The sequence below is a fragment of the Melanotaenia boesemani genome, chromosome 14 (assembly GCF_017639745.1).
Source record: "Melanotaenia boesemani isolate fMelBoe1 chromosome 14, fMelBoe1.pri, whole genome shotgun sequence".
NCBI lineage: Eukaryota > Metazoa > Chordata > Actinopteri > Atheriniformes > Melanotaeniidae > Melanotaenia > Melanotaenia boesemani.
In genome coordinates this window covers 34,754,087-34,826,175 of record NC_055695.1, presented here as the reverse complement: position 1 = coordinate 34,826,175, position 72,089 = coordinate 34,754,087, and the positions used below count along the sequence as shown (strand labels likewise).

Sequence of the window (72,089 nt, the reverse complement as noted above, 5' to 3'; positions counted from 1 at the left end):
TAACACCTGCTGTATGACATTGAAGTTATTTCAGATTTAATAATAAAAATGCTATAAAAGTGCAGCATTTTTTCCTGTTCTGTTGTTGCAGATGATATCTTCTGAAGAAAAACGGTGGCACAGTAGTGCAGCTCACCTCACAGCTAGAAGGTCCTGGGTTCAATTCCTGCCGGGGACGCTATGGGTGCTGGGGTGTGTTTGCTCCTCCACATCATCAGCATCCACAGCCTGGGTGGGGTTGGCTAAAGGGCCTTCTCTGTGGAGTTTGCATGTTCTCCCTGTGTTCCTTTATGTAAGTGAACTCCTCTCAAAAAAAACATGCACCAGTACACTGCCTCCTCCTGGCCATCCGGGGCACCTGAGGGGGTGAGTAGAGTCTGGCTGCATAACGTGATCCTTCCACCAAAAGAAGGGCCTGCTCACCCCTCAAGCAAAGAAGGAGACTTGCGCTCCAGTGCAGGGCCCTCCCTGGATTGGCAGAGGGAGAGCAATGCCCAGTACTGTAACTTAATAGGAGCACAGGGTGATGAAAAATGGGGAAATACTTGAAATTGCACCTTATCAGAGTTCTTAGCGGGGGGCTTTTAATTTGAAAGTAGCAACCGTTAGTTTGCACCATGATCATCTCCTGTCTTGATGTTTCCTGGTTTTAAAACTCCTCGGCTGTGGGTCACACAACAGTGCAGGTCATCCATCCAGCAGTGGAGGCGGAAATAAATGTTCCCTCTGAGGCGACAAATCGGCGGACCAAAGCAGAGCTCCAATTTGCCACCTTCTGTCTAAAACCACGGACTGAGCCGCCAAAAGGACGGGCAGATTGGAGGCTTGGTGCTCAGTGTAAAAACGGCAAGTGCTCTCAGAATTAATGAATGAAGAATTTTTTATTAGTGTCCTGTCCAGTCCCCATAGGCTCACATGACAACATAGAACAAAAAAATCCAAGACCAAGAGGGTTTTTCAAATACTTTCCAGCGACAAGTCCAGATTTATGAAGAAAAAAGGAAACTTGTATGTTAAATCTTAAGGTTTTCACAAGTAATGGCGGCTTCAAAAATAATCTCATACTTTTTGAAAAATATATTTTTTTTTACAGTTGTTTTCAGTCAATTACTATTACGTATGTTTACCCTTCAAAAAAACATGATTAATTCCCTAAAACTTTAAGGCAACACTTTGAATGACTGCTTATTTCTGTAATGAAAATTTGAATATGAACATGTTAAATTGACTATGATAATATATTAATAATGTAATTATATATTATGGTTACTTTTATGGGTAAATCTTAAAACTACTGCTAATATCTTCTAATACATGTAATGTCTTATTGAAAACGGTAATGAACCTGTAAAAAAAAAAATGCAACATTACATTGGAATGTACTAATACCAGGTAACAATTGAAATTCTCCCAATATCTCCAAATCTACAGGCATTTTATGTTTTTAAAAATACATGTATGTAAAAAATACATGTAAGAATTTATTCTGTAAAATGACATTACTTAAAGTGCACTTTTTGTAAATTGATATGTTTTGAATGGTCTTTATACAGTAATGTGTAGTAAATTACTTTTTTGTCTGTACAAATACTACTTATTGCCTCTAAAAATACATAAAATCACCTTAATGATGCATACTTAATGACCTATAATTTTGTCGAAAACCCCAAAAATTTCTGGAATTTTACATATTTCTTCATTATTATTATTAGGAAATATGTTGAATTACCTTTAAAAAACATAATAAAAATGTAATATCATATTATGGTTAATTACTTGTAATTCTAAAGGTACATCTTTAAATTACTGCAGTATCTGTTAATTTACAGTTATTACATTGTCTTATGGAAAATGGTAATAAACCTGTAAAAAAAAAATACAGAATCTTTATGTAAAAGTACAGGTAAAGATGTACAAATACAATAAATCGTCATTAAAAAACATAATATTAATGTAATCTTACATTATGGTTGATTAACTGTAACTTAACTGTAACTTAAATATAAAATCTAAAATTACTGAAAATATTTGTAAATCTACTAGCATTCCATTGTTTTATTTACAGGAAAAATCTGTTAAAATTTACAGAACATTTCCTGTAAAATTAATTTTTTTTTTTTACAGTGTACATAGATTAAAGGCTTTAGTAAAGTCATGAAATAACGTAAAACCACCTTAATATATAGATCAAAGGCTTCATTATATTAAAGAAATCAATTTTTTTTTATTTTTTTTATTTGTGACGCTGGTGGCAGGTAAGTGACGCTAATGCTGTAGGTGACGTAGTTCCGGGGAGACGGCAGATTCAAACTAGGCGCGCCCAAACATTTACACTTTCTTTCAATTGTATTTTGTGCCAGCCTAATCAAAATATTCTTTAAAGTAGGAAAATAGTGTCTTTATAAGGTACACTCAGGAGCACAGCGGGGAGGATTTGGCCAGCCTGACAGATTTTATAGATCGTTGTTACGACAGAATCATCATGGGGAAACCAAACAACACGTCAACCCCCTCCACCTCATCCAAGTCCAAGAGACAGCGAAATGAGGATTCACCTGGAGCTATTTCACCAACGGGGAACAACTCAACAGATGTTCTGACCTCTGTAGATAAGAAACTCAGTAGTTTTGATGCAAGTTTGAGCCTGGTAGAAATTCTCCACAAGGAGTTCCAGGCGCTACGTGAATCACTAGAATTCAGCCAGAAGCAGGTGGAAACTCTGGCTGTAGAAAATGCGGGTCTCAGAGAGTCGGTAAAATCCCTCAACGAGGGCTTGACCCGTCTCTCGGAGGAAAATAAGAAGATGAAGGAAACGGTGATCGATCTGCAGACGCGGAGCATGAGAGAGAACCTGGTATTTGCAGGGATTCCAGAGCAGATGGAGGAGGACCCCGAGACCACGGTGAAAAACTTCATCAAAACCCACCTGAAACTCCCGGAGGAAACAGTGAAAAACATCTCCTTTCACAGAGTCCATTGGCTCGGCGGGAGGAAACCCGGGTCCAGCAGACCAAGACCTATTGTAGCGAAGTTCGTTAGCTTCAAACAGAAGGAGCAGGTGAAGAACCAGGGCCACGAACTGAAGGGAACGAACTTTGGAGTAAACGACCAATATCCGAGAGAGATTCTGGACCGACGGAGAGTCCTGTTTCCCATCAGGAGAAAATCCATCACGCAAGGTGCTCGCGCTGTCATCGCGGTGGATAAATCATTTATTAATGGACAACTGTACCGCGACCCGGACATCACTCCGTGGCTCTACTGACTTGGTATGTGCTTTAATTTTCCTGTTTTCTCACTAGATCATGTTATATCCATAAAACTGCCATAAAAGATAATTTAGTTAACAGTAAATCCACTGCCCGTCTCCACTACACTGTTCTCAGCACAGATGCGTTTTTTAAATTACTTTTTTCATTTGGCACTGTCGCTCTTTTTACTCTTTACACTTCTTCTCTCCGACCCTTTAACGGTTAACGGTAACACTTGTCATTATATTATATACACATCAGCACTTTTCATGATTCACAGGAACACACACAGAACAGCACAAGCACACACACATCTCTGTCACAACCAGCTGGCAGATACACATGCACGCGGAGAAGCAGTGGGATGCACACACACATGCTTCAGTAATATGCATATAGCCTCATCTCTGTGGTTGGTTCATGAACGAACTCACATTTGTCACTTGGAATGTGCGTGGAGCTGGTGTAATGGTTATAAAATGATTGTTGAGATGTGGAGCAAAAGAATGTAATTTGGTGGTACTATGTGGTAAAATTGTTATTTGCTTAAAACCATCATAGTGCCAAAAAAGAGTTTATTCTGTGGTAACTGGAAGTTGCAGAACAAGTATACTGTGAATGACAGATCGAGTGATCTATGATCGACTACTTGGGTCTTAAAGCCGTAATGCATGCTGTGAAAAGATACATTAGGTTGATAAAATGCTTGAAAAATGCCATTGATTGAATGTTATTCAGTTCATCTTGATTATACGTGGCTTAATTAAATATTTGTCTCAAGATTTTGTGTTAGTAGGGTTTGACCTGTTTATCGTGTCTCGATTGATTGTGCCTGAGTGAACGTAGGGGAAACGTGTTGCTTCTGCTTGTCCATTACAGCACTGGACGTGGCAGCAGTAACACCGTGTCTTGTGTTTGTTTTGCATTATTCCTCTCTCAGTTAAAATCTTTATTTTATTAATGCATTTTTATGTCTGTGTTCATGTTCTGTGCAATACGAGAAACAAGTTTTAACCGAAAGAATGTTTAGAGAAGTAGTTTTAGGCAGTATTTAAGTTTTACTTGCCACAGTTTTCTTGCTAGTCGCATCATGTGGCAGAAGTAGCATTGCAGCACAGACGGTTGTATCGAGTGTGTGCAATGTTTAGCATTCAGAGAAGATAGGCCTTATTATAAGTTATTGTGACCAGTTAAATATTTCTGTGATTGTAAAATACTAGTGCAAATGTTTTGAAAGACGGAATACATCAGTTCGGTTTATTGTGACTGTTAAATAGCATAATATTTTCATTTCTGTTTGTGAATGTACATGCTAACTTCTGAATATGACCGTAGTAATGTAGTTACCCATATTTAGAGTACAGTACTTATTCAGATTTGCGTTTGTATAGAGATTTTGGTAACTAATATGAAGTTATACCTAAGTTAAGTTTTATTTTTCAATGTCAAAATGTAATGTATTGGTGAGAATTGTGTTCTTGTGGAAAAAACTACATTACAGCACTGGACGTGGCAGCAGTAACACCGTGTCTTGTGTTTGTTTTGCATTATTCCCCTCTCAGGGGCGTAACATTTTCTGGAGGCACCGCTGGGATTGAATGTAGCGAGGTCCGACTTCTGCCACTAACAGATGTCTCCTGCTCTCATTCAGTCCCTTTCAACATACCCAGGCAGGCAACATCTAGTGGACAATACAGTGGCGGCCTACACATCTGTAACAAGAAGCAAAAGCCACCAGCGCTCTCCCCCCACAGCTACGTCATGGCGGAGGAGAAAATGTTATGGGTGTCAGCAGGAAAATCTGGAAAACTGCACTCACTGCTTTAGGTGTGGCAGCAGTGAACACTTCTCAGCTGGCTGCAGGACTGGAAGACTCGGCCAATTCAGACGGGGTGCTTTAAACGGGCAAGGGTTACCCCAGCGGGGCAGGGAGTGACCACCTCATCATCAGTGCCCCAACTCTGTGCACACTGTGGCATATGTGGGATAAATGTGAGACTCTAGTGTGAGCGGCATGTAAAAGCGTGTTATATTGTTCCAAAGCATGTCAATATGAGCACTGGATTGTTCACAGAAATCAGTGTTCAACAACTTCATGTAACACTGTCCGAGCTAAACCTCAAAAGAAAAAACAAGCCAAAGTTGCACCATTAGTTGGACAAAAATACTTGATTGACTGCCACATTCAAGGCCAGCAAGTTACAGCTTTATGGGACTCTGGGTCACAAGTGACTGTAGTTAGTGAACAGTGGAAAGCAGATAATTTGCCACATGTGACACTGAGACACATTTCTGAAATTACTGAAGTGAATGACACTTTAAACCTCATTGCAGCTAACGGTGGAGACATGCCATACATTGGATGGATAGAGGTTGCATTCAAACTAACTGCAGATGCAGGAGCCCCCACAACGGAAGTTGTTGTCCCCACCTTAGTGATTAAAGGTAACTTCAGTCTAGCTTGCCCCATCATTGGTTCAAATGTTATTGGACTTATTGTGGATACAGAACTACAACAGGACCAAGTCACTAATAGACAGCAGTTCATCAAAACTGTTCAGGCAGCCTTTTCTGATTTCTGATTTTGGAATCGAAGATGCAGGAGTGTTTGTCAACAGAGTTGTTGCTGAACAGCAATCACGGGAGTGTGCTGTCAAAACAATTAGAGGACATGTGAATATACCCAAGCATACATCTGTAAAAGTGGAATGCCGTATTCTGACAGCACCTTTGCAAGAAGAAACAACACTGATCTTGAACCTAGCGTCAGCCCGCAGTGGTCAGAGGGCTTGGAATTTACAAACACTCTAGTGGAACTGAAAAAAGGGGCAAAACCATTCATCACTGTGGATGTGCAAAATCCAACAGATCATGACATCACACTCAATGGCAGAACAATTGTCGGAACAGCACAGCCAGCTCAAGCAGTCTACCCAGCAACAGTCTTTCAGCGGCCCTTCTCCGCCCACCCAGTAACAGTAAATAAGGTGGAAGTGAAAAAAAAAAAACCAACTCCTGATTGTGATTGGGACCCACCAGTTGACTTGAACCATCTTAATCCCCCTGAAAAGGAAATAGTTAAACAAATGCTAAGAGAAGAGTCAGATTCCTTTTCCAGGTCTGATGATGACATCGGCTCCATCGAAAACCTGCAGCTTTCCATCTCACTAAAAGACACAGAACCTGTGGCTAAAACATATCTCTCCGTCCTGAAGCCGCTGTATCAGGAGATGAAGACCTACCTTCATGACCTCATCACACAAGGTTGGGTGAGTAAATCCACTTCTCCTTATGCTTCCCCGGTCGTGTGTGTTCGAAGAAAGGATGGCAGCCTACGCCTTTGCATAGACTACCGTGAGTTAAACCGAAAGACAGTACCAGATCGCCAGCCCATCCCCAGAGTACAGGACATCATGGATGGCCTGGGAGGCAACTCATGGTTTTCACTGTCAGACCAGGGTAAGGCTTACCATCAGGGGTTCATGGCGAAGGAAACTCGGCCCCTCACTGCTTTTGTCACCCCCTGGGGTCTGTATGAATGGATCCGAATACCTTTTGGCCTAATGAATGCACCAGCTGCCTTTCAACGGTGCATGGAAGAGTGTTTGGGGGAACTCAGGGATGAAATTTGCATTCCTTATCTTGATGACGTATTAGTGTTCAGTAAGTCATTTGAGGACCACGTTAAACATGTCAGGACTGTACTGAGGCGACTGAGAGCACATGGCATAAAGTTGAAGCCAGCCAAGTGTGAGATGTTTAAAAGAGAGGTTCGTTATCTTGGGTGGATCATTTCATCAGAGGGCAGTAAAATTGACCCTGCTGATACTCTAGCAGTCAGAGCTCTGAAAGACAAGCACCCAGCCACTGTGGGAGAACTAAGAGCCATGCTGGGTCTCCTGAGTTATTATCGTCAGTACATTCGAGGTTTTTCCCAAACTGCGGCCCCTCTTTATGACCTAATGAGAACTCCTGCTGATTCACAAAAAACTGACAAGCGTGGCCAGAGAACAAGGCAGAGTAAAGGAAAACAAAATGGTGCGCCCTCCAACCAGCTCATCGTATGGACGGAGAGACATCAACGCTTGCTGGAGGAGCTCTTGGATCACCTTGTGGAACCACCGGTCCTTGCCTTCCCAGATTTCAACAAATCTTTTGTTCTACACACAGACGCTTCCAATTTGGGCCTGGAAGCAGTTTTGTATCAGGAGCAGGAAGGAAAAATGCATGTGATAGCCTAAGCATCCCGAACCCTCACGGAGTCTGAGAAGAACTACTATTTCCATTCTGGGAAATTGGAGTTCCTCGCCCTTAAATGGGCGGTGTGTGAAAAATTCAGAGACTATTTAATAGGCTCATCCTGCACTGTGTATACAGATAATAATCCACTCAGCTATGTCTTGTCCACAGCAAAACTAAATGCAACTGGATGTCGGTGGGTTGCTGAATTAGCGGATTTTCACCTCACCATCCGATATCGGCCCGGAAAAGAAAACACTGATGCTGACGTTCTCTCAAGGCTGCCAGTGGATTTGGACACTATGATGCAACGTTGTACTGAGGAAATGTCATATCGCTCAGTGCAAGCAGTTGTACAGTCAGTTGAGGATGCAGGTTCCAGTGCAGTTTGGTCCATGGTGCTGTCTTTTCAGGACAATGAAATCAACAAGCCAGAGCATCAACCTCTCTCTCTCTGAAAGAGATTTGTCAGGCTCAGAGGGACGATAAAAATATCAGCCCAGTTATCGAGTGTCGTCAGTTAAATCAGAAACCCAGCAGCAAACAGCTGAAATCATTCAGTACACACAGTAAAAGATTAATAAGTGACTGGGAAAAACTCACCTTAGATGATGACGGTATCCTGCGAAGAAAAACAGCCACACGAACACAACTTGTTCTGCCTGAAAAGTACAAGGCAACTGTTTTGAAGGAACTGCATGATAATATGGGGCACCAAGGAGTCGAAGGAACCACTTCACTGGTAAGAGAATGCTTTTTTTGGCCCTACATGCAGCAGGACATTGAACGCTATGTAGCTTGTAGTTGCTTATGTTTGAAACAAAAGAAACCCACTCGAGACACTAGAGCACCATTAACTAATATTGTTACAACCCAACCTTTTGAGTTAGTGTCCATTGATTTCCTACATGTTGACAAGTGTGGAGGCGGGTACGAATACATAAATTACAAAGACCACCTTAATAGATCAAAAGCTTTATTAAAGTCATTAAATCAGATAAAACCACCATAATCGATAGATCAAAAGCTTTTATAGAGTCAGTAAATAACATCAAACAACCCTAAACATAGATTAAAGGCTTTATTAAAGTCATGAAATCACAAAATACAGTAACAGTAGATAGATCAAAGGCTTCATTAAATTCAAGAAATAACTTAAAACCACCTTAATAGTTGGATCAAAGGCTTTTTTAAAGTCTTGAAATCACTTAAAACCACCATAATATGTCAATTAAAGGCTTTTCTATAGTCATGAAATCACATCAAAAAACCCTAAACACATACCAAAGGCTTTATTAAAGTCATGAAATCACAAAATACAGTAACAGTAGATAGATCAAAGGCTTCATTAAATTCATGAAATAACATAAAACCACCATTATATATAGATCAAAGGCTTTATTAAAGTCATGAAATCACACAAAACCAATTTAATAGATAGATCACAGGCTTCATTAAAGTCATGAAATCAGATAAAACCACCATAATAGATAGATCAAAGGCTTCATTAAAGTCATTTGTATGTCATGATGTCATTTGTCATTTGTCAAAGTCATTTGTATGTCATGATGTCATGACTTTACAAATGTAAAGTCATGACATTAAATTGAATTAAAAAATTACAAAAATATGGAATTAGAGGGACAGCACAAAATTGGATTAGAAGTTATTTACAGGACAGAAAACAATATGTACAACTACAAGAAGTAAAGTTGGAAATACAGAATCTTACCTGTGGGGTCCCCCAGGGGTCAGTACTGGGCCCTTTTCTGTTTATTTTGTATATAAATAATTTAAAAGAATCCTGTAAAAACCTGAAACCAATATTATTTGCGGACGACACAAATTTATTTTGTAGCGGGGAGAATCTGCAACTGCTCCTGGATACAGTGGAAAGAGAAGTCTCAATATTAAAGAGATGGTTTGACAACAATAAATTGACATTGAATTTAAATAAAACAAAATATGTCATTTTTGGAAATCATCAAATTAACTCAAACAAGAAACTAAGAATAAACAAAATAGAAATAGAAAGAGTAACAGCTATCAGGTTTCTTGGAGTAATAATTGACGATAAATTAAATTGGAAATCACATATAAGCTACATCAAGTCAAAGATATCCAAATCAATTGCAATATTACTTAGAGCAGGGCTACTCAATTCGGTCCTACGAGGGCCGCAATCCAGCAGGTTTTCCATGTATTCCTGTACCAACTCACCTGAGTCAAATTAATGAGTTATTGTGTAGAACCTGATTGGCTGTTAGAGCCACCTAATTTGACTCAGGTGTGTTGGTGCAGGGATACATGGAAAACCTGCTGGATTGCGGCCCTCATAGGACCGAATTGAGTAGCCCTGACTTAGAGCCAAAAATCTTATAAATTCAAATTTACTATATACTTTGTACTGCTCCTTCATACTCCCATACCTGACTTATTGTGTGGAACTTTGGGGGAACACCTACAAAACAAATACAGAACTCATATATATTATTCAGAAAAAAGCAATAAGAATTGTTTGTAATGCTCCGTACAGACAACCCACAAACCAACTCTTTGTCAATTTGAAAGCGCTCAAATTCAGAGATCTAGTTGACTTTAAAATAATACAGTTTATGTATTTACTAATTCATCAAAACGTACCACAAAGTATCCAGGGGTTGTTTCAGATAAGGGAAAGTACATATGCTCTACGAGGTACAAGTATGCTAAAAACATTTATGGTACGAACGAAAACAAAATATCATTGTGTTACAACTAAAGGAGTTAAGCTATGGAACACTTTAAGTGATGAAATGAAATCATGTCAAACTTTTAATAAACTTAAAAGTACTCTGAAAAATCATATACTACATAAATATAGGACAGAAGCATTTTAATGTATATATGCATGTATGTATGCCTGAGTGCAAGTATGTGTATGTATATGTACGTGCATGCCCACGTATGTATGTAGCTGTGTATGTTTATAAGTATATACATGTATGTGTATGTACATGTGTATATGAGTATGGATATATAGGTATATGTATATATGTGTTTATGCATGTGAATATATATGTGTATATATATAAATATAATTAGAGTGTACGAATCTGCTGAATGACGACTATCATGTAACATATATATGAATAATTCCATTGACGGCTGATAGGTAACTGATAAATTATTTATTGGTATATTGTGTTTTAAAAAGGGGCAGGTATCATAAGTTTTCTTCTTCCTGCTCCTTTTCAAGCATGGTTGTGCCTTAAGATGTGCTTTTGATTTGTTTTTGTAAAATTTTATGTTGCTTGTGCATAGCCATGTGAGAAATAAATAAAAATAAATAAATAAAAATAAATATAATCAGATAAAACCACCATGATAGATAGATCAAAAGCTTTATTAAAGTCATGACATCAGACAAACCACCATAACAGATAGATCACAGGCTTTATTAACGTCATGAAATCACATCAAACCACCGTAAACATAGATCAAAGGCTTTATTAAAGTTATGAAATAATTTAAAACCACCTTAATAGATGGATCAAAGGCTTTATTAAAGTCAAGAAATCAATTAAAACCACCATTATAGATAGATCAAAGGCTTAGTTGAAGTTAAAAAAAGACGTAAAAACACCATTATAGATAGATCAAAAACTTTAATAAAGCCATGAAATCACATCAAACCACCATAAACATAGATCAAAGGTTTTTTTAAAGCCAAGAAATTACAAAGACTATTTTAACAGCTTGGTCAAAAGATTTATTAAATTCAAGAAATCAATTAAACCACCACTAAAGATAGATCAAAAGCTTTATTCAAGTCATGAAATCACATCAAACCACCATATGATATAGATGAAAGGCTTTTTTAAAGTCAAGAAATAACGTAAAACCACCATAATAGATAGATCATAGGCTTTATTAAAGTCAAGAAATAAATTGAAACCACCATAATGGATAGACCAAAGGCTTTATTATAGTCATGACATCACACAAACCACCAAAATAGATAGATCAAAGGCTGTTTAAGGTCATGAAATCAAATCAAACCACCTCAATAGATACATCAAAGGCCTTATTAAAGTCAAGAAATACCATCAAACCACCTTGATAGAGAGGTCAAAGAGTTTATTAAAGTCGAGAAATCAATTAAAACCACCATTATAGATAGACCAAAGGCTTTATTGCAGTCAAGAAATCACATTAAACCATCATAAACATAGGTCAAAGGCTTTATTAAAGTTTAGAAAAGACAAGAAACCATCATAATAGATATATAAAAGGCTATTTTAAAGTCATGAAATCAGATAAAACCACCAAAATAGATAGGTCAAAGACTTTATTAAAGACAACAAATAAATTAAAACCACCATTATAATTAGATCAAAGGCTTTATTTAAGTCATGAAATCACATCAAACCACCAAAAACATAGATCAAAATCTTTATTAAAGTCAAGAAATCATGTAAAACCACCTTAATAGATGGATCAATGGATTCATTAAAGTCAAGAAATCAATTAAAACCACCACCATAATAAACAGACCAAAGGCTTTATTAAAGTAATGAAATCAGAAAAAAACAAAAAAATAGATAGATCAAAGTGTTCATAAAGTCATGAAATCGGATAAAACCACCATAATAGATAGACCAAAGGCTTTATTAAAGTCAAGAAATCACACCAAACCACCAGAATAGATAAATCAAATGCTTTATTAAAGTTAAGAAAAGACAAAAAACCACCATAATAGATAGATCAAAAGCTTTATTGAAGTCATGAAATCACACAAATCACCATAACATATAGATCAAAACCTTCATTAAAGTCCTGACATCTGATAAAACCACCATAATAGATAGCCCAAATGTATTTTTAAGCTCATGAAATCATATCAAACCACCCTAAACATAGATCAAAGGGTTCAATAAAGTCAAGAAGTAATGTAAAACCACCTTAATAGATGGATCAAAGGCTTTATTAAAGTCATGAAATCAATTAAAACCACCAAAATAGATAGGTCAAAGACTTTATTAAAGACAACATATCAATTAAAACCACCATTATAATTAGATCAAAGGCTTTATTTAAGTCATGAAATAACATCAAACCACCATAAACATAGATGAAAGGCTTTATTAAAATCAAGATGTAACATCAAACCACCTAAATAAAGAGATAAAATGCTTTATTAAAATAAAGAAATCGATTAAAACCACCATTACATATAGATCAATGGCTTTATTGAAGTTAAGAAAAGACATAATACCACCATAATAAATGGACCAAAGGCTTTATTAAAGTAATGAAATCACACAAAACCACCATAATAGATAGATCAACGGCTTTAATAAAGTTGAGAAATTACATAAAGCGACCATTATCGATGATTCAAAGGCTTTATGAATGTCATGAAATCACACAAACCACCACAATAGATAGATCAAAGTGTTCATAAAGTCTTCAAAGCAGATAAAATCACCATGATAGATCAAAGGCTTTATTAAAGTCATGAAATGACACAAAACGACCCTAAACATAGATCAAAGGTTTCATTAAAGTCAAGAAATAACGTAAAACCACCTTAATAGATAGATGAAAGGCCTTATTAAAGTCATATCATCACCAAAACCACCATAATAGATAGATCAAAACCTTTAGTGAAGTCATGTAATCAGATAAAACCACCATAATAAATAGACCAAAGCCTTTATTAAAATCATGAAATCACACCAAACCACCAGAATAGATAGACCAAAGGCATTATTAAAGTAATGAAATCAGAAAAAAACAAAAAAATAGATAGATCAAAGTGTTCATAAAGTCATGAAATCAGATAAATCCACCATGATAGAAAGGTCAAATGCTTATCAAGGTCAAGAAATCAATTAAAACCACCATTACAGATACATCAAATGCCTTTTTGAAGTTAAGAATAGACTAAAACCCACAATAATAGATAGATAAAAAGCTTTAATAAAGTCATGAAGTGACACAAAACCACCATAACAGAGAGATCAAAGGGTTTTTAAAGCCAAGGCACAATATAAAACCACCTTAATAGAAGGATCAAAGGCTTTATTAAAGTCAAGAAATCAAATAAAAACAACATTATAATTAGATCAAAGGCTTTATTTAAGTCATGAAATCACATCAAACCACCATAAACATATATCAAAGGCTTTATTAAAGTCATGAAATGACACAAAACGACCCTAAACATAGATCAAAAGCTTCATTAAAGTCATGAAATGACTCAAAACCACAATAACAGAGAGATCAAAGGTTTTAATAAAAAGGAGAAATCACATAAAACAACCATTATCGATAGTTCGAAGGCTTTATTAAAGTCATGAAAAAAAAAAAAACCCACAATAATAGATAGATCAAAGGCTTTATTAAACTTAAGAAATTACAAAAACCACCATAATAGAAAGATCAAAGGCTTTATTAAAGTTAAGAAAAGACAAAAAAACACCATAATAGATAGATGAAAGGCTTTTTTTGTCATGTAAAGACACAAAACCTCCATAACAGAGACATCAACTGTTTTATTATAATGCAGAAATCACATAAAACGACCATTATCGATAGTTCAAAGGCTTTATTAAAGTCATGAAATAACACAAAACCACACTAATCGATGAGTCAAAGGCTTTAATAAAGTTTAGTAAAGACAAAAAACACCATAATAGGGAGATCAAATGCTTTTAAAAAGTGAATCAATTACATTAAACCTCCATAAACTTAAATCAAAGGTTTTATAAAAGTCAAGAAATCAGACAAAACCACGATAATAGATCAAAGGCTTTATTGAAGTTAAGAAAACACAAAAAAACACCTTAATAGATAGATCAAAGGCTTCATTGAAGTCATGAAATCAGATAAAACTTCCACAATAGATAGATCAAAGGCTTTTTTAACATCATTAAATCACATCAAACCACCATAAACATAGATCAAAGACTTTATTAAAGTCAAGAAATAACATCAAACCACCTTAATAGAGAAATCAATTAAAACCAACATTAAACATAGATCACAGGCCTTACTGAAGTAATGAAATCACATAAAACCACAATAATATATAGATCAACGACTTCATTAAACACGAGACATCACACAAACCACCATAATAGATAGATCAATGACTTTATTAAAGTCAAGAAATGACGTAAAACCACCTTAATAGATGGATCACTGGCTTTATTAAAGTCATTAAATCAGATAAAACCACCATTATAGATAGATCAAAGGCGTTATTAAAGTAATGAAATCAGACAAAACCACCTTAATAGATAGATCAAAGGCTTTATTAAAATCATCGAGTCATACAAAACCACCATAATTGATAGATCAAAGGCTTTATTAAAGTAATGACATCAGACAAACTACCATATTAGAAAGATCAACAGCTTATTTAAGGTCATGAAATCACCACAACTACCCTAATCATAGATCAAAAAGCTAATGTAAAACCACCTACATATTCATATCAAAGGCTTTATTAAAGTCATGAAACAACATTAAACCAACAAAATAGATAGATCAAAGGCTTTATTAAAGTCAAGAAATAACTTAAAACCACCTTAATAGATGGATCAAAGGCTTTAATAAAGTCATGAAATCAGATAAAACCACTATAATAGATAGATCAAAGGCTTTTCTATGGTCATGAAGTCACATCAAACAAAGCTAAACATAGATCAAGGATTTTATTAAAGTAAAAAAATCAGTTGAAACCACCATTATATGTAGAACAAAGGCTTTATTAAAGTCATGAAATCAGATAAAACCACCATAATAGATACATCAAAGGCTTTATTAAAGTATAGAAATTACACCTTAATAAGACCACCTTAATAGATGGATTAAAGGCTTTAATGAAGTCACAAAATAAATTAACACCACCAAATACTTTATTGAAGTCATGACAACAGACAACCCACAAAAACAGTTAGATCAAAAGCTTTATTAAAGTCATGAAATCAGACAAAACCACCATAATACATAGATCAAAGGCTTTTTAAGGTCATGAAATCACACAAAACCAATTTAATAGATAGATCACAGGCTTTATTAAAGTCAAGAAATCAATTAAAACCACCATAATAGATAGATCAAAGGCTTCATTAAAGTCATAAAATCACACAAAAACACCATAATAGATAGATCAAATGCTTGATCAAAGTCAAGAAATTACAACGACCACCATAATGGATAGATTAAAGTCTTGATTAAAGTTAAGAAAGGACAAAAAAACACCATTATAGATAGATAGATTATAGACTTTTTTAAAGTCATGAAATGACATCAAACCACCCTAAACAAAGATCAAAGGCTTTATTAAAGTCATGACATCACACAAACCACCATTATAGATAGATCAAATGCTTTTTCATGGTCATGAAATCACAACAAACCACACTAAACATAGATCAAAGGCTACATTAAAATCAATAAATAACGGAAAACCGGCTTAATAGATGGATAAAAAAGCTTTATTAAAGTCAAGAAATCACTTAACACCACCATTATAGATAGATAAAAGGTTTTTTTTGGTGATGAAATCACATCAAACTATTGTAATAGATATATCAAAGGCTTTGCTAAAGTCAAGAAATTACAAAGACCACCATAATAGATAGATCAAAGGCCTTAAAAAAGTTAACAACAGACAAAATACCCAACATAATAGATGGATCAAAGCCTTTATTAAAGTCATGAACTCACATCAAACCACCCTAAACATAGATCAAAGGCTTTATTAAAGTCAAGAAATCAATTATATCCACCATTATATATAGATCAATGGCTTTATTAAAGTCAAGAAATAACTTAAAACCACCTTAATAGAAGGGTCAAGGATTTTGTTAATGTCATGAAATCACATAAAACAACCCTAAACATAGATCAGGGGCTTTATTAAAGTCAAGAAATAACGCAAAACCACCTTAATATATAGATCAAAGGCCTTATTAAAGTCAATAAATCAATTAAAACCACCTTAAGAGATAGATCAAAGGCTTTATTGAATTCAAGAAATAACGTAAAACCAGCTTAATAGTCAGATCAAAGGCTTTATTAAAGTCAAGAAATCAATTAAAACCACCATCATAGATAGATCAAATGTTATATTAAAGACAAGAAATTACAATGACCAAATTAAAAGATAGATTAAAGGCTGTACTGAAGTTAAGAAAAGAAAAAAACCACCACAATGTACAGACAGAAGGCTTTATTAAAGTCATAATAGATAGATGAAAGGCTTTTTTAGAGTCATGAAAGCACACAAAACAACCCTAAACATAGATCAAGGGCTTCATTTAAGTCAAGAAATCAGATAAAACCACCATAATAGATAGATAAAAGGCTTTATTTAAGTAATGAAATCACACAATACAACCATGATAGATACATCAAAGGCTTTATTAAAGTCAAGAAATCAATTAAAACCACTAAGATAGATAGATCAAAGGCTTTATTAAATTATTCATGAAATCACACAAAACCACCATAATAGATAGATGAAAGGCTTTATTAAGGTTATGAAAAGACAAAAAACCGACCATTTTAAATAGATCAACGGCTTCATTAAATTCAACAAAACAGATAAAACTAAATTAAAGTCATGAAATCACATCAAACCACCCTAAACATAAATCATTGGCTGTATTAAAGTCAAAAAATCAATTAAAACCACCATCTTAGGTAGATGAAAGGTTTCATTAAATTCATGAAATCACACAAAACCACCTTAATAGATAGATCAAAGGCATTATTGAAGACAAGAAATCAATTAAAACCACCATCTTAGACAAAAGGCTTCATTAAATTCGTGACATCACAGAAACCACCATAATGGAGCTTTTAACAGATCTTGAAATAGATTAATATCAAGAAATCAGTTAAAACCACCATTATAGATAGATCAAAGGCTATAATGAAGTTAAGAAAAGACATAAGACCACCACAATATATAGACCAAAGGCTTTATTAAAGTCAAGAAATCAATTATATCCACCATTATATATAGATCAATGGCTTTATTAAAGTCAAGAAATAACTTAAAACCACCTTAATAGAAGGGTCAAGGATTTTGTTAATGTCATGAAATCACATAAAACAACCCTAAACATAGATCAGGGGCTTTATTAAAGTCAAGAAATAACGCAAAACCACCTTAATATATAGATCAAAGGCCTTATTAAAGTCAATAAATCAATTAAAACCACCTTAAGAGATAGATCAAAGGCTTTATTGAATTCAAGAAATAACGTAAAACCAGCTTAATAGTCAGATCAAAGGCTTTATTAAAGTCAAGAAATCAATTAAAACCACCATCATAGATAGATCAAATGTTATATTAAAGACAAGAAATTACAATGACCAAATTAAAAGATAGATTTAAGGCTGTACTGAAGTTAAGAAAAGAAAAAAACCACCACAATGTACAGACAGAAGGCTTTATTAAAGTCATAATAGATAGATGAAAGGCTTTTTTAGAGTCATGAAAGCACACAAAACAACCATAAACATAGATCAAGGGCTTCATTTAAGTCAAGAAATCAGATAAAACCACCATAATAGATAGATAAAAGGCTTTATTAAAGTAATGAAATCACACAATACAACCATGACAGATACATCAAAGGCTTTATTAAAGTCAAGAAATCAATTAAAACCACTAAGATAGATAGATCAAAGGCTTTATGAAATCATTCATGAAATCACACAAAACCACCATAATAGATAGATGAAAGGCTTTATTAAGGTTATGAAAAGACAAAAAACCGACCATTTTAAATAGATCAACGGCTTCATTAAATTCAACAAAACAGATAAAACTAAATTAAAGTCATGAAATCACATCAAACCACCCTAAACATAAATCATTGGCTGTATTAAAGTAAAAAAATCAATTAAAACCACCATCTTAGGTAGATGAAAGGTTTCATTAAATTCATGAAATCACACAAAACCACCTTAATAGATAGATCAAAGGCATTATTGAAGACAAGAAATCAATTAAAACCACCATCTTAGACAAAGGGCTTCATTAAAGTCGTGACATCACAGAAACCACCATAATGGAGCTTTTAACAGATCTTGAAATAGATTAATATCAAGAAATCAGTTAAAACCACCATTATAGATAGATCAAAGGCTATAATGAAGTTAAGAAAAGACATAAGACCACCACAATATATAGACCAAAGGCTTTATTAAAGTTATGAAAAGACAAAAAACACCATTATAGATAGATCAAGGGCTTTAATAAAGCCATGCTATTACACAAAACCACCATAATAGAAAGATCAAAGGCTTCATTAAAGTCATGAAATCAGTCAAAACCACCTTAATACATAGATCATAGGCTTTATTAAAGTCAAGAATTCGATTTAAATCATCATTATAGATTGATCAAAGACTTTATTAAAGTCATGAAACCATGCGAAACACCATGATAGATCAAAGGCTTTATTAAAATTAAGAAAAGAAAAAAACCCAACATAATCGATAGATCAAAGGCTTCACTAAAGTCAAGAAATCAATTAAAACCACATTAATAGATCGATCAAAGGCTTCACTAAAGTCAAGATATCAATGAACACCACCATTATGGATAGATACAAGGCTTTATTGAAGTTAATAAACGACATAAAACCACAGATAGACCAAATACTTGATTGAAGTCATGACATCAGACAAACCACCATAACAGATAGATCAAAAGCTTTATTAAAGTCATCAAATCATACAAAACCAAAATAGTACATAGATCAAAGGCTATTTTAAGGTCATGAAATCACATCAAACCACCATAATACATAGATCAAAGGCTTTATTAAAGTCATGAAATCACACAAAACCACCATAATAGATAAATCAAAAGCTTTATTAAAATCATGAAATCAGATAAAACCACCATAATAGATAAATCAAAAGCCTTATTAAAGTCATGAAATCAGATAAAGCCACCATAATAGATCGTTCAAAGGCTTTATTAAAGTCATGAAATGACACAAAACCACAATAATAGAGAGATCAAACGTTTTAATAAAGTCATGAAATGACACAATACAACAATAATAGAGAGATCAAAGGCTTTATTAAAGTCACAACACCAGAGAAAACCACCATAATAGATAGATCAAACGCTTTATTAAAGACATAAAATCAATTAAAACCACCATTATAGATAGATCTAAGGCTTTATTTGAGTTGAGAAATCACATAAAACGACCATTATAGATGCTTCAATGGCTTTATTAAAGTCAAGAAATGACACAAAACCACCATAATAGATAGATCAAAGGCTTTTTTAAAGTCGTGAAATCAAACAAAACCACCATAATAGATCAAGGTCTTTGTTAAAGTCATGAAATCAGATGAAACCATGATAATACATAGATCGAAGGATTCATTAAAGTAAGGCATCACATAAACCACCATAATAGATAGATCAAAAGCTTTAATATAGTTACGAAATCAGATAAAACCTCCATAATAGGTCGATCAAAGGCTTTATTAAAGTCGTGAAATCAAACAAAACCACCATAATAGATCAAAGCCTTTTTTAAAGTCATGAAATCAGATGAAACCACGATAATAGATAGATTGAAGGCTTTATTAAAGTAAGGCATCACATAAACCACCATAATAGACAGATCAAAAGCTTTAAAATAGTCATGAAATCAGATAAAACCTCCATAATAGGTAGACTAAAGGCTTTATTAAAGTCAAGAAATAATGTAAAACCACCATAATAGATAGATCAAATGCTTTATTAAAGTCAATATATCAATTGAAACCACCATTACTGATAGATCAAAGGCTTTACTGAAGTCATGAAATCACATCAAACCATAGATCAAAGGCTTTATTAAAGTCAAGAGATCAATCAGAAATCTGGGCAGGTAAGTGACGCTAATGGGGCAGGTAAGTGACGCTAATGCTGTAGGTGACGTAGTTCCGGGGGAGACGGCAGATTCAAACTAGGCGCGCCCAAACATTTCTACTTTCATTCGATTGTATTTTGTGCCAACTTAATCAAAATATTCTTTAAAGTAGGACTATAGTGTCTTTAAAAGGTACACTCTGGAGCACAGCGGGGAGGATTTGGCCAGCCTGACAGATTTTATAGATCGTTGTTACGACAGAATCGTCATGGGGAAACCAAACAACACGTCAACCCCCTCCACCGCATCTAAGTCCAAGAGACAGCGAAATGAGGATTCACCTGGAGCTATTTCACCAACGGGGAACGACTCAACAGATGTTCTGATCTCCATAGATAAGAAACTCAGTAGTTTTGATGCAAGTTTGAGCCTGGTAGAAATTCTCCACAAGGAGTTCCAGGCGCTACGTGAATCATTAGAATTCAGCCAGAAGCAGGTGGAAAGTCTGGCTGCAGAAAATGCCGGTCTCAGAGAGACGGTAAAATCCCTCACCGAGGGCTTGACCCGTCTCTCAGATGAAAATAAGAAGATTAAGGAAACGGTGATCGATCTGCAGGCGCGGAGCATGAGAGAGAACCTGGTGTTTGCAGGGATTCCAGAGCAGACGGAGGAGGACCCCGAGACCACGGTGAAAAACTTCATCAAAACCCACCTGAAGCTCCCGGAGGAAACGGTGAAAAACATCTCCTTTCACAGAGTCCATCGGCTCGGCGGGAGGAAACCCGGGTCCAGCAGACCAAGACCCATAGTAGCGAAGTTCGTCAGCTTCAAACAGAAGGAGCAGGTGAAGAACCAGGGCCGCGAACTGAAGGGGACCAACTTCGGAGTAAACGACCAATATCCGAGAGAGATTCTGGACCGACGGAGAGTCCTGTTTCCCATCAGAAGGAAATCTATGGCTAATGGCGCTCGCGCTGTCATCGCGGTGGATAAACTGTTTATTAATGGACAACTGTACCGCGACCCGGACATCACTCCGTGGCTCTTCTGATCCCAGGTGCTGTAAGTCAATCTCTCCAAATGATCACTCTTAACTCGCCATTATAGATCACTGACAGTAGAACACACTGCTCGTCTCACCACAGCCTCTACACCTAGATCGATGTATTTTTTTCTGTTTCACCACTCTTCTCACTTTTCACTTTTCACTATCTTTCTATTTCACGTCTTCACTGTTAATTGTAATCCAGCTCGTAATATCAGCAGCGCACGCAACACCGTCAGGACGCACAGCCGCACCATACATGATACATATAAACACTCGCGTTTACTGTATGAGAGAACACGCATTAAGGTAGACTACATATACGGACATTTAACATACGGACAAACGCGCGCAATCAGGCTGCATGCAAACACGCACGAACACGCAAGAGGGGCGCACAAAGACACACGCGTCAGTAACACGCATGAAGCATTAAACCGTTCACAATAACCATGTTAAAAATCGTCTGTTGGAATGTACATGGAGCCGGTTCCAGGGAGAAGAGGTTGAAGATCTTTAATAAATTACAGGAGCTGCAGGCTGACATTGTCTTACTACAAGAGACTCATTTAACAAACTCAACCATAGATCTTCTTAAAACAGCTCTGTTTCCTCATGTTTACTCAGCCTGTTATAATTCTAGGCAGAGAGGAGTAGCTACTCTTATTAATAAGAGACTAAATTTTGACATAGATAGCACAGTAGTGGATCCGGAAGGCAGATTTCTGATAACTTTATTATCTATTTGTAATATCAAATTATGTATTACCAATGTGTACGGCCCCAATGCAGATGATCCCTCCTTTTTCCACTCCCTGTTTGCTACACTCCAGAATTATTCAGATAACAGAATAGTGCTAGCTGGTGATTTTAATGTAGTCTTGACTGAACAAGATCGCTGCAGCACATCAGGTAGTCATCGAGTCTGGCAGTCGTCAGAAACTATCAAACAGTACATGAAGGATTTTGGTCTTTGCGATGCTTGGCGCTCTCACCATCCTAAACTAAGAGAATACACCTTCTTCTCTTCAGTTCACCACTCCTTCTCTAGACTAGATTATATTTTAAATAGTAATTCACTAATGGGCGACATTTCAGAGACTCAGATACATCCAATCACCATCAGCGATCACGCACCAGTTTCATTCAGTCTGAGAATCAAAAATAATAAACCGATTGGTAAAAGCTGGAGATTTAACACCTCTTTATTGAAAGATCCTGAGTTTATTGATTATTTTAAAAAAGAATGGTCAATTTATATAGAAAAAAATGACATGCCTGAAACTTCAGCGTGTCTCCTTTGGGCAGCAGGAAAAGCAGTAATGCGAGGGAAAATAATTTCCTTCTCCTCACATAAGAAGAAGAAGAAAACAGCAAGAGTTTTAGAATTAGAACTCAGGATTAAATCATTGGAGGAGGCTTACCGCATTTCCCCCGAAGAGCACACAATGAATAATATAAGGAAAACTAAATTGCAGCTTAAAGAAATTATAGATAAAAAAACACAGTTTTTAGTGCAAAGACTTCGCTTGGAGAACTTTGAACATAGTAACAAATCTGGAAAGTTTTTAGCAAATCAACTAAAAACAAACAAGGAGAAAACAACAATCTCCTCTGTTAAAGATCAAGACGGAAACATCAGCCATGACCCAGACAAGATAAATGACACGTTTAGAAGCTTCTATAAAACATTATATGAATCACAGATTAATCCAACAGATGAACATATTGAACAATTTTTAAACAACATTAATCTACCAAAACTAAAAAATGAAAATAAAATAACTTTAGATGCACCTATTACTGTAGATGAACTCCACGAAGCTCTCCAACATATGCCCAACAATAAAGCCCCGGGTCCAGATGGTTACTCAGCAGAATTTTACAAGGAATTCTGGACAACGCTAGCTCCTACATTTTATAATATGTTGTTAGAAATACAGGAAAAACAAAAAACACCGCAAAATATGAACTTAGCTAATATAACACTATTGCTAAAACCAGGCAAAGACCCCACACCTCCATCCAGTTACCGTCCCATATCTTTAATAAATGTAGACCTGAAAATAATTAGTAAAGCTCTTGCCAGAAGGATAGAAAAAATAACCCCTCTTATAATACATCCGGACCAGACAGGTTTTATAAAAGGTCGACATTCATCTACTAACACGCGTAGACTAATTAACCTCATAGATTACTCTACTTTACATAATCTAGAATCCACAATCATTTCACTAGATGCAGAAAAAGCCTTCGACAGGGTAAACTGGAAGTTTCTATTTGCAACACTAGACAAATTTGGGTTTGGACCTGCTTTCATAGAGTGGATTAAAATATTATATAATAACCCAAATGCATGTGTGAAAACCAACGATCAAACTTCTCCAAGCTTTCGCTTACAGAGAGGCACCAGACAGGGCTGTCCACTCTCCCCCTCACTTTTTGCCATTTTCATAGAGCCGTTAGCAGCTGCTATTAGACAAAATATAGAAATTAAAGGAATCCAGGGCAAAAACATAGAACATAAAATAAGTCTTTATGCAGATGATATATTACTTTTCCTTCAGAACTCACAAACATCACTCTCTGAGACAATCACAGTTATTAATAAGTTCTCATCAATATCTGATTATTCTATTAACTGGTCTAAGACTACAGCCATGTCCATCAACTGTGACCTACAAAACATCCCTAATATCAAAATACAGACAGGAAACATTAGATATTTAGGTATAAATATTTCCCCCAGATTATCAGATTTAACAAAATTAAACTATGTTCAGCTACTAAAAACAATAGAAGATGATCTCTTACGGTGGAGGCGCTTACCCATCTCACTAATGGGGAGAGTTGCCACCATTAAGATGATGATTCTACCTAAAGTTAATTATTTATTTTCAATGATACCCACTAAACCCTCCACCAGTTGGTTTAAATCTCTGGACTCTTTCATATCCAAGTTTCTTTGGAAAAACAAGCCGTCACGTATCAGTCTTAAAACCTTACAGCAGACTAAAGATAGAGGAGGACTGGATCTACCAAACTTTAATCACTACTTTATAGCTAACAGGCTGCAGTACATCTCAATGTGGCTCAAACCCAGTTATCTGGATGAGCCGTGGCTAGATGGGGAGCAGGCTTTGTGTGAGGACTTAGTCATCTCTGACCTGCCGTTCATCAGCTCAACCATTAAACCATATAAGTGCTTTAAAAGCCTTAACATCCGTTTTTCCTTAATGGCTTGGTGGGAATTCTGTAAGATAACCAGATCTTCCCTCTTTCCATGTAGACTTACACCCATCTGGAACAACCCTGACATCCTGCAGAACAAAAAGATGATAAACTTCACTTAATGGAAGACTAAAGGAATACAACAGTTAGGACAGATAATAGAAAATGGAAACTTTGTATCTTTCAACACAATTGTCTCACAGTATGGAATCAACAGCAATAAATTCTTAGAGTACCACCAACTAAAATCAATTATATGTAAGAAGTATACCCCTGTACAGTTAGACTTGCAGCTTCCTGTCAGAATAGCAGAATTCTTGAATCTTAATACTCCAAAATTATTAACAAAAATATATAGATTACTTGCAAAGCTAGAAGACAGGATATCTCTCCCAACTTCAAAATGGGAAGATGATTTATCTAATAACTTTGATCAGAAAAGATGGTCACAAATATGTTTAAACACGTTTAAAATGACTCAGAATTCAAATATACAACTAATACAATTCAAAATTCTCCATAGAACTCATTATACAGGACACAGGATGTTCAGGATGGGCCTTTCACCATCAGATATCTGCCCACACTGCTCTGAGAACACTTCTGATAGCTACATCCATGCGCTGTGGTCCTGCACACCTGTCCAAAGGTTCTGGATTAAGGTGTGTGAAGATCTCTCAAAATGGTTTAAAACCAGTTTTTCTGCAAACCCCACACTTTGCCTACTGGGCGACCTGGGTGACACTAACATAGGAATACACTCCATAAACTTGGTCCTCGCAGTCTTATGCATCGCAAAGAAAACTATCCTTGTGAACTGGAAAGATAAGAATAATTTGTCTATCCAGCAGTTTAGAAATCTCCTGTTAGATCACATCAGCATTGAGACAATGTCTGCCTCCTCCAGGAACCAATCAGATGACTTTCATTCCCTCTGGTCCCCTTTTGACTGGCTACATCACCTAATGTAGGTGGAGGATTGCGGCTTCGCTGGGATGGGGGTGGATATGGGTGGGGGGTCCCTGGTGGCTTCGGGTCTCCGGTTGTCTCCTGGGTGGGGATCTCGGCTGCTCCGCTGCTGGGTCGGCTGGGGGTTCCGGTCTGGGTGGGCGGCATTGGGTGGGCCCCGGGGTGGGACTGCCTCGTGGCGGTGGGGGGTGGCTGCCGGGGTGCCTGGGTCGGTGTCCGTCGGCCCCTGGCCGGGTGGCCGGTCGGGCCCGGGGTGGGCCGGGTGGGGGCCCTGGGCTCTGGGGTGTCGGGTCTCCCCCCTCTCCTGGGGGTGGGGGGTCTGCCGCTGCTGGGGGGGGCTGGGCCCGTCCGGATGTGCCGTGCCGGGGGTTGGTCCGTGCCCTGGTGCTTGGTCGCAGCCCCGGAACCTGGGTGGGGGTGTGTTTGTATATAGGTGGGTGTGTGTGTGTGTGTGTGTCTGTAGGTATGCGGGTGTGTGGGTGGGTGTAGAGGGATGTGTGTGCTGTATGTGTGTGTGGGTGTATGTGTGTGTGAGTGGTGTGCGGGTGTGTGTGTGGAGGTCTATGTGGGATGTGTGTGTGGGTGTGTGTGAAGGTGTGTATATATGAGTGTGTGCACGTGGAGGTCGAGGTGTGTGTGGAGGAGTGAAGGAGTGGGTGGAGGCGTGAGTATGTATGGAGGTGCTTGTGTGTATATGCAGGTATGTATGTGAGTGCCCGTGTAGTGGTGTATGTGTATGGAGGGGTATGAGAGTGTGTGTGTATGTGGGCACCGGTGTGTGTGTCTATAGGTATGTGCGTGAAGTGTGTGTGTGGAGGTATGTGCACGTATTGAGGTGTTGGTGTATAGAGGTGTGTGAGAGGGTGTGTGAGTGGCTGGGGTAAAAAAAAAAAAAAAAAAAAAAAAAAAGTGTGTGCGTTTGCAGGGGGTTAGGACGTGTCCTCTGGGGGGCGCCCTGGTCGGGTGTTGGGGGCGTGGGCCTGGGGTTCCCTTCCTTTGCCTCGCCCCCCTCCCACTCAGAAAGAGGAAAGTGGCCCCTTGGGCTGGTGGCTGGCCCCTGGGGGGGTTCGTGGCGTGCCTGGGTTGGGGTGCCTGCTCCGGGCCTGTGACGCCCTTCGGGGCCGGCGGGGGACGGGGGCGCCCTAAGCCACTGGCGGGTCGTCTTCCAGGGGGGAGGCTTACTCCCCTCTGGACCTACATCTCCTGACCCCTCCCCTCCCCCACTCTTCACTACATACACAGGTAGGGCTGTGGGAGGTGTGCTTGTTGCGCTGGGCGGGGCAGGGGGGTCATCATAGTGGCCCTGTTGCTTCGCCGAGCGGCAGCATGCCTCCCAGCTTTTAATTCCACTTAGTCACTGAGCACAAATAACATTTGCAACATACAAACACGTTTTGGGGGGTGGAACATGCGAGGTCAGGTGGGTGGGACTGCTCAGGTGGCCCCACCCCTCCTCAATGCAGTTACTGCCCCCCAATTTTAACCCTCTTTTTTTAAATTGCAAACAGCACATAATATATTCCATCACTAGTGTGGGAGGGAGGGGGGATGGGGTCTTCAAGCGCCCCTGTCTCCATGGATGGCCCGGGGGCGGGGCGGGCCGGGTGGCCTGTCGCGTTGGCCCGGGGCGTAGGCGGGCTGTCCCGGGGGGTTTTGGCTGCTGGCCCTGGGGGGAAGGTGCTGTTTTGGGGGTGGGGAGTGGGGGGCGGGGGCGGGGTTGGGAGTTGGGGGCCTGGCTCGTGTCTCCTCGCCTCCTGGCTGGGGCTGTCCCCCCGTGGCGTGGGGTGGCGGGAGGATGGTGGTGGGGGGATGGTGTGTGTGTGTGTGTGTGTTGGGGGGGGGGGGGGGGGGGTGGTGTGTGGGTGGGAGAGTGGTGTGGGTGTGGGGGGATGGGTGGTGGAGGGATGGTGTGTGGGAGGGTGGGGTGTGTGGAGGTGGATGCGTGGTGTGTGGGAGGGGGGGTGGTGTGGGTGTGGGAGGATGAATGGTGGAGGGATGATGTATGTGTGGGAGGATGGGGTATGTGTGGGAGAATGTATGGTGCAGAGATGGGGGAGTGTGTGGGAGGATGGATGGTGGAAGGATGGTGTGTGTGCGGGAGGATGGATGGTGTATGGGAGGGAGGATGGTGTGTGTGTGGGGGAGTGGTGTATGTTTGGGAGAGTGGGTGATGGAGGGGTGGTGTGTGTGTGTGGGAGGATGGGGTACGTGAAGGTGGATGTTTGGTGTAGGAGAATGATGTATGTGTGGGAGGATGGGTAGTGGAAGGAAGGTGTGTGTGTGTGTGTGTATGGGAGGTGTGAAGGTGGATGAATGGTGTGTGAGAGGGAGGATGGTGTATGTGTGGGAGGATGAGTGGTGGAGGGATGATGTGTGTGTGGGAGGATGGGATAGGTGTGGGAGAGTGTATGGTGGAAGGATGGTGAGTGTGTGGGAGGAAGGATGGTGTGTGTGTGGAAGGATGGATGGTGGAAGGATGGTGTGTGTGTGTGGGAGGACAGAGTATGTGAGGGTTGAATGGTGTATGCGTGGGAGGATAAATGGAGGAGTGGAAGGAGAGTGTGTGTGTTTGTGTGTGTGTGTGTTGGTCTGGGGGGGGGCAGGACTGGTTCTCGGGGTGTGCGGCTGGGCGCTGGGGTGTGGGGCTGGCCTCTGGTGGTGGCCGTCTGGGCGGGCCGGGTCCCCCCGGGTGGCGTGCTGGCCCTCGGCCTGTGGGGGAGGGGGGTGTCCCTGCGCTCCTGGGCCCGGGCCCTCTGCCCCGTATGTCCCGGGCGGCCGGTGCCCGGGGGGGTCGGGGACTGCTGGCCTCGGCCCGCCGGGGCCGGTGCCCTGGGTCCGCGGGGCTGCTCCTGCTGGGGTCTCCTGCTGCTGCCTTCCTGGGCGGGCGAGTGGTCGTCTCTGTGGACCGGTCGGGGTCTGTTGCCTGCGGGGGGGCTGGTGGCCTGGGTCTCGGGACCGCTGGCCTGACTCTGGCCTCTGTTCAAGTGAGGTGGCATCTGCATGATCACTCTGCATGGTCACTCCTTCCTGAACGTCTCCACACAGTCTTTGCGTCGCCGTGTGGCCGAGTTCTCCAACACATCCACACAGGTTTCTCTGCGCGTGTTCTTGAATACAGCAGTTTCACTTATATCTATTATCATATTTTGTTTCTTTTTTTAATTATTTCTGTTCTTATTATTATTATTACTCTTACTCTTATTATTATTATTGTTACTATTATCAACTAGTTGTGTAATGGCCTACTGGCTAGGATGATCGTAGCTATATATGTTGTAAGTAGTATGGATTACATGGTCTTCTGTATGATGTTTCAAGTCCCCACCCGCACTCCCCACACCCTTTCTGTCCCTCTCTCTCCCCTCCCTCTTCTCTCTACTTTCTTTTCTCTCTCTCTCTCTCTGTCCCCTCCGGTCGAGTCCAGCATTAAGAGTCTGATTTAATAAAGTTTTTCATCAAGAGGGACTTTATACATGTAGTATAAATCCCTGCTTGATAGAGTAAAATTGCCCAGCACCAGACAGCAGCCAGACAATCATTCTGTTTGCAACGATGCTGGACAAGACAAGTTAAAAAAAAAAAAAAAAAAAAAAAAAAGTCAAGAGATCAATTAAAACCACCATAATAGATAGATCAAAAGCTTTATTAAAGTCATGAAATCAGATAAAACCACCATAATAGATTGGTCAAAGGCTTTTTTAAAGACATGAAATCACATCAAACCACCCTAAACATGTATCAAAGACTTTAATTAATTCATGAAATGATACAAAACCACATTATCGACAGTTCAAAGGCTTAATTAAAGTCAGGCATCACATAAAACAACCATTATAGATAGTTTAAAGGCTTTATTAAAGTCAAGAAATCACACAAAACCACCTTAATAGATAGATTAAAGGCTTTATCAAAGTCATGAAATCGCTTAAAACCACCATAATGGATAGATTAAAGGCTTTTTTAAAGTTAAAAAAAAAATCAGATCAAACCACCATAAACGTAGATCAAACACTTTATTAAAGTCAAGAATTCACATAAAACCACTTTAATAAATAGATCAAATGCTTTATTAAAGTCAAGAAATTACAAAGACCACCTTCATACATAGATCAAAGGCTTCAAAAAGTCAAGAAACCAATTAAAACCACCTTAAAACACATATCAAAAGCTTTAATAAAGTCATGACATCAGATAAAACCACCATAATAGATAAATCAAAAGCCTTATTATTTTTTTTTTTTTTTTACTTGTCCTGTCCAGCATCATAGCAGCAAAATGATCATCTGGTTGCTGTATCGAGCTGAACAAATTTGCTCTGCCAAGGGGAGGCCTATGGGTAAGGCTCCTCTTGATAATCTGATTAATTAATTTATTTATTTACTTTGAATCATGGAATCTATGTAATCTTGCTGGACCTGACTGGAGGGGACAGAAAAAGATGGAAAATAGCAAAAAGAGCAAAAGGGAAAGAAGAAATGAGACAAAAAGATCACAGACAGAAGGCAATGACCCTTCAATCCACACCATCACCAGACAACAAACTGTTACACCTGTACATGAACACACCAGAAAATTTCCTACAACTTTTACAAAAGCAGTAACATACACATAGAAAAAAACTAGTCATTAAGAGTTTTTAAATAATAACCAAATCAAAAAGACATAACAGCGACCAGATACTAACTCACAGGAAAAATAAAAAAAAGAAAAAATTATCACTTAGTATTTCAACCCACTGGACAACTCAGTGACTGTGTCAGCATGCAGAGCATGAGAAACAAGGAGTGATCAGTGATGAAGAGTGATGAGTGAGATCATGCAAATGCGACCATGCCTCCACGGAGGCCAGAGGCAGACCAGGGCCAGAGGCCCGGGCCCCCAGCAGCAGACCCGGAGCACCAACCCAAGCCACCCCACCACGAAGACGACTCCAGCCCCACCCGAAGGGCGGCAGAGGAGAGCCCCAGCAAGAGCCTCCCATGGTCCCGGGGCACAGGTCCCAGTGGGCCAAGATCAGCAGCCGCCGGCCCCGCCAGGGACCGGCTACCCAGGGCAGTCCAAGCGGAGGGCCCAGGGCCCCAGGAGCCCAGAGGCGGCTGCCCCACCCCCTAAAGGCAGAAGGCCCACAACATGCCTAAGAGGACCAGGCCCCCTGAGACAGCCACCCGGCACAGGCCAGCACACACCCCGATGTTCCAGCCGCACACCCCGGGAACCAGGGGTGTATGTTGTGTGTGTGTGTATGTACTTTGGATGATGTTTGTGTGGATGTGGGGGTATGTTTGTGTGCATGCGTATGCATGCATTAGGGTGAGTGGGGGTGTGTCTGGGGAGTGAGAGTGGGAGGGTTGGATGCTGTGTGAGTGTTTATATTGTGTGGGTGGGGCTGAGAGGGCATATATGAGTTAGGATGAGTGGGAGTGTGCAAGGAAACAGGTGTGTGCATGTGTTTCTGTGTGTGGTTGGGGCGGGTTTAAGTGCACCCCCGTTAGGGGTGTGGGAGGGTGGGTACTTTCTATGGTTGGTGGCGGCTCACTGGCTGTGGTCCCTGAGTGGCCCGGTCGTGGGGGGCGGCCTCTCCTGGCCTGTCTTGCCCTGGGGGGTCTCCTGGGGAGCGGGGGTGCCTAATGCCACTAGAGGCTCATCATCCAGAGGGAAGTTTGCTTCCCTCTGGATGTACATCCCCGGACCCCTCTTACTTCCCACTCTCTCTGTCTCACACACACACACGTAGGGAGTTGGGAGGTGTGGAGCCATGCGTGGTGGAACGGAGGGGGCCATTCAGTGGTCTCCTTAGATGTGGCGACTCGCCTCTCAGTTTTAATTGCACCAAGACACCAAAACACAAGAAACACAACACACAAACAGCACCTGGGGGGCATGGCATGCGGTGTATGTCGGGCGGGGCCACTTAGGTGGCCCGGCTCCCGGCTCATTGCAGTCACTGCCCCTCAATTTTAATTGCACACAACACACACCACCTAAACAGTCAGGAGCGGGGAGGGAGAGGGTATTGGGGACCTCTCACACCCCTGTTCCCCCTGTGTGTGCTTAAAGTCATGAAATCTCACAAAACCACCATAATAGATAGGTCAGAGGCTTTTTTAAAGTCAAGAAATCAGATCAAACCACCAAAAACATAGATCAAAGGCTTTATTAAAGTCAAGAAATCACACAAAACCAAAATAATAGATAGATCAAAGGCTTTATTAAATTTGAGAAATCACATGAAACAACCATTATCGATAGTTCAACGGCATCATAAATCTCATGAAATGACATAAACCACCATAATAGGTAGATCAAAGGCTTTATTAAAGTCATGAAATCAGATAAAACCACCATAATAGATAGATCAAAGCCTTTATTAAAGTTATGAAAGCTCACAAAACCACCATAATAGATAGATCAAAGGCTTTATTAAACTTCAGAAATCACATAAAACGACCATTATTACTACTTCAAAGGCTTTATCATAGCCATGAAATCATATGAAACCACCATAATAGAGCAATCAAAGGCTTTATTAAAGTCATGAAATCACACAGAACCACCATAATAAATAGATCAAATGCTTTACTGAAGTCACGAAATCAAATTAAACCTTGAGAAAAGATAGGTCCAAGCCATCATTAAAGTCAAGAAATCAAATAAAACCACCATTATGTATAGATCAAAGGCATTACTGAAGTAAAGAAAAGACATAAAAACACCATAATAGATCAAATGTTATATTAATGTCATGAAATCACATAAAACCACCTTAATAGATAGATCAAAGGCTGTATTAATGTCAAGAAATCAGTTACAACCATTATAGATAGCTCAAATGTTTTTTGGAAGTTAAGAAAAGACACAAAACCACCATGATAGATACATCAAAAGCTTTATTAAAGTCATGAAATCAATTAAGACCAACATTATAAATAGATCAAAGGCTTTATTAATGTCAAAAAATAACATAAAACCACTTTTATAGATCGATCAAAGGCTTTATTATAGTCAACAAATAACGTAAAACCACTTTTATAGATAGATCAAAGGCTTTATTAAAGTCAAGAAATCAATTAAAACCACCATTATAGATAGATCAAAGGCTTTATTGAAGTTAAGAAAAGACATAAAACCACCATAATAGAGCGATCAAAGGCTTTATTAACGTCATGAAATCACACAGAACCACCTTAAGAAATAGATCGACGTCTTTATTAAAATTGAGAAATGACATAAACGACCTTCATCGATAGGTCAACGGCTTTAATAAAGTAATGAAACCACACAAAACAACCATAATACATAGATCAAATGCTTTACTAAAGTCATGAAATCACATAAAATCTTGAGAAAAGCCATCATTAAAGTCAAGATATCAAATAAAACCACCATTATGTATAGAGGGTATCGATAGGCACCCCAGACAGCCACCCGGAGTAGGCCAGCACACACCCCGATGTTCTAGCCGCACACCCCGGGAACCAGGGCGCCATTGACCCCCTCCCCCCACCCTCCACCTACTCACTCACACCCTCCCCTGTGCCGTACCCACAAGCACTCACCATCACACAGTCAGGTCACACATAACCCACCTACCATGCCCCGTGGGGGACACCCCAGGAGGACCAGAGAACAGCGAGCCCCAAGAACCCCCCCACCACCACCCCGGGTCCCGGCCCCTGGGGCAACCACCTCCCCCTGCTCGCCCCCCGCCACAACCAGGAGGAACAGGGGTGTGAGAGGTCCCCAAAACCCTCTCCTGACTGTTTATGTAGTGTGTGTTGTTTGCAATTAAAACTGAGGGGCAGTGACCGCAATGAGCCGGGAGCCAGGCCATACAACCACGTTTTTCATAGCTGCAGCAAAAGTAAAGTCCCAGCTGTCCAGCTGCATAAGAAACGACATTACTTTCCTCCTGTTGGGAAACCGATGGACTCGATGTCCGGACAAGCTAGAATTTTTTTAGCCTCTGCAAACGTAAACATTACCCATGTCGATGATACATGAACGCAGTCCAAAATTAGTCAAAACATTGATAATCAAAAACAAACAGGCTGCTCCACCTGAAAACTGGCCACACTGCATCACCTAGCGCAATTTCCTCTTTTTATGTAAAATGGGGGGGGGGGGGGGGGGTTGGGGGCGTGTTTCTTCAATTTTGGGATGCCCACAGATAATTTTATTTATTTATTTTTTTTTCTTTAAGGGTTAGGGTTAGAGAATTTAGACCAGAGAAAATAGAAGGGTAGCAAAAGGTTATTAAGTTAATGATGCAAAACTACAAAAGTCCATGTAGTCTGTGGACAAAAACATGGATTAACTCAGTTTGAGCTTATGTCACAGAAGAACTCCTGATCAGAAGTGTTCCTAGAAAAACAGACTAAATGAAAGTATCTGTCATTATCCTAGAGAAGGCAATATCCATAATTTCAGCATTGGTTGAGTGTGTAGGGGACCAAATTCAGCTAGGGTGGTCTGGTCTGTCATCCCAGAAGAAAAAGTTAAACATTGTGGATTAAAATGCAATAATCTGGTGCACTCAGAGCAAAATGTCAATTTGCCCCTCATTCTACAAAACCGAAAACTGAAATGTAACTTAAGGGGCCTTAAAAATCAGATTGTTGAATTTAGCCGTCTGTGCAGTGTACATTTCATATCAGGTGAGTTTCAATGCAAGCTAGGAAGAGCTAGCTTTAGCTAGCGGGGTTTGATGAACAAACTTTTAAAGGCAGAATTTGTAGGATTTCAAGGCAATTCTTTCCAACACCAGGTTGCAGTAATAAAAAAAACACAACTCCGTCACCTCCACAAACCACCACAGGATGGCAGTAATGAGCAATACTCTTCACCCCTCCCACCCCCAGTTCACACAGCAGCGCCACTTTCATCTCCACCATCCACAAGACTTATTTAGGAGCTGAGATGGCATCCAGTTTTTCAACTCCAAGTGAACCAGTAAGTAACTGTTTAAACAAGTTCTGCCTCACGCTGAAAATTGTAATTTACTATGTTGTTTTGCGAAGTAGTACATGTTAAAATTGCAATGTAGCATTAAGGAATAAACGATGCTACTAAATGAGGCAAAGCTATGTGATTAGCTATCTAGTTGCTAGGTTAATTATAACGTTATAAATGTTTGCAAATATTCAGCTAATATTAGACTGACTTAGACTAACAGAGACTGACACAATAACATGATGCAGAATTTGCAGGTTTGAATGTTGTTACAGATACGTCAGTCTGTGCACTTGTGTTTTCAGAGTGATGAGGACGATGTGTCACAAAGTTTGGAGCGTTTGAGCCGAGGCAGGTCCGGTGGACGGTCGAGAGGACGAGCAAGAGGGTTCAGGGTACGAGGTAGAGGCCGAGGAACACGAGCTGTAGCTTCCAGCGCTGAGCACTCGGATAGAGTTGAACAGTATCGCCGTGACCGTTTGGCTGCCACACAGGTAAAATGCAGGATGCAGCTTCATGTTCAATGGTTTGTCAAGCTATCACTGATAAAAAATTTACTTAAAAAAAGTCCATATTTTCACAAATATTGCAATAACTAATAATGCTACATATGTTTAATGTATTATTTCTTGTTGCAACGTAAATGCGTTTTTATGTGTAATTTATGGATGTACTTACAGCACTTATTCTTAGTATTTGAACTTTTTGCTTTGACAGTCAAACCATTTCATCAGATACTATAATAATATTTAAAATTTATCTCTATACAGAATAGGGAGACACAGGCCTTCACTAATAAATTAAATCTTTTACTTGGCTTTACACTTTGTTTTCCATTAATAAATAAAATTAGGCTCCACTTGTATAACTAATCTTTTTTTATACCTTGCAGAGACTTCTTGATGACATGACTGCTGAGGACGTAAGAAGGCTTGCATCACAGCTCGTCAAAGGCAACCAGGCCTGATTTTTGATCTTCTATTGCAACAGAGCAATTCAAGCGTCTCAGAGGCAGCAGGAGTCCCAGGAAAGCCCTGGTGTACTTGTGGGTTATGCAGGGAGATGCCAACCGACAGGGAGAGGATCTGCTGTGGTCAGACACCAGCTAACTGCATCAGCAAGCTACCACATTTTACCCAATATTGCCTTGATGAAGGATATCTTAGGATACATAGGCATTATCGAGAGGATGTGACAGCACTTGGCCATGCAACAGAGCCAGGTGATGACAACAGGCAGTACCGGTATGCCGCCTATAGGCATTTCATATTATGGAAGCTCGGCTCCCTGGGAGCAGGAAATCGGCGTGTCATCCCCAGTTGTTGTGTGTGGGCTATTAGAGAAAAGTTTCCTGATCCACACAGACAGTACACCGGTTTTGTTCCTGGCATATGATTGTGTTTTTAGGTAAACTGCAAATTAATAATAACAAATCTGTGAAATTTTATAGATTGTACATAATTATTGTATAATTTCTGTTCACTTAACTTTGTATTTTGTTTTTCATTTATGTATAGTTATATAACTTAATTTGGGATAGTTTGTTTTTATCCATACCTTTTTGATTAAAATAAACTCAGATTTACATGTTTTACCTCGTTAATTCAATCCCGTAATAATATAAATAGTTGTACAGTGGGATGTGACTGCAAAGGAACAAGACAAATGTTTATTACAATTTAACTGCAAAAAATAGATAAATATAACTGATGTAACAGCAGCAATACACAGTATATACACAACAAAAACCCCATAGACCAAAGCCTATCTACAAAAAAAAGCCACATATCCATACAAAGGATGTGAAATTTTGATTGCACAACAGATATTCAATCCTTCTTCACGATGTTTTATCTGTGGCAAACACCACTGACTGAATACACATTTTCCACTTTTTTTGTTCATTACAGTTATGGAAATAATTATTAGATGCAGTAATGGGGTTGAGGGGGCAGATTTTGTGACCTAAGTATCAGATGTCTGCTTTTTGGAGACCTTGGCCATGACCTTCTGCTGTCACTGGAGCAGATCAGTCTAGTGTGAAGTTGCTGGGATGAGAATCATCTCCACATGTGAGAGCATGGTCCTCGGAGGGAAAAGGCTGGAATACTTCCTCTGGGTTGGCTGATGAGGTCCTGAATCAAGTGTGGGACTTCAAGTGACTCCGAGTCTTGTTCATCAGAGAGGAGGAGTGGAGCAGGAGCTCGTCAGTATCTGCTATGATGTAGATTCTGCATCTGCAGACGGCTTTCTGCTCTGTGTTGGTCGTCATCGTAGGTCTGAAACATCCTTATACAGAGGGAGGATTGGTGTTGAATTCTGGACCTGATGAAGAAAACAGTTTAACAAAGTTTAGCAAAGCAGTGTATCAGACGCACTGTGCCTTGCATATTACATTTAAGTCTTTAGTCCTAAAAAGTTAACTCATTATTTTGAAATAATGTCAATGTAAATTCACAATTTAGTGTTGAAAAGATTTGGTGGGGGATTATTGTACTTTTATTTTTGTTGGTGTGGTAGTGACAATTGCCACAGGTTGTCTAGTCAGATTAACAGGCCAAGGATGTTTATCAAGAATATTTATTTACAAGTATCCATCCGCGATTGACCCAGAAGTAATTAAGACAGCCGTGTTTGACACGGCAGTAATTTATTCCAAAGGGACGCAGAGCACACATTAGAGTAAATGGACATGAAAGTGTCCCTAAAATGGTCCAGAGTACTCTCTTCTCATCAGCTTGAGAAAACTTAAGTGCATAACATGTCATGGTCTGCACTTGCCGGTGCGGCTTCCGCCTTCTTCCTTATTTGGAAGAAGGGCGGCTTCTCCCATCAGGACCGCACAGCTGAGGTGCATCAGGCTCATCAGAAGACGGTATAAAGACTCCAGGATCTTCTCTAGTCTTCGCTGGATCGTACTACTTCTTGTGGTAACCAGCCGACGTCTGAACTCTGAGTTGTCTAATCAGCATTCTAACCTGTTGTCGTTTCTTCCAAGCTCCCTGTCCTGGAGATTTACCTCCCCTTCGAGATCCTGTCTGCCCGCTCCTCGCCCTGACCCTCACCGGACTCAACGACCTATCATCATTTCATAATAAATCACTCACTGAAGCTTCTCGTGTGCGCTCTTCCTTGGGTCCTAGCCCTGACTCTGACATAACAGGAGTGAGAGTGAAGAAGGATAGAGGACTGGGGGTGGGGAGGTCTACCATGATTGGCTATGTGGCTGCTGAGGTGTTGCCGAGGTAATTGTGGGGGATCGTAGGAGTTCAAAGGTAAGGATATCAATGAGAGTGCCTTTGTGACAAGCCCCTGTAGTGCCGCTTGAATAGCTGGTGGCCACATCCCGGACGGTGAGTTTCTCTTTGCCACCTGGACAGTTATCTGCACTGAAGCTTTATCTATATGACTTTTTGGAGATCTGCAAGTTCTGAACAAGTTTTTGGTTGAATGTGACCTGACATATATCATCTGAAAGAAATTACATCAGTTTCTCTCTTTCAATTTCTTTGGTTTTGCTATTTAAAATTACGTGTTGACAATTGTAAGATGTTTTGGGGTTTTTGCTTCAAACTACTGACAACATTTCGGCCAGTTCACATTAAATAGATTTCTACAGTTTTTACTTACAGCAAATAAATGACAATAACAAGCAAGTGGAAACTTAAGACTCATGCAAATTAAGATGTTGGCTTTCATTTTTAAATACCAGAACATTTTAGTTTCAATTTGTGAAAAGTAAGGAATCAGCATTTGGTGCGTTTGCTAATGTTTTCCACTGGTTTCTCCTAATGTTGGGTGAATTAATACCTCTAATGGCACAAATGTTGTCATTTACTTTGCCATGTGTATAACAAAACAAAAAGATGTATATAATTTCATGTAGCACATGCCCATGACTGGTCTAAGCTGTATACTGTATTATAATTCAGACATTGTAGGTAAAAGTAAAACGTTATTACCGAGGCCCCTTTTCACTTGTGTTTGTACAAGTTCTTCAACGGATGGGGGAGGTACAGGCGGAAGTCGACAGAGCTTGCGTAGATCATCTGGCCTCAGTGTCCGTGTTCTTGGCATGCCTTTATCTGCTTCCAATCTACACTTCACCACCTCAGTCTGCAGCGCTTGAATGTAGCCATATGTTTTTGGTGTCTTCAATGCAGGGCAAAGTGAGGGCATATCCTCTTCATCTCCGACGTCCATTTCCTCCCTTTGTATAGGCCTTTCAAGTGGAGCGTCATCAGCCCAGTCAATTCTAATGAGATTCACAAAACATTAAGAAAACACAATGTAATTACTAGCACACGTTACAATTCCCCACAATGAAGAAAAATACCAAATTCATACTCACATGCTATTTCTCAGATCATTGATGGCTCCTTCATCAACATGTTGTTCATCATCAATGCTCATCTCAGTTAGGCTTGAGAAAACATAAATAGCATCATTATAAATGAGAAATCATCAAGGGGAGTATTTGGTTAAACTGCCTTTGACTAGACTTTACCTCCATTCAAGTTAAGCTAGTCCACGAGACTTTGTTGTGTCTGCTTTTGCAAGTTCCAATGTTGCCTTGTCTCCTTGCCTTAGGAATTAAAAAATGCAATTATGATACAGTGTATAAACAGTGTGTGCACCTATAACAACTTGCAATTCACATAATATCAAGACTTCAAAAGGCGACTGATGGAATATTTCACTTGTTTATTTCAGTGTTTCATCTCATACATTCCTCATTTAATCTTTTAATTGTGAGTTGACAAGCTGCATTACTACAGGAACCATCTATTTCGAAATCCAGCCTCCTCCCTGTCACTGCGCATCACCTTCCCCCTGCTGGTCACTGTTGTCCTCCTCCTGTCTGTCCTCTCCTCGGTCCTCCTGGTCGCTGTTGTCCTCCTCCTGTCTGTCCTCTCCTTGGTCCTCCTGGTCGCTGTTGTCCTCCTCCTGTCTGTCCTCTCCTTGGTCCTCCTGGTTGCTGTTGTCCTCCTCCTGTCTGTCCTCTCCTTGGTCGCTGTTATCCTCCTCCTGTCTGTCCTCTCCTCGGTCCTCCTGGTCGCTGTTGTCCTCCTCCTGTCTGTCCTCTCCTCGGTCGCTGTTATCCTCCTCCTGTCTGTCCTCTCCTCGGTCCTCCTGGTCGCTGTTGTCCTCCTCCTGTCTGTCCTCTCCTCGGTCGCTGTTATCCTCCTCCTGTCTGTCCTCTCCTCGGTCCTCCTGGTCGCTGTTATCCTCCTCCTGTCTGTCCTCTCCTTGGTCGCTGTTATCCTCCTCCTGTCTGTCCTCTCCTCGGTCCTCCTGGTCGCTGTTGTCCTCCTCCTGTCTGTCCTCTCCTCGGTCCTCCTGGTCGCTGTTATCCTCCTCCTGTCTGTCCTCTCCTCGGTCCTCCTGGTCGCTGTTATCCTCCTCCTGTCTGTCCTCTCCTCGGTCCTCCTGGTCGCTGTTGTCCTCCTCCTGTCTGTCCTCTCCTCGGTCCTCCTGGTCGCTGTTATCCTCCTCCTGTCTGTCCTCTCCTCGGTCCTCCTGGTCGCTGTTGTCCTCCTCCTGTCTGTCCTCTCCTTGGTCCTCCTGGTCGCTGTTGTCCTCCTCCTGTCTGTCCTCTCCTCGGTCCTCCTGGTCGCTGTTGTCCAGGTTTCTTATTTGTGGGGTTTATTACATATATTCCAGACCTGCGTAGTGTTGGATGTATTCATGCTTTTATGAAACTTCTGCGAGAGACCTGTTCCCGGCCAGCGCAGGTCACGTGACACAGACCGGGGACAGCAGCAGTACAAACATCTTCACCTCTTATCCAGATTTTCTGCCTAATTTTTGTCTGACATATTGAAAAAAATTACATTAATGAAGAAAATGAATGGATAAAGTCCAACATATACCACGTTTTACAATCAGTTCCTGTTTCCTTGCTTCTGGTCTGTGTTGTTCTTCGCCATATGAGATGTCTAACGTGCCGGCTGTAAGACCCCCTCCCCCTCCCCGCTTCTCTTGGCTTTTTATCAATGTGTTTTTATACTCTGAGTTTGGGTAAGGAGGCAATAATAAAAAAATGAATATACAGACAGTCGCACACAATAAATTGTTGGTCCATGGTCGCACTCTGTGACATGTCATCGTCTTTCTTCGTTGTAGGAAAACTACCTTTGTAGTCATGACAACGCCTAACACGGCAGCTAATGGTCATATCAAGTTGAGAGACAATATAACGTTTGTACTCACAGAACAATGTAACAGCAGGCTATACAACCGAGGAGGACCCATTAACCATAAAACTTAGCATAGCACCATTTAAATTACGACCTCTTGGTTACAGCTAACTGCTAACTGTGTGAAAGTTCATACTTACCGGTCGAGAAGAAATGTTGCCAACTCTGCATCAGACTTCAGTCCTTTGTTGTTACGAAGCTGTCTCCAGCGCATGAAGGCGACGCCGATATTTATTCTAGTTTTCCCACGCTTCTGGTCATATAGCTTTTGTGACTCGTAGCGTACTTTTTTCTTCTTATCAGAAGCTAACTCTGGCGGTGATATTGGTCGCTTTGTAGTGGTTTCATCCATGCTTTATATCAAATAGACAAGCCAAGGTCAATTTATCTAAACTTCTCTGGAAGCTCTGCTCTCACAAATTCACGTGAAGATTGGTGAGGTAATTCAGTTGAAACGCTGCCACAGTGCAAAGCTCCACCTCTCCTCCCCTTCTCTCAGCTAATGTAGGAATCCTTCTGAGCTGTAGATTCAAGCTGCTCTGCAATAAATTGTCTTATACTTACTCTACTGGTGGAAAAAAGGTACTACAACTTTTACGCACCTTAAAAAGTTTAAAAAGGACCAATAACTTTGTAATTTAATAAAATATCACATATGAAATGATGGCAAATGACATGTTTTTAAACTTTCTAATTATGGTATTTGTTATTTTTTACATGAATTTATATTGAAAATCCTACAAATTCTGCCTTTAAGAGAAGTAAATGATTAGATTAAAACCGATTAGACCCTTTGTGCAACAAATGCATTTGATTAGCATTTCATATGAAGATCTTTCAACAGAGATAGCAGTTGTTAGCTTAGCTTACATATCGGTCTACAGCAACAAAAGTTAGCTTACACCACAACAAGCTAAGCTGCCAAAGGACGCTCCTCTGCAGTCTGTGCTGTCTTAATAATAACTGACGATCGGTAAAACAGCAGCGGATATTTTAATCGTTTCCCTGTTGTTTTATTTATGGCCACTTCTGTGCACTAGCAGCATTTACAGTTTTCAGTTTCTGTTAACTTCGGGTGGAAGGTCAATGTTGATAGTTTATTGTGCTTAGATCAACTTAAGATATTTCATTCATCTGGTTACTTGGTTGTAGCTGCCTGGAAAACAGGTGGAGTAATATTAACTGAAACCTCTGTCTCATCAGGAGCAAAAAGCCAGAACCCACTAAGTCCAGACTATGTTCCAACAATATGTCCTCATCTAAGTTCTCCCAACAAGCAGAAGAGGACCGAGGAGAGGACAGACAGGAGGAGGACAACAGCGACCAGGAGGACCGAGGAGAGGACAGACAGGAGGAGGACAACAGTGACCAGGAGGACCAAGGAGAGGACAGACAGGAGGAGGACAACAGTGACCAGGAGGACTGAGGAGAGGACAGACAGGAGGAGGACAACAGTGACCAGGAGGACCGAGGAGAGGACAGACAGGAGGAGGACAACAGCGACCAGGAGGACCGAGGAGAGGACAGACAGGAGGAGGACAACAGTGACCAGGAGGACCAAGGAGAGGACAGACAGGAAGAGGACAACAGTGACCAGGAGGACCAAGGAGAGGACAGACAGGAGGAGGACAACAGTGACCAGGAGGACCAAGGAGAGGACAGACAGGAGGAGGACAACAGTGACCAGGAGGACCAAGGAGAGGACAGACAGGGAGGAGGCTGGATTGGAAATAGATGGTTCCTGTAGTAATGCAGCTTGTCAACTCACAATTAAAAGATTAAATGAGGAATTTATGAGATTAAACACTGAAATCCGTAAGATTAAAGGTCAATTAAATTCATTATCTTTCAATGAAGAAAGTTTCCAAGGCAAAGATGAGAAAGTCCATGAGTTAACCGGTCTGCCTTCTTATTGTAAATTGATTGTTTTCTCTTTTATATCATCTTTTCTTAAAGTTAAGTCATGTCTATCACCTTTCCAGCAGCTGTTACTAACATTAATGCGTTTGAGGATGAACCTGCCAATTTTCTTTCTAGCTTATTTGTTTCATGTATCAACATCAACTGCTAGTCGGGTTTTCATCACCACGCTGAATGTTGTGTATTTCAGGCTGTGTAACATTGTGAGGTGGCCTTTGGTCTGTGGTTGGGGAGACCATTGTGCGTGGTACTGTGTAGTACTTTCCCACTGTGTGTGGTACTGTGTAGTACTTTCCCACTGTGCGTGGTACTGTGTAGTACTTTCACTACTCTGTTGTACACTACTGTTCAAAAGTTTGGGGTCACTTTGCCATGGGATTCAATAGGGAAGTGACCCCAAACTTTTGAAAGGTAGTGTATGTCCCACTGAAGAACACTTCATCAAACTGAATGCGCTGAATAAATGTTTCAGTCGGACTCCACACAACAAAGTCACAATACTGCACACCCACAATACGCATATGTGCTTGAACTTGTGACGTGTATTTGTGTTTGGCCTTTAGTTTAATCACATTGTTCTTTTCCATCAGACAGAAATTTGTGACGGTTTTACAGCTGTTGATAATAGAGCTATCTTTGAGGACAAAGGGACATGTTATCTCAAGCACACCTCTACCATGGCAGACACAGTTAAAAATCCCATCTGGTGAAGCACCAATCCAGGGCAAAGATGGGTTGATGATGAGGCCTGTTGTTGTCACCTGAAGATCTGTGTGATGATCTCGCTGTGATGTAATGCTTCCTTGCTGCTGGCTCATTTTGATTCCCCCATCTAGAGAAATGAAGTAGCACATTAATTAGACCGACTACTTCCAACAATAGCAAGTTAAAGTTTACTAGTTCACATAAAAAACCTGTACATTAGAGCTTATGTATACATTATCTAATTGTAAATTGTACACATTATCTAATCGTGGAAGTACCTGTCTTCTTGAAAAAGCAAAAATATAATAAAGGATTTTTTTGGAGGACGGGGGGGTGATGTATTTTGAGCTTGCAAAACTTAAGTGTTTGAACTGGAATAATAAGAACTGTTTTACACTGCAAGCTGGCTTATTAATGAAATGAAAACTGTTGGATAAAAATAATCCCAGACTTTAAATCAGCAACGACAGACCATCAGAATGTTGGTAGAGTCAAATTTACTTGCAAAGAGTTAATTTTAACACAAAACCTGACACTGTGGACAGTGTACAGCCAGCTGTGAACCGAAAGAGAGCCAAATGTGAACTAAAGATAGTTGTTCAGTCCATTTGATAAAACTGTGTTATCTTCTCAGCACGGTCATGTTCATGAGAAAAATCTGTTATGTATCCACTGACAATATACACACAGTCACAGTTAGTGTACGATTCACACAATATGCTGCAATAGTCTAAGAAGAAAACTATTATAACTATAAACTATGATCTTTATTGAAACAATTATAACTATTAAAACTATTAACTTTATTGAACTTTATTTTCTTCTAACACAAACCAACCCTGGGTGATCCTGTTTAGTTACGTAGTCTTTACCCGTCTTTACCTCACTGCCTCAGTAGAAACCTGACAGGATCGAGGTAACAAACCCTTTTAATCAAGGATTAAAGCCCCGTCCGTCCGTCCTGCCTCATGAAGACTGATGCTGTTACTGACTGCTCTCTGCTCAAACCACACCCTACTGGCTGACTGCTCTCTGCTCAAACCACACCTTGCTGGCTGACTGCTTTCTGCTCAAACCACACCCTGCTGGCTGACTGCTCTCTGCGCAAACCACACCTTGCTGGCTGACTGCTCTCTGCTCAAACCACACCCTGCTGGCTGACTGCTCTCTGCTCAAACCACACCCTGCTGGCTGACTGCTCTCTGCGCAAACCACACCTTGCTGACTGCCTGCTCTCTGCTCAAACCACACCCTGCTGGCTGACTGCTCTCTGCTCAAACCACACCTTGCTGGCTGACTGCTCTCTGCTCAAACCACACCCTGCTGGCTGACTGCTCTCTGCGCAAACCACACCTTGCTGACTGCCTGCTCTCTGCTCAAACCACACCCTGCTGGCTGACTGCTCTCTGCGCAAACCACACCCTGCTGGCTGACTGCTCTCTGCGCAAACCACACCCTGCTGGCTGACTGCTCTCTGCGCAAACCACACCCTGCTGGCTGACTGCTCTCTGCTCAAACCACACCCTGCTGGCTGACTGCTCTCTGCTCAAACCACACCTTGCTGGCTGACTGCTCTCTGCTCAAACCACACCTTGCTGACTGCCTGCTCTCTGCTCAAACCACACCCTGCTGGCTGACTGCTCTCTGCGCAAACCACACCTTGCTGACTGCCTGCTCTCTGCTCAAACCACACCCTGCTGGCTGACTGCTCTCTGCTCAAACCACACCTTGCTGACTGCCTGCTCTCTGCTCAAACCACACCCTGCTGGCTGACTGCTCTCTGCGCAAACCACACCTTGCTGACTGCCTGCTCTCTGCTCAAACCACACCCTGCTGGCTGACTGCTCTCTGCGCAAACCACACCCTGCTGGCTGACTGCTCTCTGCTCAAACCACACCCTGCTGGCTGACTGCTCTCTGCGCAAACCACACCCTGCTGGCTGACTGCTCTCTGCTCAAACCACACCCTGCTGGCTGACTGCTCTCTGCGCAAACCACACCTTGCTGGCTGACTGCTCTCTGCTCAAACCACACCTTGCTGGCTGACTGCTCTCTGCTCAAACCACACCTTGCTGGCTGACTGCTCTCTGCGCAAACCACACCCTGCTGTCTGCCTGCTCTCTGCTCAAACCACACCTTGCTGGCTGACTGCTCTCTAGTTTCCTCTTCTATTGAAAGGACTGCAAAGTGTTTTAAACATTGAAGGTTATTTCAGTAAAATGCAGTTTTTAATGTTGATGCATCTGTTGATATTGACGTTAAGCAAAGTACAAAAGCTATACTTAATACCAGTATTTAGCAAATTAATATTTATCAGATGCTTTTACCAAAAGTGTTAAAAAAAGATCAATACTCAAGCTACATAGGTAATCTTAGTTAGTTTACCAATATTAGAATATTGGAAAGTGCTTTAGAAAGTTGGGAAAGAATAAGCCTGCCAGTTGGTCTGTACATACCTCCTGCTCTGTTAGCTGAAGATCGTCAAAGACCTTTTCACTCTCTACTAGTAGTGATGATAAATCAGCCTGTAAACTTGCATTTGAGAACAGACTTGTTAGAGGTTGTGGCAAGTTCAGTTTGAGGGTCTTTGGTATGTATCTGTCAGAGTGATCACAGCGATCACAGACAAAACAGCTGTTCCTTTGGGATTGTTATCCTGAACATCACACTCATGCAGCTGCTGGAAGAACTTCATGTACTCATCTTCTGAAGGGACAGGAACGCTGGGTAGTTGGTTGGATTTTGAAGGGTTCTTTTTGGTCACTGATATTTTGCTCAATTCTTTGAGACTGACTGCAGCCAATAGCGCATACGTCAGTGCAGCTGCATGGGAGCATGCTTCTCCTAGTCCAGCTTTACAGGTGCATTGAGCCGTTAGTACTGTCCCATCCTCTTTAACAAAAACCCAGGGTTGTGTAGGTTTGGCATTTATGGCCTGAGACTGATTCACCACTGAAGTGAAAGAATAAAATTTATTAGTGAAGTATAAATGAAAAAATACTTATCAATGACGAGTGTATTATTTTAACTACCCAGTGGCAAGTACAGCGTTACATGAAGTAACTTAAGGTACTAGGCTACTTCAGTAAACGTTCACTTGTTACAACAGTAAGGAGTTAGATGCTCGTTCACCCACCACTTGTAATTCCAAAATAATTTATTTAGGACCTTAACATCACTCTTACACCGCTCATCAGTCATCTATCATTCGGTAGATTATTTATATCGTCGTAGCCTCCTTCTGTGCAGAGCTAACAGCTACATAGCATTAGCCATTGTTTATATAAAGTCGATTACCAGTACACGACTTACCTTTCCTTTAAGCAAAAAGATCTTCTTGTCTTTGAGATGCCATATTTTCAGGTCAATGACCCAGCCTGCCGTGAAATATCGATAAGCATCCGTGCTTTTAAAAGCTTTCAGACTTTCTCCTGTGTAGGATGATGGGTTATGTATGAGGTAGATGTAAATGACGTGAAAAGAAAAATCCAGGAGCTTGTAAGTTGACGTTAGCAGTTGGAAATTTCTGAAGGGACTCTGTAAGGATCGTGTCCAATAACAGCTATTTTTTCGTTGTATCTTTTTAATTCTCAGGATTAAAATGAGAAATATCCATCTCTGCCTTCCGGTGTTTGGTACTCAAAATGGCGGAAGTAAAGTGGAAAGCGCAATGACGTCATGCCAATGAAATGCATGAATTGTGTGCTTCTAGCAAATATATTGGGAGGGACATTTTGGGCATATCTGAACATTAAGTAAGGCTTGTTCCTCTCAATGTATGTCGGGACTGCAGCGTTGATCTAGACAAACAGCCTTAATGAACATCAGCACACTGACTCTTCTCTCCATTAAAATGTACATTTACAATTTACAACAATTTGCATTTATTTACATTCTTTGTTTTGTGCATCAATATTTGTGACCTAGGACAAAGTTACAGGGGCAAAATGGCAAAGAAGCTTAGATGAGTTTGTTCCGCCTGTCGTTGTGTCATCTGACAAACAAATCAACAAAAGTATCAAGGTTGATGGCCTTTGCCCTTCTTGACTCTACACTTAAAACACCCAAATTACCCAAACGTTCATCACTCATTCTAGTTCTCAAATGAGTTTTAATCAATTTAAGTACAGAGAAACTACGCTCACAAGATGCAGTGCTAACAGGTAGCGCAAGTGCAATTTTGCATAGTTTGTAAAACTCTTTAAAGACCTCACTGTATGGTTCAAGATACACAGTAAGTTCTAATAAACTAGAGGGTGTTTTCCCCCTTTAGATTTCTTCCTCTCAATTATTCTCTTAAGCTGCCTCATCTCAGATATCAGGTCTTCTGTGGTGCAGTTATACTACACAGCAAATGGAAAAACACACTCTTCAACACAGAATGTGGGACTATTGGGATTCAGGGCTTGTATCCCGTACATTATATCACAAGTTTCTTTAGAAAAGTGTTGGTTTACCTCAGACAGAAGAACCTCAATAACTGGAATAAATTATCCTGAACTAAATGACTCCTTATCTATACCCTGTCCTCTCTGAGTGATTGGAGTAAATATATAATCATTCAGCTTTGTGCTTGGTGTGACTTCACAAGCTGGAGGTGAAACTGAACACTGTTATTTTAAGGATGTCTTCCCACATTTCATCAAAGAGTGCACCATTTACCTTAAAGCTCTGTAACGTGTTTACAAGAGCATCTACAAGTGATACTGCAGTCCCTAAATTTAGTTCAGTGGACTGCAGAGATTCTGATAAATAATAGACTTCACCAAACATGTGAGTGTATGTTAAAAGAAGGGTAACAAATTTCTCATCGATTTGAGCCAGCAAACCCCTCGGATAAAACACAACCTCCCTCTAAAGAAAGTTCCTTGAGAAGACGAGTGATTGCTGGTAGTCTGTCTTGAACTACCTTACAAGCTTTACAGTAGTAGCGGTTTAAAAGTTCCCCTGTTTCCATGATGGGTCCTTGACTGGTTCTTGACTGGTCCTTGACTGGTCCTTGACTGATCCTTGGCCGATCCTTCACAGGTCTGTGGGGGTAATGTAATCCCCCGCAATGACGTCGTCAGCGAGGCTCTGCCCCCAAGCAGCCCAAGTAAAAAAACAGCTGCAATCCCTCTTTTGTCCACGGGGAGGAGCAGTGATTTGATCTTGCTGCTCTCTAAACAGTTTATAATGAGCTGTGTCGCTCATTTGTTGCATTTTTGCCAACATTTAAAAAATGATTTGATTTGAAAATGGCGTCAAATAAATGTATCAAAAAAGCCGACATGTGTAGCTAATGGTGTTATGAGGCAAAGCACAACCTCCTCAAGTCGGCTAAGTGGTGAATGTCACTAGCAGCGAGCTTTCTAAACATCCCGAGGAGCGCCGCCAGCGGTCATTTGACTGCAACGTAAGTTATTCACAGTGGGGGTTGATACAGCTGCTGCATAACTGAATATTGACAAAATCATAACGTAATATCGGCAGGTAAAAATAACATAATACTGATAATGTGTAAAGCAGGGATCACAAAAGTCCGGACCCAGCCCAACCTATATTCTGAATTAGGCCTCAAAGTGCTATTATCCTAAGTAGATAAGTAAATAAATGGTTTATACTGTGAAATGAAGTGTCCCTGGATTTTATTCATAGCGATCTAGTGATAAAACGTGATAAAACGTCATACAACTGTGTCTCAGCGGTGGGACAGCTGCCTGCCCGCTGTCTGAAGCAGGCACATGCGCAAAGGCTGGTAGGAATGACAGGAACCAGCAGCCTATCATCACACAGGGTTTGTGATCTTACAGCCAATCAGAAGCAGAGTAGGGCGGGCATTTATTACAAGTCCGTAGCCTTGTTATATACGACAGTTTGGCTGAGAAAGAGTCTCCCTGAGCGGCTCTGTGGAAGTTTAGACGTGCTAAACTGCTCGTAAATATTGATGTGTTTACTTTTCCAAACAAGTAAGCAGGTAAAACTATAGACAACAACTATATAATAAAAGTCCTAAAATACCAGGTTCAGCCGTTTAGTTTTTAATACACTATAAGCATGATAGCATGACTGGCGGTCATCAAAAGACCGCTGGCGACGCTTCCAGTGTTTAACACTAGAAAACCCAGAGATTTCTTATCCCTCTACCATGCCCAGAGTACAACCAAAAGGCTGCCCGGTTTGAAATTAACAATTCAATGGCCAACAATTAGCACCTTTACATTTGTAAACACAGCCATTACCTGCCGTTAGCTGTTCAAGCATACTCCTTGGGGGGAGGAGTGTGCTTGAAAAGAGCCTTGTGGACTGTGCTGTATAGTTTCACTCACCACAAACGGTATTTGTGCTTTTGACCATTTCTCACATTTTCATGTACCCTTTATTGAGCATTGGTCATGTGAGTTTTCATCGTCATCACACTATTGTACGCCCAGCTTGCTTTCAAGTGAGAGATTATCACGTTTCTGTTTCCACAAAGGCAAGAAGGAAAGCATAATCAAGTATTTCAAATGAGAGATAATTACATTCCTTTTGACCTGGGAACAGAAAAGCAAAATCAATTTAATGTTCCTCACTTCCTAATATGGTGCAACAAGGTTCACAGTCCTCAATGTTTTTAGTAAAAAAAAAAAAAATTAAAAAACACCTTACTAACAGGGTGGAATGGAACATAACAGAGTGGAACAGAATATAACAGGGTGGAAAATATTTGTTCCCAATTCCAAATAAAAACGCTTCAATGGCCAGATGATCAGCAATGAATAAAGATATTTCTACAGTGATCCAGATTTTTTGTTTATTGTTTTTTTTGTTTTACATTTTAGATTTTGTAAGAGATGGGTGTGTTTTAACAACAGCAGTTTTATCCGTGACTTTAATCGATAATTATTATCATTATCCAGTGTATAAAAATGTTGGTGTAAAAACGCCAAAGATAGATAAGCATGATGCTGAACTTCGTGGTCTTAGCTCCTGGTTTGGTGTGTCTTGTTCTGTTTATTATCATTCTGAAAGGTATACCAAGTTGTGGGCTGCATATATGCAGCCCACAACTTGAACAAAGGCTAAATTCCTCAACATTCGCACTTGCTCCATAAAATTACCATCTCCAAGGCTCCTCCACCACCACTTTGACTATGGATTGATAAGTAAATGAGCCGCAGTTTTGTAATTGTTGCATTGTCAAAACAGTTCTGTTAGTGTTGTCACACAAAATTCAGTAGACTAGTTGGTTCCTATGCAGTGAATTTACATGTTATTACAAAAATACACAATAATAAAATAGGCAAGTGGCAAGATTAGAATAATGTTATAAGTTCTGCGCAAAGACTCCTTTTTCATTTTCCAAAACAAAACTGACATAAACAATCTTGAAAAAAATGTGCACGTAGGCTATGAGGAAAGAATGAATGCAATGAAGTAGGGACTGGTTGAATAAACACGGTTTAACTGGACGCCTAAGCAAGCGCGTTGCAGGATGGCTCCAGATTTTATTGTCAAATGGTTCCAGGTCAACCAAGTCCGAACTGCTTAGAGCAGAGTCCTGCACGGTTCCGTTTTGCTACGCATACCTGCTCTAACCCGTTAGAATGACTCCCGAACCCGACTCGTCACCAATGTATTTATTCCATTTAAATCCGAACCAGACTGATGTTTAACCCGCGACCCGAGCCATTAACGCATCATTGCCATGCTGCACCGCTTCTTTTCCATTATTATAGCCTATTGTTGTTTTATCATTGTGTTAATCTAAAACACATAGATAGCCTATGAATGTTTATTTTAAGCTTGCTCAACATTTTTAAAACAGCTTTATATTCCTCTGACTGAACCATTTCAGAGTGAAGACTAAACCAGACCAGTGTGTTTTATTTTGCCACTGAGAGGGTATTTATAATAGGCTACTCGGAGATTGCTGTGCTTTAACAAAATGTAATCCACCTTTCCTGGCAGCAGCTGTGTTCTCCGTTCCTGGACTACAAATCCGGCGGCAGAAAACTCTGCTGCGCAAATACCAGCGTAAAATAAACTTTCATATATTTTCTCTGTGTTGTTGTAGTATATTCAGATGATAAAACAACAATATAATAAAAAAGAAGACTTGGAAGGAGGAACAGCGGTGCAGTAGGCTATGGCACACGTTAACGTTAAAAAGCACACTGCTTGTTGTAAATACTTGGTTTATGCTTTAAGAGGTAAATATTTTGGTTAACATGTTGAAGAAAATATCATTGTTTCTTTTTTCATCTCTTGCTATGCTATTGAATTTGGCAACATTAACATGGAAATTCACTGCATTAGGACCGACTAGCCTACTGAATTTCTGGTAGCATGACAACACAAACTGGACTCGTTTGACCACTCTTACCCAATGTGCAACAATCACAAAACTGGGTCACTTGTTCAGCTGCCTCATTGCGGCTCATTTACGTATCAATCCACAGTCAAAGTGGTGGTGGAGGAGCCTAAGAGATGGTAATTTTCTGGAGCAAGTGCGAATGTTGAAGAAGGCGCATGTTCAAGTTGGGGGCTGCATACAGTACCTTTTGGAATGGTAATCAGAGCGTGTCGGGGAATAGCCCACCTGGAGGGGTGACGTAATCGGGATTCCCGGCGAGCAGGAAGTCGCAGCACAGCGAGTGTTGGATGTCCCCCCGCGATTAGACACATTGAAGTGGAAGAAATTATCTCCGATCCTGCGTGGGGCTTTTATCTGTCGCCCTGTCTTCTTATGGAGGTGAAATAAATAATATGAGAATAAAATAACCCTTCCTAGCTACCTCAAACAGATTCTGTGTTGCTTGATCCAAATCTGATTTGTCTATGTTAATAATGCTAATATTAAAAGATTAATCAGTATGATAAATACATCCTATTGAGAATAGAGCTAGGGGCTGTGATCCAGTATTTGAAAGGTTTTATTAACCTACTAGCATTCATTTCTGAATAAAACAATTGGCAGCGCACAAGCATGTTACAATTTCACATTCCACGTCAAACGATGATTATGTATTAAGTTTTATGCATTTTTATGAATTGTGACTGGCCATCAGAGGTGCTTTGAGTGGCGCCTCTGCCGGTCAGTGTAAATTCAGATAAAATCTGACAGACTACGGGCGATGAGAAGTCTGTGAGAGAAGCGCCATCTTCTGGGTCTACCCTATATTACAAGGAATGGGTGGAGTTTGATTAAAACATCGACACTCCCAGGAGAAGGAGGGGGCCTCTCTGGCGGCTGGAAGTTGGAAGGCAGCTGGCTGGAACTGGAATGGAACTGGGCTGGAAGCCGGCAGGTATTCGGCTGGCTTTCAGCTTGGATGGGAACTTTTAAACCGCTACTACTGTATATGTGCAAGCCCATCATGTTTCTATCAGCCTCTTTAGCTCTCTAGGGGGCCCTCATACATCTCCTGCTGGATTTCCAGCCATCTTTGGTGTGCATGTGATTCGGACACAATACATAAAGCCTTTGTAAAAGGGAAAAGAAACAGGATGCTTCATTGATGTACTTAACACAATCTACTAATACCAAATTTAAACAATAGGTATTACAATGAACATAAAAAGCTAAAGGTGCCTCAGCCTTAATGCAAGCTTGCACACCTGTGTTCTTTCCACTCATAACAGAAGCACCATCATATGCTTGTCCTACCAAGTTCTTCCTATAATCAAGGCTATGCTTCTGAAGCATTAGAATGACTTTTTCTGTGAGCGCAGCAGCATCTAAACTCTCTGCTGCTTCAGAATTTAGGAAACTTTCCTGCACTATCCCGTCATAATAGTATCTGATGACAAAGACAACTGTTCCTTTTTGCAAAGGTCTTTTGTCTCATCAACCATAATAATGAAGGCTTCACTTTGTTTTACTTCACTTATTATTTCGGTTTGGACTATATCAGTTAAGCAATCAAGCATTTCGTTTTGTGTATGATGGCCCAAGTATGTTGAATTTTTGGTACTAGTCATCTTTTTTTAATTGCCTTTATTGTGCCCTTCAGTTTCATTGTTTCCCCTGTGTACTATGTTCTGTGTGGCTGTGAGAAGCAATGTGTCTGCTACACTTTTTATATATTCTCGGTTTTCTTTCACCAGCTTCTCATACCCTGCATTCACTGAGGCTGGCAGAGAGCACTCATTTTCAAGTGTCTTCTTGCACTCTGCCCATGTGAACATTGCATTACAATGGGGCTCAGATTTTGCATGGGTTGCAAATCCCCCATCAGTAAACATTGTTTTTTTTTTCCAATTATTAAACCCCTCTAATGTGAATACAGTATCACCTGAGCTGGGGAGACTAAAATGGCGACAGAAGGAAGAGTTTTTAGCGTGTGAGTACTCCAACCACTTATGAGTAGAGGACCACTTGTAGTTGAAGCCCCGTCTCCTATCGTTGTACAAGGTCTGAGAGTAAACCTTATGGCTGTTTTGGTCCATCTGCTTATGACTGGGATATGTTTTTTCATTATTATAAAATATAATGACAACAGTTCCAGAACTGATCTTCTAAACATCATTTCAACCATCAGGAAAACATCACTCACCTGTTGGTCCATGAACAGGTCCACTACCTGGAGGCCTGGGCTTTTACTTTATTACTTTTGTCAGATTCAAGTTATTTCTGTGACCATTGTGAGTTTTTCTTTCATTAACCGAAGGGTACCAACAATTTTGTCCACCTGTGTATTTGAGATGGACCTATTAAATTATCAGTCACCTTAATTCCAAACTGACCCAGTGGGTTTTTACCAGACACGTGAGTTCCCAGGACATATAATCCAGTATCTTTAACCTGTGGATCTTTAAGAGCTATTCTGAGGGAGAAGAAGACTTTATAATAGTTAATCTGCCATAAATTACTGGCTCATTGGTTGCATTAATTTGTTTTCCAGTCTTGTCTGTCTGAGATGGGTCATAGTAAGTACCTTGGATGAGACAAAGGTCGCTACACTTTGAGTGGTCAAAACAATCAGGGGATGATGCATGACAATGTGGGTGGTCTTCTGTATTGCTTTTGCAACTGCAGCAGCAAATTTAATGTATGGAGTTTGGCTCATTTCTACAGTATCCTGCTCGGAACTGTAATAGAGTAAAACCTGGCGGCCTCCCCCTTTTCTCTGAAAGAGGTGGCATTGTTATCGCAGTGGTCTTTCAGAGATATCCAAACAAAATGGCAATATATAGTTGGGGACGGCCAGAGTGGTAGCTTTCTACAGGGACTGTTTTAATGCAATAAACTGGGCCTCAGCCTCAGGGGTCCATCGGAGAGGAGCAGTGAGATTTCTATGGCCTTGTTCAGAAACCATTTAATGGAGAAGAGAAGTATTCTCCACATAGCAGACCACAAAATGTCTGCTGTAGCCTGTCAGTCCCAGAAATGATAGCATGTCCTTAACAGTCTCACTGTTAATTAGGCTCCATAAAGCTGTAATAATTTGCATCCCTATTTAACATACAGGAGGAAAATATATAACAAAATACCATATGCACACAACTTAGTTATTGCACAATTAACTTCCATGCATTCATTCATCCATTTTCTGCTGCTTATCCAGAGTCGGGTCGCGTGGGCAGCTGCCTAAGCAGGGAAACCCAGACTTCCTTCCCCCAGCCACATTCACCAGTTCATCCGGAAGGATCCCAAGGCGTTCCCAGGCCAGCAGTCCGTTCAGCGTGTCCTGGATCTTCCTCAGGGCCTCTTTTTGGTGGGACATGCCCGGAACACCTCACCAGGGAGGAGTCCAGGAAGCATCCTAACCAGATGCCCGAGCCACCTCATCTCGCTAATCTCGATGTGGAGGAGTAGCGACTCTACTCTGAGCCCCTCCCGGATCACTGAGCTTCTCAGCCTATCTCTAAGGGAGAGCCCGGCCACCCGGCGGAGAAAACTCATTTTGGTTGCTTGTATTCGAGATCTTGTTCTAGGTGAGGGTAGGAATGTAAATTTACCGGTAAGTCCAGAGCTTTGCCTTTTGGCTCAGCTCCGTCTTAACCACGACAGACTGATGCAGAGTCCGCATCACTGCAGATGCCACACCGATCCGCCTTTCGATCTCCCGCTCCATCCTTCCCTCACTCCTGAACAAGACCCCGAGATACGTGAACTCCTCCACGTGGGGCAGGACCCTATTGCAGACACTTTTGCGGCTGAGGACCATGGTCTCGAACTTGGAGGTGCTGATTCTCATCCCAGCCGAATGCCTTCTCCAAGTCCACAAAGTACATGTAGATTGGTTGGACAAACTCCCATGCCCCCTCAAAGACCCTGAAGAGGCCGTAGAGCTGGTCTACTGTTCAACGACCGGGACGAAAACCACACTGCTCCTCCTCAATCCTAGGTTCGACTATCCAATGCTGCAGATGCTGCAGAGGTGTGTCAGCCAAGACAGCCCTACAGCATCTAGAGCCCTAAGGAACTCTGGGCAGACCTCATCCACCCCTGGGGCCTTGCCAACGAGGAGCTTTTTAACCACCTCAGCGACCTCAGCCCCAGAGATAGCAGAGCCTGCACCAGCTACCCCAGACTCTGCTTCCTCATTGGAAGACGTGTTGATGGGATTGAGAATGTCTTCGAAGTATTCCCTCCACCGCCTCACAACGTCCCGAGTCGAGGTCAGCAGCCCCCCATGCCCGCTGTACACAGTGTTGATGGAGCACTGCTTTCCCCCCCTGAGCCACCGGATGGTAGAGCAGAATCTCCTCTAAGCCATCCGGAAGTCATTCTCCATGGCCTCTCTAAACTCCTAAACTCCTCCCTGCCATTATTTTTGCCTTAGCGACCACCAAAGTTGCGCTCTGCTTAGCCCGCCGATAGCCATCAGCTGCCTCTGGAGTCCCACAGGCCAAAAAGGCCCAATAGGACTCCTTCTTCAGCTTGACAGCATCCCTTACTGCCGGTGTCCATCAACGAGTTCGGGGGTTACCGCCACAACAGGCACCAACGACCTTATGGCCACAGCTGTGGCTGGCCGCCTCGACAATAGAGGCACGGAACACAGCCCATTCGGACTCAATGTCCCCTGCCTCACCTGGGACATGATTGAAGCTCTGCCGGAGATGGGAGTTGAAACTCTTTCTGATAGGGGACTACTCCAGATATTCCCAGGCCTGACCGGCATCCTCCCCCACCATCTGAGCCAACTCACCACTAGGTGGTGATCAGTTCACAGCTCCGCCCCTCTCTTCACCTGAGTGTCCAGGACATGCGGCCGCAAGTCTGACGATATGACTACAAAGTCGATCATCAAACTGCTGCTTAGAGTGTCCTGGTGCCAAGTGCACATGTGGACATTCTTATACCTGAACAAGGTGTTCGTTATGGACAGTCCATGATGAGCACAGAAGTCCAACAACAAAACACCACTCAGATTTAGATTAGGGGGGCCGTTCCTCCCAATCACGCCCCTCCAGGTCTCGTTATCATTGCCAACGTGAGCATTGAAGTCCCCCAGCAGAACCAGGGAGTACCTGGAAGGAGTGCTCTCCAACACCCCCTCCAAGGACTCCAAAAAGGGTGGGTACTCTGAACTGCTATTCAGTGCATAAGCACAAACAACAGTCAGGACCCGTCCCCCCACCCAAAGGCAGAGGGAGGCTACCCTTTCGTCCACTGGGGTAAACCCCAACGTACAGGCACCAAGTTGGGGGGCAGTGAGCATGCCCACACCTGCTCAGTGCCTCTCACCCGGAGCAACTCCAGAATGGAAGAGGGTCCAGCCCCTCTCAAGGACAGTGGTTCCAGAGCCCAAGCAGTACGTCGAGGTGAGTCCAACTATATCTAGCCAGAACCGCTCAACCTCACGCACCAGCTTAGGCTCCTTCCCCGCTAGAGAGGTGACATTCCACTTCCCTTGAGCTAGCTTTTGCAGCCGAGGATCAGACCACCAGGGTCCAAGCCTCTGCTGTGCCCCAGCTCACAATGCACCCAACCCCTATGGCCCCTCCTGCAGGTGGTGAGCCCACGGGAGGGGCCCGACTGGGGCCCCTGGGCAAAGGCCCAGCCACCAAGCGCTCGCCTCCATGCCCCACCTCCAGGCCTGGCTCCACAGGGGGGCCCCTGTGACCCACGTCTGGGCAAGGGAAACCTTGGTCCTTGCTTTCTCATCATCATAGGGGTGATTCGACCTGCACGTTGTCTGGTCCCTCCCGTAGACACCTGTTTGCCATGGGTGACCTTACCAGGGGCATGAGCCCCCGACAACATAGCCGCTAGAATCATCAGGACGCACAAACTCCACTACGATAAGGTGGCGGCTCAGGGAGGAGCCTAAAAAAAAAAAAAAAAAAAGATAACAGTCATTTGGGTCGGAGTTGAGATATGTTCAAGTGGAACGCTTCGTCTAATTAATGTGGCCACACCTCTTGCCTTAGAGGAAAAGGTTGAGTTGAAAACTTGTGGTATCCATTTACAATTCAACCTCCATTGCTCTGTGTGTCTGATGTGTGTTTCTTGTATAACAATTATATCCCCAGATAATGACTTTAAATGGGAAAAGACCTTGCCTCTTTTGTAATTACTCCGTAAACCTCTGATGTTCCAGCTAATCAAGGTTAGACCGCCACCGTGTGGCGGGGCAAGAGAACAAGGTGTAACACAGAAACAAACATCTATTGAGAAACGGCTGGGCGCTGCAGGAAACTGTTGAACAATGTGGATAGTCCAAATCAGCTAACAGCTCCCCACATCCTGTGTATGAAGAAACACTGAACACTTTTAACAGATACTGATTATTCAACTTAAGTAAGAGTCCCAACAGCAGCAGAATTCGCTCGGGAGCAACAGAGGGTTTAATAAATTTGTCTATAAAAGTTTCTGCATCCAAGGCGTTCTGGAAAATCTTCTGCTCCTTGCCATGGATGAAGGTCAGTCTGAGACTGTGCTTGATTCCGGCATCCTGCAGTTTCTTTTTGGCTCCGTCAAAGGCGCAGCACTGTTGAATCTGGTGTTCATGTCTAGTTTACAGATGGCTGCTAGAATACTGGCCAGTGTGGGCCAGTGTGGGCTGAGGGTCAGACAACTCTTGGGCGCTAGCATTGATGTCGGGAAAGCTAGCTTGATGGGACAGGATGCTAGTATCGTCTCTGTCGTCTTTTCCCACAGCGGAAGTTGTGTCAACTTTCTTCATGTTCAGCCTCGGCTGTATATGTTTCTCCTTCACTTTGTTTCTGCTGGAGATGCTCATGATAGTATAAGTGATAGTTTTAGTGAATTTACAGTGAGGATGTGGAGGAGTCACGTGCAGGCACGTCTACTCCATGCCTTAGGGGGCCAGCACCCCCTAAGAAAAATATTTTTGAGTGGAGGGTGACTTTGTGATTGTAGGAATTGATCATTGTAAATCTGAATTCCAAAGTGTCTCATCATATAGTAACAAAACTCTTAGTCCCACTGGGCAAAAACAGTACTGCACTGGCCTCCGAAGATTAGACACAGATTCCAGGTGTCATTCTTTAATGTAGATCTACTATGACTACATCTTAAATACTAATTTGTCATACTTTTCCTTTAGATTCTGGCAGATATCTGTAGCTTGTCAAGCAAAAGCAAATACAGAATTCTTCAAAGAACTTGACAAATACACTCCTCGCTTCGAGATTTTCAAGACCAAGGGGTACATGTTGGCCAGAAACTTAAGGTGTATCTGCAACAAGTCACACCAGAGGTAAGTTTCTCAGACACAAAGTCATTTTTATCTTGTGGGGAACAAAAAATGCAATCCCATTGTGTATGCAGAACTATTAATTGAGTGTCCTGCACCACAGGAGTGATGCATGTTTGACCTGATTTTTCAGAGTACAGATGTTACTGTGAAGTGAACAGCCGTCCTCCGTGGTCTTCCTGCCGTCCTTGGAGATGACAACACAGACTTCTTCAGTACATGCTTTGTAAGTCGTCTTTATTGCGGTTTTTATTCCACACCAGAGGATGTCTACTCTGTTTAATTCTGCTTCTGTTACTTTAATAGCTTTAGTTATTTTTAGTTACTTTTCTTCCACTCAGCCTGAATCAATGCTACTGTACTTCCTTCTTGATGCCCTGATGACTTATCCCCATGAATGAAACAATCTGTTAATTATTTATGCATGTGCAGTATAGATTACTTTCAGTGGCTGTCTTGTGTTTTCTGTCTGACATCTGATATATAATTGTGGCCTTACTGCTGCTGTTGTTGGGACTGCAATGACCCAGACATGTCTCACACCCCCACTGGGATCCTGACCATTGCTCCTGAGGACAGACAGCCATCCCCTGACTCACTGCACCTTCAGTCTTCAGGTACTGTGATCATTGTGGAAGGAAGAATTGTGATGGATGACCTTGGACATGCCATGTGCTTGCTTTTTGGACTTATTAACCCTGAATTTGGAGTACCTCAACAACTGAAGTACACTTTTGACTTCATTTAAAGGGTGCTTCTCTCACTTTGACATAAATCCCAAAAATCCAGTCCCTTACACGTCTTCTGATGCAGCGAATGAACGTAATCCCTACGGGACATCTTGTGTCACATTGATAACTTTACCCTTATTGGACAAGTTATATTTTTTGTTTGATCCCTGTTGTGGGATGGAGCTTTTCAGACCACTAAATGGTTTTATGTTCATGATGAGAAACATTAACACCAACTTCCTTTTAGGTTTTTGTTTTTCATTTTGTGTTAATGCTGACCTGATTGTGGTGATATTGATTACCAGCATCAGGTTCTTTAGCCAGTTCTCTGATTTAATATCTGTTATATGTTGAATGTCTATGTCTAATGCAGTTCTAAACTCATCCACTAAGGATTTTAACCAGAAAGCTCTGCACACGTTTTACCGGGAGCTGTCCCAAACAGAGGGACTCCTCCTGGGCATTCATGTGAAATTGTGATTTTATTCTTCAATCATGGAAACAGAGTTGAACTGTATCTGCTGTCTACTTTGTTGATGTTGAGATGAATGTTACGCCCTGCAAAGGAATACTGAGTTTATCTATAGTTGGGGTTAACAGAGATTGTAGTGTTTTCAACAAAGATGTTGGTGACACCGAGTTAAACCCCAGATGAAGACCCTGGAGCTTGGTTGAAGCGGGTTTAATTGTCTTCATGAACAGTGTGGTGAAAACTGTAATAACGGAAAATAAATCAATCTTAATAAACGCAGTCATCACATACAAAAACAAAGTGCATCTAGTGCATCAAATGCATATTTTAGCGAAATAAGCATTGATATCCAGTCTCATCTGTATTAACCGTAATATAATGAACTTACGGCATTCCTGCCTGATAATTCAGCACAGATGGCATCTGATAACATTCTTATGGTCTTCCTTGCACATGGGATCTTGCTTACAAGTGGAAACCGGGAGACCGGAGGTACGCAACCGAAAACCGGAAGTACATTTTATCGACAATATTTTTTAATAAAAACGTAAAGAAACCATGAATTGTTTATCGAAATAATTTGTAACCACCTTTAATATTATTGAAACCTATCAACCTTTTAAACACCAACTTATTTATTTAAAGAAAAGCCTCAAAGGCAACACATAGATATTGAAGCAGGGTTTTAATGACAGTAATGTTTTAGGGACTGGATATTAGACTGAAGGCCACACAAGGAAATATCAGGTTACTTTTTTCTGAAAAAGTGTGGAAAAGTTTTAAATTACATACAAAGTATGTTGCAATATTCAAATACATAAATCTATTTATCTATTTATGTCTTAATATTACAAGTTATTTCTTACATCCATCCATTATCTTGACCGCTTATTCCATTACGGGTCAGGGGTGAGCTGGAACCTATCCAAGCATTTTAGCAGGTGAGAGGCAGGCTGGACAGGTCACCAGTCTGTCGCAGGGCCAACACAGATAGACAAACAACCATTCACACACACACTCTATCCTAGGGAGAATTTAGAATAACCAGTTAACCTAACAGGCATGTCTTTGGATGGTGGGAGAACCCGGAGGAAACCCACGCATACACGGGGAGAACATGCAAACTCCACACAGAAAGACCACCGCCCTCAAGGTTCAAACCTTCCCCAGCCAAGATTCAAACCGGCGACCTTCTTGCTGTGAGGCTGCGGTGCTAACCACCACACCACCGTGCAGCCAACATGTATGTAGTATTTATGTAGTATATATATATATATATATATATATATATATATAAATAAATAAATATATATATATATATAAATAAATAAATAAATAAATAAATAAATAAATAAATAAATATATATATATATATATATATATATATATATATATATATATATATATATATATATATATGCATTAATTTATTTAATTGGGATCATGAGGACACTTTTATTTTGGAGTAATTTTTGGGAGCAACATATAGTGCAGCACCACATTGTGCTGCGCCTATTTCGTGCTTCTGTTTAATTTCGGATCCTTATATTCAAATTAAGAGGCGGGGCACATGGGCAGAGTTTGTTGAGTGACGCTGGTGTGGTCAAAGTAGAGTGCCTGTAGAGAGAGAGTGGAGCCATCTCCGTTCACTGCAATGGTTCAGTTTTTTCACAGCAATGGCGGCGTATGGAGCCCCTCAAAAGTTCCCGGACAATGGAGCAGATTGTCGGAGCTACACTTCTTCAAGGTAAGATGTTTTAATAGTCATATTTCCATATCAGTTGTGCATCGAAATCAACTTGACAGGAGTAATTAAATATGTTGACGGATTGTCACCGTCTAGATTAATATATTTAGAGATTATAAACCGATAAAAGTTTATGCTAGCACACTGATAGCAACAGATGCCACAGGCTGATGAATGTAAATTCTGTTCGTCAATATAAATTGATCCAACACCGTTGATAGCGAGGTTAATGTGTAGGGAGAGCGATTGTAGTTACATTTTTATTTAATTTTAATGTATTTATAAGGCTGTGGAATTATGGACAAAGATATGAAGATGAATACACAGTATTAGATAGCACAATACTCTTAGTATATATGTTTACAATCTTTGCAACTATAAAACCTGTTAAATGTAACAAACATGTTAACCTTAAGAACTTAACAAAATATACAAATACAAAATAAGTGGCTGATTGTACTTGAATGCATTTGCTGCACTAGACAGCACTCAGCACTCTCCCAGTGTGCAGGATGAGAGCAGCAGAGAGATGCTTAAGGGAAGTATATCACTCTTCCCTCGTGCAGCATTGTCCTGAAGAACTTTCAGCAGTTCTGGGGTTGCCTGACGTTAACTGGGATACTGTTCTTCTAAACCTTCCTGGTTTGGCCACTTTTAAGTGTTGTTTCCTGTCTTTTTTTCTACATTCTGCAACCTCAACCATATAAATCTCCCTGTGATGTGTTCTCTGTGTTTAATTTAAAAATATTAAACTTCCCAATGATATGGTCTTTGAAAATGTGTAAATGCTTTGTTTTAATATGATTACTACACATATTTTTTTTGTTTTTACAGTCCCTGATGGTGGTCAAATGTATCCTGCTGACTTTGGCCATCCATATTTTCCTTCTGTCCCTGTCTTTGGGGAAGCCATACATACGCACGCCTTTCTCTGAGCGATTGGAGCATCCCCATGCAGCACAGCATACCATGGTGAAGACTGTATTCAAGGATAGCAGAGAAAGGAAATGGCTAGACATGCTGATCTAGTCGAGTTTTATTGTAAAGGAATTCTTTTAGGTATTAAATGCATTTGGAAAACAAAGGGTGTTTGTCTGATTTATTATGTATATGTAGGGAGTAAGTCTTGGGATAGTTAACAAATAGTGATAGAAAGCCATGTATTTTCCATGAATTGAAATCAAAATTTTATTTATTTGCCATGGATTTTCTGTAAGAACACATTATATTGTGAGTCCAGACTTGTGTAGTTATTAGTCTGCCTCAGTCAAAATAAGTCTTAAGACTTAAAAGCAATTCACACAAGTAGATACTAATAAGTAAGAATAGATAACCCATTTATTTGAAATGAATTGGGATCTAAATTTTATTTATTGGATATAGATTTCCTGTAAGAACAGTTATCATTATGCTGTGAGCCTAGATTTATTGTGTAGTCACTTGGTAAATCATTGTCGTCACCTGTTGGTATGCCTCAGTCTGAAAGATAAAGTTAAAAAAACAGAAAATATTACGATTTACATTGATGTTGATGTCAAACAGGTTTAGTAAACTTAACATGATTCATATCAATGAACACAACTATAAAAATATTGCAAAGCAAAGCCTTCATTTATCATTATTTACCGATTATCGTAGTTTTCTTATTATTTTGTATTGGCCGCCAAGCACTTCCTGAACTTTTGAGGCTACATGGACCACGTGATCGGCAAGCGTTTTGAGCTTCCGGTGGCGCCACTCTCTCTAGAGGCACTCTGCTCTGCCCCTACTACATTCAGCCCACGTCTAGAAGCCCCGCCCCTTAATTTGAATATAAGGATCCGAAATAAAACAGAAGCACGAAATAGGCGCAGCACAATGTGGTGCTGCACTATATGTTGCTCCCAAAAATTACTCCAAAATAAAAGTGTCCTCATGATCCCAATTAAATAAATTAATGCATATATATATATATATATATATATATATATATATATATTCAATAATTTAGTTATTTTTCTATTTATTTAATTTTGAATAAAACGGCTTTCCATAAGGGACTACACACTGCACCATCAAAGATCACAGCTATTGTGGATGCACCACTGCCCCAAAATGTGAGTCAACTGAAATCCATATTGGAGCTTAGTGTGGCTTCTTCGAAAGTCTAGAACAGTCTCCTTGTTCTTGTCCACATTTAAAAGGAGGTTGTTACTGCTGCATCACATGGACAGCTGGCTGACCTCCATCCTGTAGTTTGTCTCATTGATGTTTGAGATGAGACCACCACAGTTACATCTCTCTGTGGTGATGGAGCTTGAGGTGTTATTGCTGACCCGTACTGCTTGTAGCCTCTCACTCAGGAAGTCCAGCAACCAGCTGCACAGTGAGGTGTTGAGTCCTAGCTGGTCCAGTTTGGTGATGAGCTGTTGTAGGATGCTGAACTGAAGTCTATGAACATCATTCGTACATATGACTCCTTAATGTCCAGGTGGGTGAGAGCAGGGTGGAAAGCAGCACAGATAGCACTCTCAGTTGATCCGTTAGCTCAGTAAGCTAACTAGAATGGGTCCAGGGTGGATCTGATGTGAAACATGACTAGCCATTCAAAGTGGTTCTTGATGATGGGGTGAGGGCGACAGGGCGGTGGTCATTAAAGAAGGTTGGAGCAGGCTTCTTTGGCACAGGTATGATGGTGGTGATTTTGAAGCATGCTGGAACAGCAGCCTGGCTTAGAGAAGTGTTGAAGATGTCTGTGAAGGCGTCTTTGAGGTCTTCTTAATGGTTCAAAACTTTTCAAGTGTGTTTGGGAAATGAGCTGCAAACACAATGCCAGGCACAGATGTCAAGTGAAGGAAAACAACTTTACCCAAACTACAATCCAAGGAAACTACTGTACTGGCAGAGGTTTCCAAAATGGGAACAACATGACTGCATGTAGCATCGGTTACACTATCTTGCAGCAAAGAAAAACCTGCACCTTTGAATTTGTGAACAAGGGCCCATTTGGCACATGATTGTCCTGAGCTAAAGAAGAAATCAATCTGTCTATACTTTATTTGTCCTTAACTAAAAAAAAAAAAAAAACAACTAAATTTGTTTTTTTCTATTGCCTTTCCCAGTGTTTTGATATAAGATAATTTCTCCTAAACTGTGCCCTGTGAAAGATCTTAACTCTTTTACAATTGATGCAGTAACCAGCTAGTCTTTCCAATGTAGACAGTCGAACTGTGTCCAGGTAAAGTTCACTAGATGCCCCATATAATTTAGTCTTAGATAAATAATTGTTTTCCTGACAGAAACTATCATCTTTAGTCATCCGTGTGTAAAGTTCAGCTATGGCATTTCCTGGCTTTATGGTTTGTGAAATAACAGGAGTAGACTGCATCATATATATCTTCAATTTTGTTAGGATCTGTCTTCTTCCTGCTCAATCTAAAGTTTAGCTTCTCTTGAAAACCTGGCTTGAGAAACAATGGCTTTATTTGAGCCTCAATTGGAACCTCTATGAAGGATGAAGATCTTTTTTCTGACACACTAGTCCCACAAGACAGGCATCCTAATTGTTCACCTTCTGTTGGCCCAAAAAAAGATTACTGCAATATTTATGCAATACAATACGAGGGGATGATGCAGAGTGGGAGAAAAAAAGGAAAAGCAACTTGAACATTTTAAGCAAATCAGTAAGGGCCTTATCAGTTACTTTACGGCAGTTTATGTAAGCCATGATGATCAAAAGGCTGCCTCCCTCGGGGGGGTCAGTCACCCTGGGCACGCCAATTAGGATGTGTCCGTAGGGACAAAGGGAGGGGTGGGGAGGACGGGGGTGGAGTCTACTCTCTTCTCTCTCTCGCTCTACCCCCTTCCACCGGGGGCTGCTTTGGAGTGGTTTGGGGCACTGGGCCTTGGGCCCAACCAGGACATGGGTGTGCAAGTTCTCAGATGTTTGCACCTGTCCATAGGATACATACCCGTAACATACATATGGCCTCACTGAAATAGTCCAGATATGATTACCAGCTAACACAACACACTCATTTGCTAATAAACATAAAAAAACATGAAATAATCACTTAAACAGCGTAAAAGCAACTTTTTATGTTTACAAACACTTACCAATAGCGTGACTGCGGCGTACCCATGCTGGCGCGGCTAACTCTTGAGGCTAACTCACGAGGCATATGCTAACACAATTACTGAACAGAGCTGAACATCTTCACTTCCTCACAAAACACTTTGTAATTTCGGCACTCAAAACCACTAGCAGCATGAGAAAACAAGCTAACAAGTGTAATGGTTATGTTTAGTGTTACACACATGTTACATACCTGGTAAAGAAGAAATAAATGATCACAGGAGAGACTCAATGATGTTTCTTGGTGAAGGAATTTACTGGAATGGAGAAATCCTGTCAAATCCTTTTGTGAGCATGCGCAGAAGAACAATCGATCCCAGAGTAACGGATCAATGCTGCACTGTAGAGCACTGAAAACACGACCTAAACAGTCTATTAGATAGTCTGAAATAGCATAAAAAGTTACTTTAACAATTACTCTAACAACATACATTCAAATCTTCATAGGGAGATAGGTTTTACTGGTTTTAGTGTTTCACACATTTTAAACTCAGTTATTATCATAAGTTCAATTAATTATTTTCTCATCTCTCCAAAACATGTATAGAGAGCATCTCACCTCTGTAGTGAGACAGCATATTTTCAAAACACACACACACACACACACACACACACACACACACACACACACACACACACACACACACACACACACACACATAAACTGAGATTGTTTCACTATTATATATATATTATATTTTATTTTCATTTCAGTATAATAATGACTTAATGTTAAGAGTCAGCATTCAGTAGATTTCTGTTAAAAGATGAAGGCTGCAGGAGTGAGTGGTTATCTTTAGAAGGGCTGAGTAGCAGACAAAACAAGAAATACCAGTCATGCTGACACACTCACACCTGTGAGAAGCGACCTTGGGACCAAGATTATAATAGTTTTGGATTTTTTATTAGTTTTAATTTTTATTTCATTTTGACTTTTTATTTTCAAATTCAGTTAGTTTTAATTAGTTTCTAGAGCAAATTTTCTAGTTTTTATTAGTTTTTGTTTTTTAAAAATGCTTAGTTTTAGTTTAGTTTTTATTAGTTTTAGTGTTAGTTTTAGTTTTTGGTTTGTTTTTTATAAATTAGGGTATGTAGCGACTATCTGGGGTGTGTTCCCATTTATTGAATGAATGAATGAGGATCTGAAGTCCAGGATGGCGGTCTACAGCAACAGGATGGATGGATGGCCCCGAGGTTATGACAGGTGTGGAGGTATAGTAGAGGCCATGTGTAAAAGCATTGAGAAGTGGAAAAATGTTAAGGAGCGGAGAAGTGATGGAAGTGGTCAAAACCGTGCGACCTCCCGTCACCCGAGAACCCCATGGTCACCTACACGCCTATATGCACTTTTCTCCCAAACAAACAAACACCACCACAATAAACCTGAAGCAAACAACAGAAATAATGGCTCCTACAGGGTATTTGTCAGGTGCAAAATTCAAAACAATCAGAATAAGCACTGTATAATAAAAACTTGAACTTAACAATTTTTAAAAACTGAATCAGGAGGAAACATGAACAGCATCGACAATTTAAACACAACAGCCCAGAAGATAGCAGCCTCAAGTTAAAAAAAATGTGTGCAATGCTGCTTCTGAGATCGTGTGCTATGTAAAAATCATCAAAACCAACATACTAAAGACACACATCAACATAACATGAATCCAGTTCACAGTCCTTGGCAGCCAGGAGTCTAAAGGAGCTCAATCTGACTCATCATGAACCTCAACAACCCAACAAACTCTAGACCAGAGCTTTAATTCATTCATTGAAACAATAAATAATTAACTACATAAAGAATTGCACTACAGGTGCAGCAGCTTTAGTACAAATCACTGCAGCTGATTAACAGAACAGAACCTCACATGTTATACTGGACATGATAAAGCTGTGGATATTTTACACACTGAAAGTGAACGTGTCTGGTAGAACATAGAGCCAGCAGCTGGTTAACATACTGATGGATCTCAACTGGATGCTGATGTGCTTTTCTTTTCTTTTCACAATTAAAAGTTTAGTTTCCCAGTAAGACCAGTAGAAACTCCTCCATGATCCATCTCCAGTAGGCTGGATTACTGTAATGGTCTTTAACAGGACTTCCCAGTAAGACCAGTAAACATCTGCAGCTCATCCAAAACGCTGCTGCTAGAGTTTTAACCAGGACTAAGAGATCTGAACACATCACACCAGTTTAACATCTTTACACTGGTTTCCAGTTTATACTGGTTTCCAGTTTAAACTGGCTTCCAGTCAGTCACAGAATAGATTTTAAAACCCTTCTGATGGTTTACATCCCAGAACAGTTTAGGCCCAGATCACATCTGTGATACATTCAGAGAATATAAACTTGGCAGATCTCTTAGATCCAAAGACTCTGGTCAACTAGTCCAGACCAGAGTCCAGACCAGAGTCCAGGACAGAGTCCAGACCAGAGTCCAGACTAAACATGGAGAAGCAGCATTTAGCTGTTATGCTGCAAACAAGTGGAACAAACTGCCAGCAGAGATTAAACTTTCCCCAAATGTAGACATTTTTAAATCCAGGTTAAAACATTTCTTTTCTCATTTTTCTATGCATGAAATCTGCACGGTAACTTTTTTAACTTATCTTGCATTTAATCATTTTATTGTAATTTAAGATTTTATTGTGATTCTTGCTATGTGTTGCTGCCTTTTATTATTTCTTAATATCTGTAATGTTTTTTTATTTTATGTAAAACACTTTGAATTGTCCTGTACATGAAATGTGCTGTACAAATAAACTACCTTGTCTTCTATGCTTAACGTACATAACCTGCTGTCCAACATTGTAAACAAAAACTGTGTGTGATGTGTGTGTAGGTCTGTTTGTGTGTATGTGTGTATGCGATTGTGTGTGTGTAACTGAAAGTGTGTCTGTGACTCATGTTCCTCCCCATGCTGCTCGGCCTGGCTGAAGCTTCTCTCTCCGGGTAGGGGGACAGAAAGGCTACCTGGTCCAGGTGCTCCTGGTTAACCTTCTTGTGCAGCTTTTCAAATGGACTTTCAGATTCGTGGTTTTTCCTTCCACATATTTTACCACCTGCTTCTTCTACAAGGCACTTTTATCTTTGACATGGTCATAATGAAAGAAATCCCAAAAAGGTCTCTCCTCGCTTTCTCCCGACTTTCTTCGTAGCATCACGCTAGCCAGCTGCTGACATGTGATGTCACGGACCTTCAGGTGTCGTACGATGCAGACACCTGGCGTAAATCCGGCAGAACAAAGTAAACAGATTTCATATCAACCCTGAGGGCTTATGTATAAAATAAATTTATAAAAAACAAAAACGAAGGACATTTTTGCTATAATTTTAGTTTGTTTTGTAAACACACAATACAGTTTCAGTTAGTTTTTTTTTTTAAACTCTCGTTTTTATTTTTATTTCAGTTAACGAGAATGTTTTTTTAATTCTAGTTTTCATTTTTTCGTTAGTTTTTGTTAATGATAATAACCTTGCTTGGGACAGCTGCTTACACTCTAGTCGTGGGTGGTACATAGATGGCTGCCGGCAGGTGGCTCTGGCACTGATCCAAACTGCTACCGACCCATCTCAATACTTCCGTGTTTAGCCAAGCTAGTGCTCAAACAACTAAACTTGCTTCCAAAAACAGAAACAGAAACACACAAAGAACCCACAGCCACCAGTCACTCCTGGCCATTTTCCAACCCCCATAGCAATGAGGTCACAGTCCTCCACCTACACTAAGTGATGGAACTAAACACAGGGGACCAGAGGGAATGAGATTCAGCTAAATAGTTCTTTGAGGAGGCAGACATTGTCTCACTACTGATGTGGTCAACTAAGAGATTCCTAAACTGCTGCATACACAGATTATTTTTGGTGTTCCAGTTCACAAGGATAGTTTTCTTTGCGATGCATAATGCTGTGTCTCCATCAACGGACTCGGGGGAATCAGGGAGATTCCAACAATTTGGAGATAAGGGATGGAGATAAGCCTATTTATTTCAATTTGGATCAAACAGAAAGCGGGGACCGATGCGTTGACTTTCCTGGCCGGCTACCACCATAATGGTTGGAATCTCCCTGGGAAATCCGGATGCCATGAATGTGAGGACCGCAGCCTCACAGCTAGAAGGTCGCTGGTTCGAGCCTTGGCTGGGCAGAGGTTCAAACCTGGGGGACAGTGGCCTTTCTGTGTAGAGTTTGCATGTTCTCCCCGTGTATGCGTGGGTTCTCTCCAGGTTCTCCGGCTTCCTCCCACCGTCCAAAGACATGCATGTTAGGTTAATTGGTTATTCTAAATTCTCCCTAGGAGAGAATTTGTGTGTGTTTGTCCATATCTATGTTGGCCATGCAACTGGTGACCTGCCTAGGGTGTACCCTGCCTCTCACCTGTTAAAATGCTGGGATAGGCTCCAGTTTACCCACGACCCATAATGGACTAAGCGGTCAAGAAAATTATATACATACATACATACATACATATATGTATAGATAAACAGATACATACACATACATATATAGCAGGTTGCAGTTACTTTAATAAAGAATAGATGTTCTGCCTCAGTAGACATACATATATTAGATAGGTGTAGCTACGTATCATTGCTAGGTAGTCACACCACTGAATGTGACATTTGTATCTCTATTTTCACAACGCAGTGATGTTACTGTAGTTGAAAGAATCCTACCTCGCGTGTGTCAACAGAGCCCGGTATTTAGGAAAACAGAAACAATTTACACTATTACTTACTTGTATTCACTATTCTTTAGATGCTGTGCTGTTTCTTCTATGTCAAGTCAGGTTTGCCCTCCTAATGACCATGCATGCAATGATGATCATGTTTTTCAAGAATGGACAAATCCATGGAGATCTGTGCCAAAGAATGTTGTTACAGCAGAGACAGGTCTTGAACACAGTTCATTTTCTTCGGATGTGTCCTTCTGAATATGGTTGTCCGCATTCCAGGCTAGCTTCAGAACCCACCAGAGTTAAAACAACACCAACAGCCATGCCTGTATTTTGTGCAGCCTACGGTTGCAATAACCGGTCCAATATAATATAATATAATACTTACCTTTTATAACCTACCTCTAAAAAAATTTGTGCTGATCAACGATTAAAAATTTTAATTGCGATTAATCACATTGTTACGCGCAAAATGTCTCTTTTCTTTAAAAGAAGGCCTACAGCTATATAAAGAAAATACAGTAAATTTTGGTTGACAAACATCAGGGGTGTTCAACCTGCGGCTCTGGAGCTGCAAGTGTCTCTCTGGACCTTCCACAATGCCTCTAAATACGTGGCTAAAATATTTTTTAAATCTTTCTCACAGGTCTTTCATGTCATTACGTTGGAAAGCAGGAACTTTTTTTTTCTTTTACTTTACATCATTTTCCACAAATATCTACATCCCTTAGAAGAAAGTCTGTTCATTCTCTTTTTATAAGGTTTGTGTTTTTCTTTATTTTAAAACCTAAAAACGGAAATAAAAATGCACAAATACAATACAAATATCCTATAGTGACTCTTCATTAAAATATATATTAAGTTGTCTTTTTGAAAAGTCTGGTAACATCTGCGTCTCTAAAGGAGTTTTATTTAGCTGGCTGAGGGAAAAATGTCTCTTTGGATTGGAAAGGCTGCAGACCTGCACTAAACACATAAACAGGTTTAACAGCAGTTTTCTCTTTAAACAGCAACAGTTAAAATATTTCTTCATATATAAAATCACATATTCATGAGAAAGAAGGATGAAATGTTCAGGATTTACTAACTAAAAGGTAAAAAGTCAGCAGGATGAATTTAAAGCTGTGAAGCTGCTTCCTTCTAAACACAGAAGGAACAATATGTGATGAATATCAGCATCAGGTGAACAGACAGAAAGCAGGATGAGAATCTCACAGCTTCTAGATGGTGAGGAGAGAGAAATATTCACAATATGCACAATAACTTCCATCCATGCACCTTCACTGCTTCATTATCCAGGTTTCTGGATATAAATTCTC

At 40.7% G+C, this 72,089-nt stretch overlaps 5 long non-coding RNA genes across 5 annotated transcripts in view; 2 read left to right on the top strand and 3 right to left on the bottom strand.

Moving 5' to 3' along the window:
• Window positions 1-13,384, bottom strand: part of LOC121652631 — a 26,732-nt gene extending 13,348 nt beyond the window's left edge. The window contains exons 1-2 of the long non-coding RNA XR_006012643.1: window positions 13,374-13,384; window positions 8,139-8,152 (exon numbers count right to left, since the gene is read on the bottom strand). This is a non-coding gene — a long non-coding RNA (uncharacterized LOC121652631). The remainder of the gene's footprint in view (window positions 1-8,138; window positions 8,153-13,373) is intronic.
• Window positions 13,385-21,115: 7,731 nt separating this feature from the next.
• LOC121652642 lies at window positions 21,116-42,032 on the bottom strand. The gene is made up of 3 exons (XR_006012655.1): window positions 41,739-42,032; window positions 36,442-36,443; window positions 21,116-21,127 (listed from the first exon to the last, which is right to left on the bottom strand). It is a non-coding gene; the product is annotated as an uncharacterized LOC121652642 (long non-coding RNA).
• Window positions 34,495-36,054, top strand: LOC121652630. The gene is made up of 3 exons (XR_006012642.1): window positions 34,495-34,574; window positions 34,880-35,068; window positions 35,467-36,054. It is a non-coding gene; the product is annotated as an uncharacterized LOC121652630 (long non-coding RNA).
• Window positions 37,185-54,413, top strand: LOC121652643. The gene is made up of 3 exons (XR_006012656.1): window positions 37,185-37,326; window positions 38,297-38,305; window positions 54,404-54,413. It is a non-coding gene; the product is annotated as an uncharacterized LOC121652643 (long non-coding RNA).
• On the bottom strand, window positions 38,772-39,092 carry LOC121652636. The gene is made up of 3 exons (XR_006012649.1): window positions 39,082-39,092; window positions 38,926-38,997; window positions 38,772-38,829 (listed from the first exon to the last, which is right to left on the bottom strand). It is a non-coding gene; the product is annotated as an uncharacterized LOC121652636 (long non-coding RNA).
• Window positions 54,414-72,089: the final 17,676 nt, after the last annotated feature.